Source organism: Centruroides sculpturatus, unplaced genomic scaffold, assembly GCF_000671375.1.
Source record: "Centruroides sculpturatus isolate CEXI.00-Female unplaced genomic scaffold, Cexi_2.0 scaffold112, whole genome shotgun sequence".
In the NCBI taxonomy this organism is placed as follows: domain Eukaryota; kingdom Metazoa; phylum Arthropoda; class Arachnida; order Scorpiones; family Buthidae; genus Centruroides; species Centruroides sculpturatus.
Genome location: NW_019384367.1, coordinates 481192 through 553280, shown reverse-complemented (window position 1 = coordinate 553280; position 72089 = coordinate 481192). Strand labels below are relative to the sequence as shown.

At 28.3% G+C, this 72089-nt stretch overlaps 4 protein-coding genes and 1 long non-coding RNA gene across 5 annotated transcripts; 4 read left to right on the top strand and 1 right to left on the bottom strand.

The window, feature by feature from the left end:
- Nucleotides 1-8509: 8509 nt before the first annotated feature.
- On the bottom strand, nucleotides 8510-9920 carry LOC111612715 (transmembrane protein 53-like). Its single transcript, XM_023353955.1, has 3 exons — nucleotides 9638-9920; nucleotides 9311-9524; nucleotides 8510-9238 (listed from the first exon to the last, which is right to left on the bottom strand). The coding sequence occupies exons 1-3, from the start codon at nucleotides 9835-9837 to the stop codon at nucleotides 8798-8800; spliced, it is 855 nt and encodes a 284-aa protein (XP_023209723.1). The 5' UTR covers nucleotides 9838-9920; the 3' UTR covers nucleotides 8510-8797.
- Nucleotides 9921-17925: 8005 nt separating this feature from the next.
- Nucleotides 17926-21325, top strand: LOC111612895 (beta-1,4-galactosyltransferase galt-1-like). Its single transcript, XM_023354185.1, has 2 exons — nucleotides 17926-17966; nucleotides 20007-21325. The coding sequence occupies exon 2, from the start codon at nucleotides 20015-20017 to the stop codon at nucleotides 21302-21304; it is 1290 nt and encodes a 429-aa protein (XP_023209953.1). The 5' UTR covers nucleotides 17926-17966; nucleotides 20007-20014; the 3' UTR covers nucleotides 21305-21325.
- Nucleotides 21326-24560: 3235 nt separating this feature from the next.
- Nucleotides 24561-26714, top strand: LOC111612913. The gene is made up of 2 exons (XR_002754693.1): nucleotides 24561-24639; nucleotides 26390-26714. It is a non-coding gene; the product is annotated as an uncharacterized LOC111612913 (long non-coding RNA).
- Nucleotides 26715-26835: 121 nt separating this feature from the next.
- On the top strand, nucleotides 26836-49344 carry LOC111612904 (LIX1-like protein). The gene is made up of 4 exons (XM_023354196.1): nucleotides 26836-27499; nucleotides 42656-42819; nucleotides 45979-46119; nucleotides 47797-49344. The coding sequence occupies exons 1-4, from the start codon at nucleotides 27322-27324 to the stop codon at nucleotides 48208-48210; spliced, it is 897 nt and encodes a 298-aa protein (XP_023209964.1). The 5' UTR covers nucleotides 26836-27321; the 3' UTR covers nucleotides 48211-49344.
- A 5310-nt stretch (nucleotides 49345-54654) lies between these two features.
- On the top strand, nucleotides 54655-69563 carry LOC111612749. The gene is made up of 2 exons (XM_023353999.1): nucleotides 54655-55227; nucleotides 69531-69563. The coding sequence occupies exons 1-2, from the start codon at nucleotides 54829-54831 to the stop codon at nucleotides 69561-69563; spliced, it is 432 nt and encodes a 143-aa protein (XP_023209767.1). The 5' UTR covers nucleotides 54655-54828.
- The last annotated feature ends 2526 nt before the right edge of the window (nucleotides 69564-72089 follow it).

Below are 72089 nucleotides of genomic sequence, written 5' to 3'. Positions count from 1 at the left end.
GGAATAACAAGATATTAACGCATTTTTAAAATTACAAAATTATAAAATTTATTTTTCTCAATCGAAAATATCGGTTTTGAAATAAAAGAATTCAAAATTATTTTCTAGATTACTTTTTAATGATAAAAATGGATTTTTTCCAGATGACTGCTAATAATTTTGAAAAGGATGTAATTATCTGAAGCGGATATAACAAGTGTTTTTTTACAAGCGCATTCGTTTTATAACGCTTCATAAATATTTTACAATCGACTGTTTTTTAAATCAGATTTAATTCTTAACCTTATGACTTTATTTAATATAATTGTCTAATGATCTCGAATTGAATTGATTATGATTTATGAACCATGATTTCAGTTACGAATCGCAAACAATGACCGAGTGAATAAAACCAATAAACCGTGGTATTAGGTCGCAGTATTTGAGCCTCACTAACTGGCTGGCAATGTGGAGTTTTTCAAACTTTTTCACATGTGTAACACATGAATAGGGACCAGTTCGAGTTTACTATGGAAAATCTCGAGAGACGCCGTTTTTGGCAAATCGCCCACGTATTGCGTTTGCGTATCCCATCAAACTAAACCAAAAAATTAGTTGAGGGTAGGCAATACAGTATATCGGACCTCGGACATTTGATGTCTTCTTATATGCCCTAAGTAAAGTATAAATTTTGCGAGTCCTAAAATAATTTGTTCAGCGAGGTCCATAACGATTTCTGCTTATCGCTTCTTTTCTGAAAATTAGACTTAATTCACAGACCCCATTCTATACTAATACTAAAAGTATAAATTGTAAATAGGATGAAATTAAAGATCAAATAGAAGTTGTTAATTTTTATCGAACATAAATCAGAATTCAAAATTATGTTTTACTTTACTGAAATTCAGAGATAATTATATTTTTATTATAATAAAAATTAACTTTAACGACTCCAAATGACCCCTCGCATTTTATTCACACATGAGATGAATCGAATGTCCTCTCGGGGGACAACTAGAGACAGGGTGCCTAGTTATGTGATTAGCAATACGCATATGTGTAATCACACCATCATCTCATTAAACGAGTAAACCATTGATTTGTTTCCAAAGTAGAAATTTAATAATGTGTCTGTTCCACAAGAACACCAGATTCATTTTTTACCTGCAATGTGCACTTCGACTTCCTAAAAATTTTAAAAATATTTTCAGTGAAGGTAAACGACTGGAAAATGTTTACAAATCATAAAATAATTTAAAATTCTCAGAAATGAAATAGAAAATTTAATTTTTGAGTGAAATATTTTGATAAAGATTTATTTTAACGATAGTCCATTTATCAAATTTATCAGAAGTATGATCTTTTAATTATTTATATTTCAAAATGAAGCTGTGAACTAAATAAGAAATGACAGAGAAATGTTAATTTTATGCATATTTTATAAAATATTCATGTTATATATAGTGCGTTTCATCTGAAAACAGTAGATTCATTTTTAAGTAGGAAAAATGGGATTATGAAATAAAGAATAAATATATAGAGTGAGTAAGGATTATACTATGCTTCATTTAATTTTATACATAGTATATTAATATATGATAAGGATATCCTTATTTTTATTATTGAAATTTTTTCAACGGAACTGTAATACATTTCTTCAGAAAAAAATAAATATTGATCAATTAATTACACAAAATTTTATTTCTAAAATACTGGTATAAGTTGTGATCTTTACTTTTGATATTAATTTGGCTTTCTTTTTAATTTTATTCTTGTTAATATATTGCGACTATAATCTATTAATAGAAGTTAATTATACTGATTTAACTTGCGGCTAAAATTAGAGTAATTGAATAAATTTCTTGGTTCAAGTGAATAAACTTTTATTTGAAGCTGTATACAAAATTTTCTTGTATTTCAGACCTTTTCGTCCCTCATCAGTAAGTGTTTTATTAGTTATATACAGTATTTGTAAAATACAATAAAGCTCTTTTAATTTATACACTAAAAATTATTAAAAATTATATCTTAAACCGTAATTGTATACAGTATTTAATATACTTTAGACGACTTCTAACTTATGCGTAAGTCTTCAAGTTTTTTCCACTTTTCTGAAGGATAAAACACAAATATACGTTGTTTGGTCTTTTTAATTTTTCACTTTTTTAGCCTGATTAAAATTACTTTATTTTTTAATTAATTAATTATAAATTATATCTATTTTAATTTCTTACTTTTTATTTCTTTTTATCTCCTTTATCTTTTTTCTGTATTATTTTACTCTTGTGACATTGGGTGTACTTTTTTCTTCCTTTTATTTTTTTGCCGTTGTCGTGTTCAAATACAGTAGTAGTATTATTATTTAAACGCTCTCTAGAAATATAATTATTTCATGTCGGATGTATTTCTTTCCCACGATTATTATTGATTTTAGTTTTTACTTGTTTTATTATATTTATATATTTAAAAAGTTGTCTTTTAAACGTATTTTTTTCGTTCTTTAACTGTTTTAAGTGATTTTCTTATTATTTCACATCTCGTAGTACACCCCAATATTTTTGCATTTTTTTACTCAGAGGACTTTTAAACGCTAAAAAAATTCTGGTTATTTCTTGTATATATGGACGTTCGTGTGTGTGGGGGCACGATTTTGTTTACACTCTTTAAGTTTAAATAACTCCTGTGCTTTTAGTCAAAAATACCTGAAATTTTGCAGGGAGGTTTACGTATTAATTAAGGCATTGATGCTATTAAACTTTGGTGCTTAAAGGTCAAGGGGTTGAGAAATAAAGCGGGTCGTATGTCATATCTGGAGTAGAGTCTGTAATCGCTGATAACGATTTTACTCGTTATTAGCAATTACAAATTTTATAAAATCTGTTCGTAAGCTCAAAATTTTGCCATTTTATAATAATTTAAAATATAAAACGTTTTTAAAATAGAATATCATAACAGATGGCGCCACACACGCAGTTTTATATGTTGCTGGGAAAGTTAATTAAGCAACTCGTTGCTGGAGATTTTTCTGTTTTCTTTTTTGCTATTTATTTTATTTAACCATTGTTCTAACTTTTTGCTTGGGTATTCATTCAATAAAAATATTTTCTATCTCGTTTTTGTTGTTTTTGTTTTTGTACTTCCGTATGTTGGCCATGCCTAATCTAAACCCTCATATATATAATTATAAGTTGAGATAATAAATGTGCATACTCACGTTCTCCGCTAATTGTCTAGACATTTTGCCTATTCCATCTAAAAAGCAATAAGGTTTCTTTGTAACAGAATTTACTCCATCTTCAATATCATCCATGTAAGGCCGGATGGCCGAGCGGTCAAGGTGGCAGCCTACCGCTCTGGGGGACCCGGGTTCGAATCCGAACGGGTCGAAAAATCCCCAGAAATTTTTCGGGGGTGGTCCGTTCGGATATGTCGGGCCTCGTCCCTCACCACCCGGCAGCCCCATTGTGGGCCTGGCCGAACCCATAATGGGCTTGCAAAAAGAGGCCCTCTTAGTGCCCACAAGGCGGAAAGAGTTAAAAAAAAATCATCCATGTAACGACGTAACAATGCTCTAAAAGAATCTTGACTTTATGTAAAAAGCGCTGTCCCAAACGAGCCATGTACTTGGATACGCTTTTGGTTATCGAAAAATCCCCATCCATACTCGTATAGTATCAGCATTATTTCCTTCATCGTCTTCCGCATACATCCACACACTACGATCTCTGATTTTAGAATTTGACCATGCCAAAAATTTGAAATGTCTTGCGCATATTTTATTCCTTCAATCATAGGCATTGTAACTGTAAATTCCAATAATGCATCATCACTGTAATTTGCTGATATACTCAATTTTCTACCATCGTTGCCTCGAAAACATACTCGGAGTGCATAATCTATATCAAAATTCTGTTACTGAGTTGAAATTCGGAAGGATAAAACAAAGTTGTTGTTGGAGTCAAAACTACCATCCGAATCAATTTGGCATCAGAAGACATTGTATATTCATTATCTTTTACACAAACTTGATGTTCTGTTTGACAATACCGACTATCTACATCAATTCGATTGCACGTGGATAGTGGCAGAGTACACCACGTTCTTGCAAATCTAATATATACTCCAAAGCTTTCTCTAAGTAAATTGGATTTTCGTTGCGTCGTTGTTCTGTCTGATTAATGAAAGTTTTCTAATTTCCTCTAGTTTGTTCTTGTAAGATAAAATTTCTAATACGTATAGAGTACAGGTTGTAACTGCAATCGAAATTAATTAAATCAAACTTGGGTAATGGCAAATATTTTACAGTAACCAATTGTAAGCAGCCATAGTGAATAGGCATTGCGTTATTACACGAGTGAAATCTGCTATTTCTTTAGCAAATTCTACATTTTGGATTCGTAACATCAAGACTGTTGATTTGCCATGCAAATCAACAGTCTTCGATTATGTCGACAGAGACAAGACTGTTGATTTGCCATGCAAATCAACAGTCTTGTCTCTGTCGACATAATCGAAGGTTGGAATTCTGCCCCTAGAATACTCAATGAAAAGATATTTAACTTCTAAGAAAAGTAAAGCAAAGTCTTTCTTTATATTTAAAATAATTCTCTTTACGGAAGAATATTTTATTTTTAATAAATTACCGTTCTCATCGTAAATACTTCTTTTGTGTTTCATTTGTAACGTTCGTAAGTCATGATAAAAACTTCCCGAAAATATTCCTTTTATGTATCTGTGTAGTTTGTCAGCAGAGAGTTCCGTAGTAAAACATTTTTACTTCGATGTTATCTTGAACAGCAATTTTAGTTGGATGAAAACATTCAGGGATTGTGAAAGTTAACCAGCATTTTGCATTCATCCCACACCAATATCTTACTGAAATATCTATTTCGGCATATAGATCGGCAAGTAACGGTTATTTCTGCATTCTACTTTAATCTCGTATTCGTCAAATATAAGCTTATCGTCAATTCTTTCTGTCTTTTTCCTTCAATCCAAACGTACTACAGAAAAACCCCACTCGTGGAGATAATTCTGTAATTTCTGTCTAAAGTTTCTGGAAGTCGAATAATCGACTATTGTGATGATTCGTAACTGTAGTCGCATTTTGGGTTATCTGAAATATTAATAACATCCATTATTAATATTCCATAATATTATTGTAATATTATAAATATATTATTAATATAGAATATGCATAATATGTCTTAAATATATTAAAATAAATAATCAACATTAAGAAAGATCGTTATATTCATGTTATTAGAGCACTAATATATACAACCGACACGATAACTATCGGTAATTGAGCTGCAATTTTCAAATTGCAGACCTATAAGTTCCCACTGTCTCCGTGGCTGACTGTCCTTCGTTAATTTCCAGAACGGAATCAGACAAAAATGGAGACCAGGTATGTTTCGGAAGCTTAAAGGTAGATCCTGATTAAGTATATAGGAACTATCGATGAAAAGCAAAAGTCACGTCATTTGTTTGAAGTGAAAAGACGATTAAAAATTTCAGCTCGACAACAAATTTCAATAAACAATTGCTAGTTTAAAACTAGCTACGATATAATTGTGAGAACCGAGGGGATAGAGCCATGAGTTCGACCCTTCTTACCGGCTTCGCGTCAGGAGATGGCCTACGTTGTAAACGAGTGGGAGGGTCAGCGAGGTCGTGATAAGGTTTCGGCCGTAGTCAAGGATGGCATGTATTTAAACATGCGAATAATATATTTATTAACCAACTAAGATTATACAAGTACAAAACGACAGATACACTAATCGTTTATAAAGATAAACAATGCTACTAGTGCGACGGTTTCGATTCAGTCTCATCAATACGTCTCGCGGGTTTCGGTCCGACAGGGTTAAATTAAAGTGCTATCTCGAGAATCGTCTAACTCAGTGTTTCTCAACGGGGGCGATATCGCCCCCATGTGGGCGTTTTTCCATGTTGAGAAGGCGATTAGTAACAATTTATATTTTGGGGGCGAAAAACAATTTTCTGGGCGATATAGTAAAACATTATATTAAGAATAATTAGATATTTTATTTGTTATATCGTACAATAATTAAACAAATAACATTATACTAGTCACTAGTCTATTCAATGCAGTACGAATTTGGCGTTAGCCTTGGCCCTCGGCATCGAAATTTTGAAGTAAAGGGGGCGATACTACGTAACGGTTTTATTGAAGGGGGCGATACTACGTTGAAGGGGGCGACCATTCGTTAGAGGTTGAGAAACACTGGTGTAACTTATAAACTATCCCAACCGAGAGAAAGACGCGTTACTCTAATTCAGTGTTTTTCAACCTTCTTGAATACGCGACCCCTTTACAAGTGAAAAAAATTCTGGCGACCCCCAGGGCCATATTAAAACTATGTCAGTGATTTTAAAAACTACTTATTTAATTTTCTTTCTGTTGAGACCTAATTATCGATCGGAAAGCCAATTGTACTTTAAAAGAAACAGGCATAGCCTTCTCACTGAAATTGTAGTTTTTTTTTATTGTAGTGTAGGACCTACAAACTACTTGTCTTTTTTTTATACCCGCGACCCCCGTTTAAGGCTTTGCGACCCCTCTGGGGGTCGCTACCCACAGGTTGAAAAACATTGCTCTAATTAACCTAAAAACCCGAGAGAGAGAGAGAGCTTACAAACGTTCTACGAAAAAATACCGCTTAAATTTGTATTATAGTGTCTGTAATTATAACAGCATGAATGTACTATGATAATGTATTTATAATTACATTTTAATCATAAATTTTTTTGTGTAAATAATCTGGGTTTTTTCCCATCCAGACCCAAGTTTTTTTCATATGTCGTGAGTGGCAACATGGTCGTGAGTGGCAACATCGTCGTGAGCGTCGAAGTGATCCCGCTTAGCAGTGAGTCTCCGAGACATAGTCTTGTCACAAATACGGCTTTGCCGTTTTACTTGTTAATCATCGTTTCTGTTTAATTTAATAATTTCAACGTTCTAGATGTTATTTTTATGAAATATATTTTTTTAGAATTAATATGCTAAAGTTTTTCAATCTTAAGAGATTTTATATTTTTCATCTCCCTAGGAACAGAATTCCCTTTATATTATGCAATTGTATTTTTCGGCCTTCGAACATTTGACTTTCATTTACATTTTTAGAAATGAATTACATGTACAGTATATCCGAAAGTTGGGAACTGTCTATATCAGGATATATTAGACATTTAATATGAAAATATACCTATTTTTTATTTTGGATTTATGTACGTAGGTGATTATATTATATATATAATAATATTTACATGACTGCATTTATAAATATAGATAGGTATGAAAAATTTATTGTATTATTTACAATATATCAAGATGTTCAAGAATAAATTTATTATACGGAAGTTTATCTAATTATATTGTATTTTATAATATAGTAATTATATAATATTGTATTTATAATATAGTTGTAGTTCCAGTGAATGACCTGATGGCGAAGGTGGTTTTCGCTCTAGTTGGTTCAGTCTATCGTTCTAGTGGATTGGAATCGAATCCAATCCACTAGATCCACTAGGGAAGACAAAAAACCTCAGGAATATTTCATGGGCGGTCTGTCCAGGATATGTCGACTCCCATCCCTCACCACTCGTTTCTATTATTAGTCTAAGCCTGGTCTAAGCAAACCACGATGAGCAAAGAATAAAGACCCTCTTAGTGTCTATACAGTGGAAAGTGTCAAAAATGAATATATTATTTTCGTGTAGCCTATTTTATAATAATCTGCGTATCGAATAGTTTCGAATGGAGAAATGTATTGATAGTAAAACAATTAAATTTGTTACTTTAAAAAAGAGGGTATCTGGAATCACTTCTTTACATTTATATACTCAAGTAATAAATTCCTAAAAAGATGGATGTGAAAGACAAATCCTTCTAGTAGAGGTGTAGAGGCGAGAAAATTTCACGTCTTCGGCAAAACTTAAAAAGTTCCTTTATACATACATGAAAAGTAAAACGCTTCTTGATATGTATAGGTATATATATCAAATTTTCCAGGTGTATATATAAAATTTTATAGGTATATATATATATATATATATATTAAACTGTTTTCTAGATTAAATACAATTATTGTTGATTTAATAAATAAAATAAAAAGTATTGATACTGTCGATTAATTAGCACCTATGGACGAGGCCATATTAGTCACATATTTGCTATGTCGCTGCCTTTTCCTGTAGTGCAAATTAGAATCAAATCAAATTTTCTTATGGAATAATACGAAGAATATATAAAGAAGTTGTGTAAATAATACGCATTTTTATGTGGAATAATGTTGGGTATATGCAAAGAAAATAAATATGTATACGACAATATCAAATTGAGTGTATAAAATTGAGTCAATAAAAGATTTTCTAATTAGGTGATAATTCCATTACTTACTGATATAATAAGTCTGGTATTACACGCGGATAGTAATAACCGTTAATGAAACTGAAAACGTAATTTTATGTGTATTTTAATTTATTGAAGCATTGGTGTATAATTAATACGCAAATAATGACTTAGTAAATACAGTATTTTGTTTAAGAGTAACTGTGTACTCTTCTCACATACATTAACAATATATTCATAAAATAAAATAATGATGAAAAATATAATTGTATTTCATATTAACATGATAATATAGAAATATAAGAGTCCAAAATAAAATTTTTATTATCCTTTATATTAGAGACGAAGATCATATAAGATTTTAAATTCAACCATAGTTTTGCTTTCTATTGTTTTTCTTGATTATAAAACATTAATTTTGAACTGCTGATAAATTGAAAATCATTCCAGATTTCTGGCAACAAAATCCAATACTATCCTCTCGTATTGATCTGGATAATATCTGTAGTGGCATACGTGAGGAGTCTGATCCCATCTGTAAAAATCGACAATGACGTCTCTGTCCTTGCGATGCGCTATAAAGTTTTGTATGCTCTTAAAATCGCACACATCGTCATCTCTTGAAAACAGGAAAAGCTGAGGACAGATATTTGGTTCGTGTATTAAACTGTGCCAAACGCTTTGCCTTCGTAAAGTTTCTTCATTGTCTATGAAATAACTTAGAATCCAGTTGTAAAGATATATTACATGTAAACGTAAAAAGATGGCAATCGCAAGAATATATCTCGTATAGGCTTCAGTTGGAATCATTGTCGATAACATACGGCACACATAAGATAATTTAACTTCTGCCGGACCACTATCAAAAATACATCCTCTGATCTAAAACATTTAAACATTTTAAGTATAAATTAAGATAATTAATAATGTAATGTTATTCATTTGAACACTTACGTTGTATATTTCGTTTCTTTTTAATAAAACTTCTCTAATGAGATCGTACATTAAAGCTCCTCCATTACTGAAGCAATGAAAAAATAACGGTTTTTCAATCAGTTCCATTTCTTCCAGCAAATTCACGATTTTCTTGGCGTTAGTTGTTAATATTTTCCGAGAGTTTGTAGAAATTAACATATCCGATGGTCCGATATACATTAAGGTGGTACAGCTATATTAAATAAAAAGAATTATTAAATAATTTCTATTTTCAAGTAAAACTTGATCAAAAACCAAACATCATAATTAATTAATATACTGCAAGCAAGAATTTTAGAATCTTACCCTTGTTTTCCATAGATAGAACTGTATTTGGAGAGATGACGCTCTTTGCATCCTCCCCAGCCAAGCAAAACGACAACTGGTTCTTCTTGAAGGATTATATCATATTTAGCTTTAAATTTTTTGCTAGTTGGACTGGAATCTACATTAGAGAATGCAACACTGCTGGAAAATCGCGCATCATATTTGGAACTATCTGCCATCTTGATAAATTGATTCAACAAGACAAATTATTGTTTCATAAACAATGTTATTCATAACAATTTTATGCGAATAATAAACTTGTATACAGTACTTATGTTACATAAATATTCATTGTTGCGTTTATTAAATAAAAGTTATATTTACAAAATTTAAAGGCGAGTAAAGTAAAAAGAAATAATGAATGTCTTATGAAAAATTAAATTAAAGTTATCCTACATTTTAATTTTATATAAGTATAATTTGAGTTAAGTAATTTAGTATTTTATATTTTTCTGACAAAAGGCTTCTGTAAAAATATAAATACCCTTAATAAATATAGGCCTGACAGAACATGAAAATAAATGTGAATGAAATAATGATGATCTAAATTTAAGTGGATTTACATGCAAATATACGATATATTAAAAGAATCAGACATTTTAAAGTTGATGAAGTTGAAAAATTATCAGTAATTCCTAGCGATATTTAGAAAAGTAAGTAATTACACATATTGAAACATTGAGATAACCTTTAGAAAGTTAAAAGAAATCTAGCAACGAGTCGCGTAACTTTCCCGGCTGTTATAAGATTTTATTTAAAAAACTTTCTAAATTATTATAAAATGGCGAAAGACTTAATTTTGAGGGTAGAAATGAGTTTTATTATTATTTTTTTAAATTGTAAATGCTAATTACAAGTGAAATCTTCATTAAGTCCGACCCCACGCGAGACCACTCACAACCACCCTCTGTCTTTTCATACCCTCCATCCTTCACAACCAAAATGTAATAGCATTAATGCCCCTTATATACATGCTACCGTGTCAAATTTTATTTTCTAATCTTTATCCCATTCTGTGATATTTTAAACGAAATTGATGCCAACGCAAATACACATACACACCTATCCATGGAATTTTTTTGCCTTTTTTTGTGTAGGTGGTCTCAAAACGTGGAAATTGCAAAAATTTGAAGGATAAAATTTGACAATTCTGATACTTTTCCTTGTTAATCCCTGGAAAAGTAAAACGTCTAAGAACTTACCCCTTCGTTGCTAGATCGTTTTTACATCTACTGTATTTCGTTTACAGTATGAAAAATAATATATTTAAAATGTATGTGAATAAAATTACAAAAAGAAGTACAAAAACAAAAACAACAAAAACGAGATAGAAAATATTTTTATTGAATGAATATCCAAGCAAAAAGTTAGAACAATGGTTAAATAAAATAAATAGCAAAAAAGAAAACAGAAAAAACTCCAGCAACGAGTTGCTTAATTAACTTTCCCGGCAACATATAAAACTGCGTGTGTGGCGCCATCTGTTATGATATTCTATTTTAAAAACGTTTTATATTTTAAATTATTATAAAATGGCAAAATTTTGAGCTTACGAACAGATTTTATAAAATTTGTAATTGCTAATAACGAGTAAAATCGTTATCAGCGATTACAGACTCTACTCCAGATATGACATACGACCCGCTTTATTTCTCAACCCCTTGACCTTTAAGCACCAAAGTTTAATAGCATCAATGCCTTAATTAATACGTAAACCTCCCTGCAAAATTTCAGGTATTTTTGACTAAAAGCACAGGAGTTATTTAAACTTAAAGAGTGTAAACAAAATCGTGCCCCCACACACACGAACGTCCATATATACAAGAAATAACCAGAATTTTTTTAGCGTTTAAAAGTCCTCTGAGTAAAAATTTGCAAAAATATTGGGGTGTACTACGAGATGTGAAATAATAAGAAAATCACTTAAAACAGTTAAAGAACGAAAAAAATACGTTTAAAAGACAACTTTTTAAATATATAAATATAATAAAACAAGTAAAAACTAAAATCAATGATAATCGTGGGAAAGAAATACATCCGACATGAAATAATTATATTTCTAGAGAGCGTTTAAATAATAATACTACTACTGTATTTGAACACGACAACGGCAAAAAAATAAAAGGAAGAAAAAAGTACACCCAATGTCACAAGAGTAAAATAATACAGAAAAAAGATAAAGGAGATAAAAAGAAATAAAAAGTAAGAAATTAAAATAGATATAATTTATAATTAATTAATTAAAAAATAAAGTAATTTTAATCAGGCTAAAAAAGTGAAAAATTAAAAAGACCAAACAACGTATATTTGTGTTTTATCCTTCAGAAAAGTGGAAAAAACTTGAAGACTTACGCATAAGTTAGAAGTCGTCTAAAGTATATTAAATACTGTATACAATTACGGTTTAAGATATAATTTTTAATAATTTTTAGTGTATAAATTAAAAGAGCTTTATTGTATTTTACAAATACTGTATATAACTAATAAAACACTTACTGATGAGGGACGAAAAGGTCTGAAATACAAGAAAATTTTGTATACAGCTTCAAATAAAAGTTTATTCACTTGAACCAAGAAATTTATTCAATTACTCTAATTTTAGCCGCAAGTTAAATCAGTATAATTAACTTCTATTAATAGATTATAGTCACAATATATTAACAATAATAAAATTAAAAAGAAAGCCAAATTAATATCAAAAGTAAAGATCACAACTTATACCAGTATTTTAGAAATAAAATTTTGTGTAATTAATTGATCAATATTTATTTTTTTCTGAAGAAATGTATTACAGTTCCGTTGAAAAAATTTCAATTATAAAAATAAGGATATCCTTATCATATATTAATATACTATGTATAAAATTAAATGAAGCATAGTATAATCCTTACTCACTCTATATATTTATTCTTTATTTCATAATCCCATTTTTCCTACTTAAAAATGAATCTACTGTTTTCAGATGAAAACACTATATATATATAACATGAATATTTTATAAAATATGCATAAAATTAACATTTCTCTGTCATTTCTTATTTAGTTCACAGCTTCATTTTGAAATATAAATAATTAAAAGATCATACTTCTGATAAATTTGATAAATGGACTATCGTTAAAATAAATCTTTATCAAAATATTTCACTCAAAAATTAAATTTTCTATTTCATTTCTGAGAATTTTAAATTATTTTATGATTTGTAAACATTTTCCAGTCGTTTACCTTCACTGAAAATATTTTTAAAATTTTTAGGAAGTCGAAGTGCACATTGCAGGTAAAAAATGAATCTGGTGTTCTTGTGGAACAGACACATTATTAAATTTCTACTTTGGAAACAAATCAATGGTTTACTCGTTTAATGAGATGATGGTGTGATTACACATATGCGTATTGCTAATCACATAACTAGGCACCCTGTCTCTAGTTGTCCCCCGAGAGGACATTCGATTCATCTCATGTGTGAATAAAATGCGAGGGGTCATTTGGAGTCGTTAAAGTTAATTTTTATTATAATAAAAATATAATTATCTCTGAATTTCAGTAAAGTAAAACATAATTTTGAATTCTGATTTATGTTCGATAAAAATTAACAACTTCTATTTGATCTTTAATTTCATCCTATTTACAATTTATACTTTTAGTATTAGTATAGAATGGGGTCTGTGAATTAAGTCTAATTTTCAGAAAAGAAGCGATAAGCAGAAATCGTTATGGACCTCGCTGAACAAATTATTTTAGGACTCGCAAAATTTATACTTTACTTAGGGCATATAAGAAGACATCAAATGTCCGAGGTCCGATATACTGTATTGCCTACCCTCAGCTAACTTGTCTTGGTTTATTTTGATGGGATACGCAAACGCAATACCTGGGCGATTTGCCAAAAACGGCGTTTCTCGAGATTTTCTATAGTAAACTCGAACTGGTCCCTATTCATGTGTTACACATGTGAAAAAGTTTGAAAAACTCCACATTGCCAGCCAGTTAGTGAGGCTCAAATATTGCGACCTAATACCACGGTTCATTGGTTTTATCCACTCGGTCATTGGTTTGCGATTCGTAACTGAAATCATGGTTCATAAATCATAATCAATTCAATTCGAGATCATTAGACAATTATATTAAATAAAGTCATAAGGTTAAGAATTAAATCTGATTTAAAAAACAGTCGATTGTAAAATATTTATGAAGCGTTATAAAACGAATGCGCTTGTAAAAAAACACTTGTTATATCCGCTTCAGATAATTATATCCTTTTCAAAATTATTAGCAGTCATCTGGAAAAAATCCATTTTTATCATTAAAAAGTAATCTAGAAAATAATTTTGAATTCTTTTTTTTCAAAACCGATATTTTCGATTGAGAAAAATAAATTTTATAATTTTGTAATTTTAAAAATGCGTTAATATCTTGTTATTCCAAGTTGATAGTTAACGGTTTCTCAGCGTATATTTTATACGTAAAATTTTTATTAGCGTTATCGTTTTCTTAAATTATAAATCAAGAAATAAATTATTTTAACAGAAGCAATATATGCATGAATATAATTATTGACGTACTAGCTGGGGTACCCGGCTTCGCTCAGGGAGTTGATATGAGATTGTGTGGTAGTTGGAATAAAAGGATAAACTTTAAAATATAAGAGGTAATCTTATAATAAAAGGCTTGCTTTTGCAGTCTTTTATTATAAAATTGTGTCGCAATTCTTGATTCTTCAATTCGTTCATTTCGTTGTTCTTCGGTTTCTAAGCTTCTCAAGGTGCTCATTCTCGTTCGTTGGGAACGTAAACGTGCCTCGCGCTTTTCGACTTTTTCGTTTCTCCGCTGTTCTTTTTGTTTTCGCCGTTTTGCTTCAGAACTGGCAAGAGCTCCTCCTCTTTTAAGTTTGGGCATTGTATAAAATATAAATCAAATCAACTTTTTATTAACAAAGACTGTACACTAAGTACACTTTACACAGTTTTTACACTTTATTTTCTATTTACTCAATATATTAAGTCACTGTATCACTTTGACTACTCACACTTCACTGTTTATTTTTATTTACTCACTGCACTACTTTGGAATTTTCACTTCTTTTTCGGTTCTTCTCTTCGTCTCTGATAAGAAACTGACATTCGAACCCACGACGGATCTTGCTTTATATACCCCACCAATGAGTAGTCCCACCCATAGAAAAAAGGGTTCGAATGGTCCACAATGTTCCAGAACATTCCACATCATTCGAGTGTTCTGGAATGCTCCACAATGATCTGGGATGTTCTGGGTTGTTCCCGAACGTTCTAGAACATCCCGGAACATTCTGGAATGTTGTGGAATGCTCTCGAATGTTTTGGACTGTTCTAGAAATTTCTAGAGGGAGAAACTTCCAGCCCTTATATCTTCAACAGCACGCCCTTCAGGTAAAAACGGGAACCTTCTTCATGGATGGGGGATAGAGGACTACCACACCATATNGAGTAGTCAAAGTGATACAGTGACTGAATATATTGAGTAAATAGAAAATAAAGTGTGAAAACTGTGTAAAGTGTACTTAGTGTACAGTCTTTGTTAATAAAAAGTTGATTTGATTTATATTTTATACAATGCCCAAACTTAAAAGAGGAGGAGCTCTTGCCAGTTCTGAAGCAAATTAAAATTAATATACAGACAACTATATTTTATCTGTATTAATATATAATTAATACAGTTAAAAGACAAAACAAATTTAACAACCTGCTAACTTCACGGTTATAAAGGTTCGAGTTGTGCCATAGAATTTCAGAAATTATATTATTTTTCAAATTTTAATACAACGATTGATTTATAAATGAATTTTCCATTTTTATAAAATTATTTTGGGAAGAATAATTTGGCCGATTTTAAAAAGTGTCGAAAAATTATTTATTTTAATCGCGAATATTTATTTATGTTTCAACATAATCATCAAAGTTACATCTTTCTAAATGTTCAGTTCCATGCATGAGGAATTTTTCTGATTGTTCCCTGATCCATTCATATATGGCAGATAGAGAGCTTTGGCATTTGTTAACCTCGTCAAAATTAAACATTCGTCAATGCGAATTTTTAATTTTGGGAACAACTAAAAGTGAAATGCTGAAATATCTGGGCTGTAAACAGAATACGAAACAACCCGAAACTTCAGGTTCTTAAATGTCTACGTTGTTTCTTCATTGCACTACGGAATTGCATACTTCAATGAGGAAACACTATAATGCGAGAGAAAGTTGTTTTCGGCAGAACGCTTTTCTTGAGTATCTCTTAAGATGGTAATTTCGATAAGCGAACAATCTTCCAAAAACAAAATTCAGCGACTGATCACAGTTCTATCTGGAGTGGAGACGACGAGTTCATGTAAAGTCCATTGTTACGCAATGGCACAAAACAATAAACCAAAATTTCGCCTATATACACTAGATAAGCTGGCGTTTCTCAACTATGAGTAGCGTTAAGTCTTCAATGAATTGCGTGTGATAGTATCGAGTGATCATTACGTCTCCACCAGATTAAATATTCAAAGATTTTTAAACCGTGTTTAGAATAACAAACGGTCTTTATCGGATAAACTCCATTTTTATCGCGTATGCTTGAAGACTAGTCAAATGCAATCAACACAAATTCGCGTACTGTAAATACTACTACTACTGCTTTGTTCCAATTCGAGAATTTATTAACATGATTATGTGTTGTCATTTCTACACAATAATAACAAAGTTATTACAAAAAAAAATTTCTCTCATTAATTTATTTAATATAAGCACAGTTTACACTTTTACTTAATTATCGAAAGCACATTTTGTAATGAATATACTAAAGAAAATATTTGAAAGTTAAAGTCTTAATAATTATCTAAGAGTCTTTCATTTAGTTTTTAGCCAGTTATTTTTAATATGTAGGGGAAGGTGGGGTAAGATGAGAACGTTAAGGTTTGAAAAGTCATACGATGGCAACCACTTTAATGAGAACAATAATTTTTTTATTTTCAGCAACTACAACATTTGGTAATATATAATATAGAATTTAATTTTTGAAAAACGTTTTTAAAAACAAGAAATTTTAATATTTTAAAATTATATGTAAATGCACCATCTTGCCCCATCCATGGGATAAGATAGAGATATTATTTTTATATACAAGAAGGACAAATTAAAATGGTTAAACTGTCGTTTTCTTTAATATTGGCACAAGAACAGTGTGCCCATTTATCTATCACAACTGCTATATTTAGCCCAACTCTCTGTAGATACAGAGTATAACCGTCCACAATAGAGGCATTCTGTGTCATTTGTCTTTTGTTTCTTGTTAGGCCTACCCTTGCTGAAGGGACCTGTTTGTCGTCTCTGCAGCAATAAAGTCTACCTCCGAAAATACTTCTTGATTCATAGGCCATATTCATGGTTAACCTGGGGCTAGACGGTACCCCATCTTGCCCCCAAAGTACACTTTTCATACTGACTGCAAACACAGGTAAACTTCATTTCAAAACTGAACAATTACAGTTTTAAAGGTTACTCCGAATACTATAATATCTTTATCTAAAAGGTAATGCAAAAGTTCACAATGACACTTATTTTGTAGAAACTTTTTAGCAGGCGTAAAATTAGATGAAGTATTGCTGAAACATGAAAAACGGGGTCTTACTTCCAAACAAACAGAGCGATTTGAACGTTCTCTCGCTCCATGGTCCCTTTCGAGGTAGACATTAGTTCCCCAAATAACAGCTAGATAAAAGCACATTAACAACAAATAAACAGACGTCCTCGTCTTACCCCATGACCCCATCTTACACCACCTTCCCCTAATTAACGAATCTTACATATTTAAATATCGTGAAATCGGCTATTCGACGAAAATATATAATTTTTCATAATTATTTCAATGAATATCTTTAACAAATTTAAAATATTTGGACTGATTTAAGTGATAAAAATTAAAAATATTAAATAATATCTAATAATTTAGATAAATTTAGAAAAACTAATTTCAAATACATGTAAAACAGAATTATTTATTATATAGCAATATTTTTGATTTTATCTGTACAGTATTTTTATAATTTTTGAATCAAATTAATTTAGCTGTCAACTGTCATAGTATAATGACAGTTGACAGCAAATTGACAGTTGACATAGATCCGTTACGCATGTTAATACGTAACGGATCTACTGTCATACATTTACAATTTTTTTTTTCTATTTCTAAGTCATTTTATCGTTTTACATACATATAGAGTTTATACTATAAAAATCCAGAAGTACAAAATGTATATCAGAATCAAGCATTTTAGAGCATCTGTCTATTATAATTGTAAGTTTGTCTTTTGTGATTTTTAAATATATATTACTTTAAATTATTTTTTACTACATATATTACGTTTAATAGATTATTATCTATGAATCGGAAAATACGATACTTTTTAAAAAATTATGATTACACATAGACTATATTATAAATAAATTTTAATTTCATTATACAGCTTTAGAATCATTTTTTTTTTTTTTTTGTTTTTGTATAAACATTCTTTGTGTAACAATATATAATTCGAATATAATGTTTATAATGCATATATTAAATTTTCTTAACTAATTATATTATGTTAATTGTCTATCGTAATTCTGATAATACGTTATATACATTAACAAATTTATTTCGTGGCTTACTAGTATAAAACTGAACACTGGTCCAGTCCTACTGAAACACTGAGGTAGCAATTTTGACCTTTGACAACTAGCTAACTACATTGAATTTTTTGGGTTATCTTTACGTGTGTAACACTTAAATAAGAAGCAATTTACTATATAAAGTTTTCCCTTGAGGCACTCCTCTTAGCAGATCGCCCAAGTCTTATAACAGCTCTTATACAATTTCTTGCAGATAAGTCGAGCTCCGTCCCTCGCCGTTCAGCCCTTCCCATTGTAGGCCTGCATCATTCTCAATAGGTATGGAATAAAGGCCCTAGTAGTGCCCACAGGGCGAAAAAGGCAAAATGAGTAAAATTCGTTCAATTGGCAAAATGAGTAAATTTCATTTAATTATTTTGTAATTATTTTGAATGGCAATTAAATGAAATCGAATTAGAAACGAATAATTATATATTATAATTAAACGAAATTATAATAATTAATACAAAACATTATTTTTATTTGAAAATGAAAAAAGCAGGCATTTTACACTTAAATAGATTTATATTAATGTAACAGGTTGTTCGTTCTTATTAGATTTTCATTGTCATAAACGAGACTTTATCATTTCGAAATGACAATGCAAATTCCTTCGTTATTTAAATTAAAAATGAAAACAAAGTCAATGTTTCTAATACAAATTCATTTGATAGTATAATTTAAATTTTAATAATAAAATAATGACAAATTTTCCTTCTTAGAAGTATTAGCTTGTCTGTTTTAATATTAAATTTCACTTCTATTAAAATAAAATCGTTTACTCTCAAAAGAAAAAATTAACAAAAAATTTTGATCCAAATTTAGCAAACTTTAATATAAAATTTAAAAGTCGGGTTTATTTTTATTTATAGTTATTTATACAATTTGACAAAAATTAAACAATCACTATTGCACTCAATTTGATCGCCGATTCTCCAAAAACTTGTTGTGACATATAAAAATAAAAATAAATGAATAAATAAATTTAATTGTTTCTTCAAGAATGAAAAAGGAGATCTTAAAATAAACTAGTAGTTAAAATGTTTTTAATTTTTATACAGCAAATTAATGTGAATTGCATACACAATTTTACTAAATATTTATTATCTCCTTGATTATTTTATTTTATATCTTCATTGAAAAATTCTTATTGTGAAGAGTCTCGCTACTCGAATCTAGAATAATGAATGAGATTATTCCAAATAAAAATTTGATTTGCGAAGCTGTAACGTGCTAAATGACTGCTATTATAAATTTAAGTATTAAAAGAAATGTGAAAGCTTTTACATTAATTTCCTTAAAAATTTCATTAGATTTATTGATCAAATAATTTAATTAATTATTTATAATATAGTCTTATATCAGATATTTACTTTCTTTCTAACTTAATAATATGAATTTACTGTATATAAAAACAGTAAATTTAATACAATTTCCTGTTAACGTAAATGGAAACTATTAGTCAGAATTGCTAAAATATTTTTTTATTTTAATTCTAATTATTCATTAACACTTAATATCATAATTTCCTATAATCGCTTAATTTGCACAATTTCTTTAAATAAAGATGAAATTTTAGACATACACTACACTTTTATATGAGAATAGTAATATTATTAATTACTTAATAAATAATTTTACTTTTAATTCTGAAAATTTATATAATTGATCATTTGATTTATTTCAGCGATTTATATGAAAACAATAAAATTGGTATTCTTCAAAACAATATGGATATTATTGTTGTTTGTACTTCTAATTGGATTGATAATAGTGGTATTGATATTGTATTATTTCAAGATCACTAGTATTAGCGATTTTCATCGGAATATCGAAATCGCTTATATACGGAATTTCAGTGAATATTTTATTAATTCTAAAGAACAGCGAAAATTAAATGATTGGTTTCATATTATAGATCATTATTATGTATATTCAGCTTATTGGGAATATCGAAAACAACCTCCTTGTGTTCGAATTATTGCAATAGGCCCAACAAAGGAAATAAACCCATCCACCTTCTTTTGTCTTCTAAAATATGGCAATGGTTCTATTAATGCTTCTTATGTCACTTATAAAATGCTCCCTGAGAATCACGGACGACCACACGTATCATTCTTCTTCTATTGCGAAACATCCGAGATTCCCGTAGAAGCGGCATTAGTACATTATAAACAAAATACCACTCATTGGATTAAAGTGGGCCTCACCGAACCTGAAGATAATGACAAAAATTGGAGAAACAATATTGTTGTATGCGTGAAACCCACCTTTGGAGAATTTCCTAATAATAATCTTCGAATAGCCGAGTTCGTTGCGTATTATCAACTTATGGGTGCGCAACATATTGCATTTTACGATTATAAAGCAAATAAATCTGTTAAAGTATTGATAAATGCTTTGATTGATGCGGGTGCCCCTATAAGTTTGTTTCCGTGGACTTTTCCTCGAGATATAAATGATGCATGGGATAAAGCTCATATGGCAAACGTTGCCGACTGTATGTATCGCTATGCAAGAACGCATCAATATGTTGTTACTGTAGATATAGATGAATTTATTGTTCCTAAGCAGAATATTTCGCTATTGAAAATAATAAATGAACACAAATTTCCTTGGGGTACTCTCATGTTTCGCAATGCATTTTTTTCATTAAATATTCCAGATGATCCAGAAACCGCGAATGAAACGATTCCATTATTGACATTAAAGAAAACAGCATACGTTCAATTATGGCCAGCGTATCAGAGATCGAAGTGTATAATTGTGCCTACTAAAGTTGAAATTCCAGGAATTCATTACACTTGGTCTGCTATGAAAGGTTGGGGAACGATTATTGTGAATCCGAACTTTGCTAAAATGCATCATTATCGTAAATTGGAAACTAAGTTTAAAACTTTTACTCGTGATCAAACAGCTTGGAGATATTCAAATTCAATTCTAAAATCAGATGCAATAAAGACTTGGAAACGTTTATTTGTTTAAAAATTTCGTAAGTTTTTAATTCAATAAATTTTGTTTAAGAACGTGAAAAAGATTAAACCTTTGTTTTCAATTTCATTGCGTCTTTTTCCGAGAAACGACGGTATGAAACAATCAGGAAATTTACTGAGTTAACATGGAAGAGAAAGGTCGTAGACAAACATATTTGGAAGGGTCTTGGAATAAATCGAAAACTGTCAGTGATGATGATGGTAAATGAATTTTCAATTATAATTATATGAAATGTAGTATTCAAGCGTATATTTGTTATATTTGTCTATTTTGGTGTGGTCTTTATCTTGTTCAATATTTATTTCTATATGTCATAATTTATGATATTGAGTTTATCAGGGAAATAATTTTATTTACAACAGTTCACTTAAAGACGGCATTTTAGAAACCGATTAAATCGTAAAAGCTAGAGTCTACAGTAATTTTAAAATATCAATAATATTTATCAAAAAATGTTCATATGTATAAAACTTATATTACTTATTTTTATTTAATATTTTTGTCCCTTTTTTATATAAAAAGTGATTCGGTTTATCCGGAGATTCTGATGTCACAATAAAATATGTGTTGGAAAAGCTTAATTATTATAAAAAAAAAATTATATAATATTATGCATTATGTGAATGTAATTGATAGATGAAAATTTTAAATAAGAATTTCTAAAAATAAAAAAATTCCTAATAATATACAATTGAATACTTTCATGATTTTTTGTTCAAATTTTAAAATTTTTAACAAATTTAATTTTGCCGTATATATTCTTTTAAATAAGTATTTGTAAATATTATACTATATTATTTGACATTTCACAATAAAAGACACTTAATGATTTATTATCTTATTTTTAAATATGACATAGAATTTGCAACTGAATAAAAATGAGTTCATATACAGGACTCTAATGAGCGAAATGGTTCTAGCTGATAGAAAACTTTAAATACGGAAAAGTATCCCATACACTTTTTGATTCGGTCTTGGTTTCGAGTTATGTACAAGAACTCAATTTTGTAAGATATTATTTTTTTAATCTCACCGGTTCTAATTTCTTTTTATTTTTTATTATTTTTTATTTTTTTCCGTTGAATGAAGGCGTATTTTTTGTTTTAAATCGATTTTTTTAAAACTTTGAAAACATGGATTTTTATTAGTGAGGTCTTGTACGGGTCTTAGGAAGGTCTAAAACTAAAACGCGACCATTAATTATTAACTAACCGCTTAACTAACGAAGTTGAACTGCATTTTAAAATTTTCGTGACCGTAAAACTTAGGTCAGGGGTTATAATTTCAATTGGTAGGACATAAAGCTTTATTATCGCAATAGATTACACGTACTTGTGTACTACCAATTTTGAAAATTTGACCCGAACCCACGATATTTAAAATATAACGACATTTATCCAGCAATCATTTAAATCGAATAAATTAAGGTCTACTCTATATAAAACATAATTATTTCAATATTTCTATATTTTCGTGTATTTTAATAGCATACTTAATATAAAATATATTACACATAACCTAAACCTAGAGGACTTTTTTTTCTTTATCTATAATGTGCTATCAATTATGAGAACTTCCGTAATGCAAAATAACAAAATTTTAAGGTAAGCTGCAAAGTAGCTCAATTCCTGAATGACAGATTAAATGAAAAAATTCTCTTCAAATACAACACTTCGATATCATTTCGTGTACAGTACGATTCAAACTCTATAGTCATTGAATTGCTCTGAATTTTCTAAATTCTTCTGATTTCTTATATTTATACTTACATAAAGAGATATTGCAAGTTTAAACTTCAAATTACGTCCTTAGAAGAACACAAATTACATTTTTGGAAGAAAAGAAGCAAAATAAAATAATTTATGTGATATTCTACACAAAATCCACTTAAAGTGTAGTAAAAGTTTTTGTTTTGTGATTAAAATAAGTGAAGAAAAGCAAATTTATGTAGTAATTAAATTCATAAATTATTTAAAATAATCTAAAACACAGTTATTTCGAACTGATCGTTTGTCTTTGTTTTCCATTAGCTCTTCATGTGTTCATATAAATTCATGTTTCCATTAATTTTTTATGAATGTCGTTTTAACTTCTTCAAGAATGTATTACTTCTCCAGTTTTCATTAATTATTCAATTATAAAAATCAAAGAAGAAACTTTTTACAGTTATTCTTAAAGTAGAATAAATAAACAGAGATTTTATACCACTTACCAAAGAAAACTTTAATTTATGTCAATCGTATCAATTTTAGATTAAAAAATAAATAAAAAGTTAAATTTTGAGGTTTTTTTAGGTATTCTGAATGGGGCCAAATGGCCCTATTGTCCTTCCTCCTTTTGTATTTGTCAGTATGCTGTATATTATAGTCACGTAATCACGAGAAATGCATATATAAATTAAAATTATTATAGAAAGAATAGTGGTAAGAATACATAAATAAAAGATCTTGTACGAATTGAAAACATCTTTAAATTTAATTAAATTCAGTCGTGCAGCACAAAGAGATAAACTGGGAAATTCTGTCATGATCTCAATATCTATACACATTCAACGATAAGTCAGTTACCAGTATAAATGAGAAAAACTGTATAAATAATTCATAGAGATTTATATTACGTTTATAAACATTTATATTTATTCTGTTTAAATTTTTATTTTAGAAAACTTTAAGAAAACAATGAAAGATATAAAGAGGTCATTTGAGAGATTGAGTAAATGTAAATTGATCCGTTTTTATTAGTTTAGAATGCAGAATAATAGATATTTCAAAATATTATATGATTAGTACGGATGAATTAATACATTTTATTTAAAGTATAAATGTTAAAATTTTCATTTTCTATCTGGTTACTTATAATGCTTTTCTTTTGTTATTTTCTTATAACAATTTTTATTTTACATTTAAAATATTAAATTAAAATTTATACAATAAAAGTAATTAGTAATATTTATTAGTTTGCAGTTGTAAATTAAAATTATTAAAATATAACATTAAAAAATGTATAGTTCTAATTATCACCATAAGATGGCAGTAATATATAATTCGTAATAGAATCTTGAGATATATTGAGTAGCGCATTCAAGAATGATGTCGCCATATTTGATCCTTTTACTATATATTATTTACAGTACTTTCTTTAGTATAGATATTTTCTTATTTTTTTTTTATTCTATTTTATACAACAATTGGGACGTTTTATTAATATAAAGTTACTCAACAATATAATATATAGAGCGAATAAAATAGTTTAGAACTGGACTAAATATGGCAGATATTAGAACATGTCAACTGTTAGAACGCGAATACTGAAGGCTAATTCGTTATGTATATAAGAAATCGATTATTATATTTATTTAATATTATAAAGTAATAGAAGCAAATGTTTGTTTGATATTTTGCTTAAGTTTAGTTTTATGATGACTAACTGAGAAAAGAAAAAATTGGTTTTATGACAGAAGGACAAGTTTGTTGCCCGGTAATAATCAATCGATAGGTTAAGTGTAAATGGTGAAGTTTGTTCTTTCTATACTGCCCGTTCCTTGCTCGAGTGTAATGGCCTCTCTGCAGGTTTTTGAACTTGATTAAAAAGAATCTATTGTGAAATTAAAATAAAATTGCCAGCGTCTATCTAATAGAAAATTATTCACTAAACCCAACTTAATTTCTCGTAACGCCCAGTTAAACTTTTAACTTGTTTAAACGCTATTAATTCTTATATAAATAAGGATACAGTTTTAATTAAAGTTAAATTTAAATTATGTAGGATTATTTTTAAAAAACCACAACCTACCATCCATAGACGATGCTTCTTCCTTTCGAGAGCGCCCCGAGGCATCCATCCCATTGCTTGTCCCCCTCCTCCTCTTGCCATAATGTCATCAATTATGTTCGTGTTGTATTCTCTTAATACTTGGACGAGTTGTAGTCTGAATGTTGGTACAGTAATTAATTACATCTTCTACGCTTGTAGACCTGATTAATCTTGACATAGCACCACTATTACACACGGAAATAACTCGCGTCTTCCCATTACCAATACATAGCTATACTGTGTTTTAAATTCTAATTTTGATCTAATTGTCATCAACAAATAAAAGTGGACGATTTCTTATCCATTAAATATTTCTAACAAGTTAATTTGGCAGCAAAATTTTGGCGAGTGTGCTTTTCTGATGAGACCTTTATAAACTGACAATAGAACAGATTCTAATAACTAAAAAACAAATCTATGGGAGGTCCTCTTGGCTGAATAATGTAAAACTGGCCAAATATATGTGATTAAAGATGAGAATTTATGGAGTCTTCTCTGTGGGGATGGTGCAATCCGTATCCCAGTAATCAACCGGGCTAAATTCCCAAAATAAATTTTTATAAACTAAAGCTGTAGAAATGATTAGGAGCATGAAAAATGAAGACGTCGCATATTTGGCGTGATACTTGTTAAGCATGTGATTTAATGTAAGGAATTTAATTGAAAATGAGAAGATACAAACAGAACGTATCTCGAGGTGTGCCCCTAGCCATTTTTCAATGACAGACTTACAGTGAGATAGTCTCACCCATTCAATTCAACGGACCTAAAACAAGCTAGATGTATCAAATTGTGGGCATAGAAGGGATGAAGAACTCTTCTCTACAGGAGATAAATTGAACAGTTTATCAAATGGTGTCTAGTTAGACGTCCATTTATTTGTACATGACTCTAAGACGAATGTCATTTAATGCTTCATATCGGCTTAAGAAATAAAGTTTCGAATTTTATTTTTAATAATTATTATATATAAGTTACTCAAAAACTATATTATTAATAATATAAATATTTTACAATTTTAAAACTTTTTATATATTTTTTAATTTAATATATTTTTAAAAAATCGATGATATATTAGCTATATTTTATTATTTGTCCATTTAAACAAAGTTCGGGAGTAAACTAATGTTTTATGTAAAATTTATAAAAATTCAATCTTAAAACTTAATACATAAAATATTTAATAAATTAGAAAATGGCATATTAAACTAAACGATTTATTAAATAAGTGATAATCAATTTTATTTAACGCAATATTTTTAGTTGTTTACACTTAAACGTATCAAAGACGACCTGTATGGTTAAAGAGTGCATTAACCTCTACTATGTCTGTATCCCACAAGCTATAAAGTGGATATTCAAGATACAGAGAACTACTAGATCAGCCAGTTAAGATTAAAAACTTTTACGAAGGAGGCTACCTGTTGATCCAACAACTACTAGTCTGCTTGCGCTTTCCACCACCTACAACTTTATTCGCCTACACGATACTCTAGTCATTGAACCAAGCACCTTTCCTCTTTTTCATTAAACCGTCCTCGTTTCAGATGTCTGACGTCTTTTATATAATAAAATCAAAATTTTTGGTGTATTTTACCTCAATTTTAAGTAATATTTAAGTAGTTATAATCGTAGATCGTTTAATAAAATTAATTTTTAAAAATTATTCTATTTAATAAAGATAAATTTTTTAAAACGTGTCGAACAAGATGAAAGATTTAGAGAGAAACGGGAAGCAGCGATTCATTTAGCCGATTTAGAAACGAAACTATCCAGCGATGACGTCAGACGAAATATTAAAAGGCGCTTCAATCAGAGCATTGTTGTACGTAGCACAGGCTAAGCGAGCAGACGATGTCAAACTGCCCCAACCGGAAACAGTCTCGACACCAGGCAGATTTTTTCTTCCTCTCTCGGTACTTCACTCGCGCCACTAACACCACCTAGCGGACGGGCACGGAGGTGTGTGGGGGCGAAACTGTATCAGACAATAACAAACAGCCCATGTGTTTGCAATGCCGGTGAGCTGTGACAGGTAAGTACGTGTTGCTGCTCGACTGGAATTAAGCAGAAAGCCACTACCACCTCTCCACTCCGCGTCGGATTTACAACCCCAAAATTGGTGTTTGTGTGTGTGACAGTGACAAGTAGAGAATCGTCCAACCCTTCTCGGGGTACAAGTCGTTGTTTCATACATGTTCGTCATGGAACGTACACATATGCGTACCAAGCCTAAGGCATTGCCTGCACCACCGGCTAGACGCATTACCATGTCTGATTCTGCATCCGATGCCCGAGCAAAGACTATTTTGAAAGAAGCTGTCGATGCTGTCGTCAACAGTTTTGCCAAGCATACGCACGGATACGGTCGAGGTATGTTATTTACTCTTACTTAAGCATTTTACTTACCCTTTAATAAATGTGACATATCCAAATTATGGTTGAGCTATTTATTAGTTTACCAGGTCTTATTCCGTTTATGGAGACTAGACTTCATTTATTAACGGGGGCGCCGATGGGGTATCGTTTTTGAGCCAGAATGAGGATAGAAGAACCCACACACACTTTTATTTGGACCCACGTTTCCAAATTTAGTCTGTGTTTGCCTGCTCGATCGAAAAATATCCCTTGATCAACTGTTTATAAGGCCTAGCACGTGAATGAATGCCAAAGATTTTCTGCCATTTACGATCTAGAAGCGGCACGAAACCTTTACTAATTTCTCGAATATTAACGTTCGTTATTATATTTAATCAGATTAGAATTTTAAAATATTAATTTTAGAATAATTTAAAAGTTTTTAAACACGCTGTCGATCGAATAAAGATACACACAAGTCAATTGATAATGCAGTTCTTTCGTAGCAAGTAATTATCAATAACTTTCTATGAAAGAACTGCATTAATTCTATATCTTAACATTGTTCGAAACATTACTTTCGCGTTACATTGTCAAGGAAATTTATAAAAATTAGCATGTTACCTAGATTTTAGCAATTAATTATAAAAGTTTACGTTGTAGGCAAGAATTGTCACATACAAGGACAAATCGCAGAAAGTAGCAAGTCCTGTAAAAAAACATTAAAAAATTGTATTTCTTACAAGTTTCGTCATTACTTGGCCCCACCCTTATCATTAGCTGGCCCCCTCAGATTCCTAGATCTGGCCTTGTTCCTATATAAGTAAGGGATACGACAGCACTAAAACAGAGGGCCGTAGAAGGTTCATATTTGAATTAAAAAGCGGTCAGACATAAGATGATAGTAAATGTTAAGCTGATATCGTCCAAATTTTAAACAGAATTTTAAGAATTATGCAGATAGAAGCGCTTACTTACTTATTATCAATTACCAGTCATGTTTCTTAAAATGTCATGTATATATGGCTGTTACTCGCTGTTTTATGTCTTCATCGAAGTGTTACAATTGAACAAATCATATTGTGTTAAGATATACATAGATAGAATTTTTAAGCCTATAAAATAAACTATTATTCTGTCAAAATTTATAAAATTTAGAGCTATAATTCTGTCAAAACTATTTCTCTTTCAATACACAAACACAATCCAGAGAGTATTCTAAGTAAGGGAATTCTTCGGCAAATAAAAGAGTATCGCGTTACAGTTCCTCCTCGAACATGTCTGGACATTTTTCTTTCATCCAGTTGCTATTTTCTCGTTTTCCAATATTTGAAATATAATACTTATTTGAAAGTTTGTAAATGGGGGAAAAGAAAAGGAATCGTTCGTCACAATTGGGACAACGAACTCGTGCAAAAGTTTGCTCGCATTGTTTGGTGGTTGACAGTTTTTGTTATGATGAAAACATGAATGAGTATTGTGAAATTTTAAACAATTCAGTCTTTTTTTTACAATTTCAAAAAAATGAATTTACTTCTTGTTATGAAAATGTTGTTATACATTTTAAACAATTGGTTTTCTTAGAATGGGCTTAGATTTTGATACTTTTAGAATAATGTAACGGAAAGGATTTTAATGCTTTAGAAATGGAAAAAATTATAAAGATTTTGCCAGGTTTTAAATAGTAATAGAAACATTTTGATTTGTTTTTAAATGGTACCAGAAATATTTTAATGCTTTATAAATGGGCAAAGAAATATTAGATGAGAAAGACTTGGGCATTTTTTAAAATGGTAATAGAAGGATTTAGATTTTTTAAATTGATATCAGAAAGATTTTAATGTATTTAAAAATGAGCTCAGAAAGATTGTGTTTAGAAGTAAACTCGGAAGATTTTTACTTAAATCTTCTATTAGAGTTTTATTATCTTTAGATATAGGCCAAAAAGTACGCTTTGTAAATGTTGAGAATTGAGATAATTTTTGAGAAATTATCGAATTTAATTACTTCTCTTCTTAAATTGATTACATTTTTTACTTCTATAATCAGAAATATTCTAGAAGATAAATTTATCTATCGGATTGTATTAAATTTTTTATTGTTTTTAAAAATAATTTTTAAGTATTTAAGAAAGTTTAGATATTAGTAAAGTGAATTACATTGCAATGTTTCCAAATCTAGATGGTGCATTTGAGTGTGATATCATTGCATCAAATGCTGGTTTTTGTCTGTGCGAGGTACTATGTGGTAGAGAGGGGTGGAGAATGATGGATCACTTTCAAGACGAAACGTGGATAAGAATGCTTCAAGGTTCTCAGTGTCCTGTTGCTGTCTATACTTATTTTAGTCTATTTTTCTAATATATTTATTATTGTACAAAAGTATAATATATATATATATATATACAGTTTTGAGATATAACGCAGTTTTGAGATTTTGTGAAGCACAGGTTATAAGAACTTACAGAGTTAGTTATGCAAGAGGAGAGGTAGCAAACGTGTGAGTATACTACCATTAATAATTGCAATTAACTGCAGCTGCATACAATAGTTTTTTTTTCTATGTTGAGATCGAATGTTATCAAATATAATTGGTCTCGGAGGGGGAATATAGGGGTACTATTTATGCGACAGTCCCAACCGTGCATTCACCTCATGTCTCTTCTTTCCCGCGCATTTAAATGTTTTTTTACCTCTAATTTGTTTTTTGTAAGATAAGTACTTGTTGTTTTGTCAAGCTACGACTACCAGTAATTAAGGATAAGGAATATTTAAAAGAAATATTTAAATATTATACAGGAGATAAACTCCTTCCTCAACGTTACTTAGGCTGATCATATAAATATCGTATTACTAAAATTAGAAAAAAAAATATGTTATAAAGATCAGAACAAATGATGACAAAAATTTTTGAATTGATGAAATTGAAGAGGCTTGTAATTTAATTGCTGCTCCTTAATTTATATTTCACATGTGGCTAAATCTGAAGAGGGTTCTCCTGAACGATACTTCTCCCGCTGAACAACAAACTTTTATTCTCATCACTAAATATTCCTTTAAAAGAACAATGGAAAGTCTCAGCTACCATCTCATCCTATTGTCTTACCTTAATTACTACCTTCGTAAGAAAGAAGAAAAAAGAGAGAGAATTTTTATAACAAGATTTAATTCATTTAGATTAATTAAAATACTTCTTAAATTATCCCATGAGGAAAAATAGCCTCATAAATATTAGGTCGCTCGATATAGGCAATCTTGCATTATGTTAATCGGATTGGTGGAATCTCGCCCGTTGACATTCTCTAAAATGCCACACGTGAACGTTATGTCCAGTAAATTATGCGCTAACATGGCATAATGAATTTTACCTAAAGCTAAAGAGTTTAATATCTAGCAAAATATCGAAACCACTAATGCCACATGTTCAAGACAATAGCTTTTATTTAACAGACTCCCAGACTTGTCAACCATCATTTCAGTTTGAGTTTGACTCACCGATTCCAACCGGTTGCACGGTGAGTCAGAAAATTGAAATTTTTGGAATAGAGTCATGTTAAATATGTAAAATCATTAATTTTATAAATCAGGAAGTAGTCTTAAAAACAATAAAATTAACTATTGTAAATGATTGATATTCACTTTTCAGTGATTCAACTTTCCTTTGCAGATAGGAATTTTCAAATTTAAAATAATAATATATTCGATTTTACTTTTCTATATTTCGAGAAAATTAAAAATATTTTATTTCTCAAAAATCAACTGAAACTCGAGTAAAATAAACAAAATAGAGCCTCGGATCAACAGATGAAGACGTGGATTAAAAATCATTTTACATCGAAATCTAGTTAATGAAATAAATTTTAAAATAGTTTTATTTATTTATTTTTTAAATTTTTATAAAATATATTCGGTACAAGCCGGTATGATAAAGATCATTTTATATAAATTCCCAGTTTAAATCTGCGTATCAAAATGAAGAATTAAATGATCAGATATTCTTCGTAATGTATCTGGTTTTAAGTGATCGATCTTTAAAAATTTTTCTCGTTTTTTCTAAAAAAAAATTCTCGGTTAAGATAAACATGGTATGATTTAGTCAAAAATCAGACAAGAAAAACCTGTTTATTATGAGTCTTCGTGTTATAAATAGAAAGATTCCACATGATTGGAAAATAAATTCCCTAATTATAGGCTAAAATATTTTTAAACTCCACTTGTTAATACAAAATTAAATTCAAAATATTTTCTAACTAAAAACCATTATTTTCTTTGTAATTCTAGTAAAATAATTTTTTTTTTTTAAATTATTGAAATGTATTAAATATACACAGAGTCTTTCATGCAAGTGTTGTAACGGATTATAAATGATTGCAATTGTAAAACATAACTGATTGTAGTTATAAATATTTAAGGTTAAGAGGTTAAAAAAATCATGTTGATGTAGTGTAAAATTATGTATGTTCGTTTGTTAGTTTGTTCTTAAATAATATACGGTTGAAGTCCTGAAGGGTCTCATTGAGTGACGTCATTTGGGGCTTGTCTGATGTCTATCATCACTTTACTTAAACAAAGCGACGGAAGCGAAATTTAGTAGGAAAGTTAAGGTCAAAGGTTGCCCGAAATCCTCCGATATGTTTACTTTAACTGCCAATCCTACAGAATTTATATTGTAAAAGTGGAGGGGCGTTCATATTTCTTACTTCTTTCTTAGTATTTTTTCGAACGTTTACTAACATTTAAAAGCAAAAAGAAATGAATTAAAACGCCGTATAAATTTTTTACTTTGTAACTAAATGCTTCTTTTTATCTTAAATGTATTTTTATTTGTTTGTTTCTTAAAGTTTTCTGTCTTTTTAATTAATTAATTAAGGAAGAAAAAAAGGTAACTTAATTTATTAGGTTTCGGTTTAAATGTTGATTTAACAAACTTGTTGAAGATATAAAAATATTTGACGAGATTTCGAGGTATTCAGGTTATTTAGATAAGAAACAATCCGACCAATTTCTTATCTAAATAGGCGCTATCACGTGACCGAGGTACATTTTTCTAAAAGTCACCCGAGAGTGCCTTTTAACAAATTGTTTGACATTAACGATGGCGTTCGATTATATTTTTTTTAAATTAAAAAATCAGTTTATTCGTAAATTCAAAATAAAGAATAAAAGATAAAGAAAAAGAAGGAGAATTACTTTAAAAAAAAAGGAGAACAAGAAACGAATTACATTTAAAGATATGATTTATAATTTAATCGAAAAAACTACGAAAGTTATTAATACGATATTAATTGGTGTTTCTGAAATTATTATAAAAATGTCACTGACAATATATCTTAAGGCTAAATACTTCAAATGATAAAATTTATTGGGATAAATTATTCATGCGCAATGTAGGAGGTAGAACCTTGGGGAGTCTTATTTTATACTATGGATGAAGATATAAATGAACTGTCTATCTTTCTTCATTAATTAATATGGAATATAAATAAATTTAAGACCCGAATAACTCTTAAATTAAAGAACTTAGAACGTATAAATATATATTTAACAATATTTTAATGGGTTTCTGAGATACGCCTACATGTAGACAGGGTGCAAAGATAGGTGGTGGCGGAAGAGCTTAACAAAGGTCAACGACAGCTTCTATACCTTTATACTTCGATACAAAGGTTATTCTTTGCTAAACCATTGTTGCATTTGTTCTTATTGATATAAAACTAGTTCAATTAATTTTTTAAACTTGATTTTCAAGCATAAAACTGTTTTGTCTTCTGTTCGAAAGTTATTAAGGAAAAAAAAAATTAATTGAATTGCTCTCATTATTAATATTATAATTTATTGAGTGTAAGTACTCTATAAATTATTTAAATATGTTTTAAAGCAAATGGTTAAATGTATTTTTCTTTTCATTTTTATTAGAAAAATGTAGTTAAAAATTCAATATTCATACTTAATTCCTTTCTTGAAACGTAGGAAATTGTATACTCTCTCTTATTCTTACTAAGGCCAATGTTTACTTTTTAAAATTATATTCAAGTTTAAATTTCGTTATTAAATTCTATAATATCTAAAAATAAAAAAACATTTTTAGAGTGATAAATTTATTTAGAAATATAATTTGATAAGTTTGATTTTTGCTAGAAAATTGTGCTAGAAATTAAAATTTTATACTGTTATTTTATTAAATAAAAAGCCTAAAACTCTTGTCACAATGTAAAAGTAAGTTGAAGTAATTGTTTTTCTTCAGTTTTCTTAGAATCGTGCTTTTTTCTAGAAGTGAACTAAATTTAAATGAAAAGTATGCGAAATTGAAAAAGTGAATTAGGTCACCCAAAAGCTTCACCAGACTTGAAAATTGTTCTGCTGACCGAGTTACATATTTTCCTCACCGCCCTCGAGATAGTTCACGACTAGCACGTGGCAAGAGTTTAACTACATCACGACTGTCACGCTCTCAACACTTCCGCCCTAATCACATGACTATACCAACGGACCCGTGTGACGTCACATCTGATGTAGCCTTATATTTTATTTAGAGTCACAGTTTAGCAATTATATATCGATGGCGAAAGGCAAATTCTCTTACATTCGTGTTTTCAATTTCACGCTCTAAACTATACTCTTTGCGTAAGAACTATTCAATTTCACAAACATGTCATTTTAGCCCATTTTGTAAGTAATATTAAGAAATGAGCCTTAATATTTTTTATAACGATTATCTAAATGATGCTTCCAGTAAATTTTCTGACCTCGGTATGTCCATGTAGAGCAGGTGTGGCTGGATACAGAAGCCGTGAACTGCCTAATATATCAAAGGTCATTGGACGAGCCACAAGTAGCTCCTTTTGCCCCCCTTTTCCCCTACATTACCTGACGGAGCAGTCCGTGTTATCAGGCAAATATCAGCTACGTACTGTAGAATCGTCTTGATGTGTCGCATTGTTATGGAACTGAAATGATCTGTTATGCATCAAGATGCCCGTCCTACTTCCTAATTTGCTTACAAATATGAGAGAAGGTATTTCAGGAAAAAATAATAATAAAATATTTATAGAATTTTCTCACATTTTAAAGTACAAAATTTTAATTTTTAAAGTAATCTTTATGTATGTAATCGTTTCGTTTCTTGGAAGCTTATTAATTAGTTCTTTAAATGAATATTTAACAGGAAAGTAGGTGTTCAATAGTGAAATATATGAGAAAAAACTTGAGCATGAATCAATTAACATTTTTATATATTGAAAACAAAACAAAGTTCAAAGATGAATCCAATTCTTTCACACTATCACGATTATATATTATCCTTTTTTTGGCGCTTGTTACTCTTCGTAGATAATAAGAAAGGTCAGATGGAGAATATTTATGAATGGTAAACAAATATCCTTAACGCTTACAATATTACATTAAATGTTGTTTAACCAGTTACTTTGTACTGCACTCTTACCTCATATGACATGCATCATCCATAATTGTCAAATTTTCTTATTATTTACTGATTGTGTCCGATCAGATTGTGTTCGAAGATTGTGAAAAGGTTAATAGTTTCTCATCTAATGACGTTTTGCTTAGAATTTAGTAATTATATTTCTTAGATTTAAGATCGATGGTAATATGCCAATGATGATTATTTATGTAATTTTGAAGAGGGATAGCAACGAAATTAATTTGCATCGTTCAGTGAATTAAACTCTTTGCTTAATATTAGTTAATTAATATGAATCTCTTGTTTGAGAAATTCTGCTTCATAGTTTTTTAACCTATCTTAACTGCTCATACATAATGTATGATAAGTGTTGTATGTAACAACCCATCCTTTCCCTCTTCTTTCAACCCCCGGCGATGTATGCGTCCATCTTGCTTCCTTCTTTTATTTTACCACGTTGTTTGTTACTTATAATTTTCATTTCATCAATAGGCTAAAATTAGCGTGACAACCATCTCCAATTTTTCTTTCTGACAAATTTATAATGCTAAAAAAAATAAATATATATATATATTGAAATACCTTCAGTTGATACTAACGTCTTGAACTCATTTACAAATGTCAGTTTGTTTTGTCTTTCATGCTTAATGCTAAAAATCAAACTGTTTTATACGATTTTTCTTCGTGAAAAATAAATTCACACGAAATTTCCTGTGAATTATTTTCGAAGAATCTTTTAATTTTTTTATATTGTGAAGTTCTTAGAACGGTTTTTAAAGTCTATAATTAGTCTGCGTTATAATCATAATAATAAATAAAAATTATTCTGTATGAATTATAGACTTGTTAATTCTGCGTACTCAATTTTAATATTTTTATCATTAAAAAAAGAATGGAAGAGAAAAAAACCGAAAGAAAAATTAACATCCTTTTGACCGTTCGACTGTTGGTATGTGTTCGACGAATTGTGAAAAATGTTTGAGATAAAGTTTTGATTTTTTCAAGATAATTTTAATGAATCAATTATATCTAAAACTTTTCTAAAAATATTAAATTCTATCTCAAAACATCTTGGAAGTTATTTAAAAAACCGTAAGAAACAGCAATGCCCGTAAACTCGTTCCGAAAATTTTAAATTTATGTCTTAAACTAGACTGAATGATCATTAAAATTACTCTGAAATTTCAGTTATTCCTTCAATCTATCCTGAAAATCCATAAACTTATGCTAGTGTACATGTTAAACTAAACTGAGAGGTGGAAAAAATTATCCTTAAAATTTCAGGTATCCAGTTATCTAGTCCCAAAATTCCCAATTATCCTAATTTTCTATCTCCTAAAAGCATTCAAGTCCATAATTGCTAATATTTATCTCAAACTATTCTAAAAAAATCCTTAAAATTATATTCCAAACTTCAAATTTTTATCTCATTTCAATTTTTGCGAAATGGAATTAAGAAAATCAGCAAATGTATTAAAAATAAAATAAAATTTACGAACTGTAACTAAAAAGAAATTAGATTTTCATTGATTTTTAACAGAATGATTGCAATAACGTTTATTAATGGTTTAAAATTAAGAGATAATTAAAAAATTATACTCGATGAGAATAATGCAATTGCATTTAATAAATTTTTAATAAATGGAGAAAGAAGAAATGGAAGCGGAAGAACGGTATATCAAGGTCATTTGCTGCATAGACAAATAGCGAAGCGACAAATCATTAATAACATTAAGTCGACTAATTCATTAAGGCGATCACTTGGATTCCGGAAGTTGACACCTCCTCCAACACGCGATACTTGATCGAAAGTAGACCTACAAAAGTAATTAAAAAATAAAAAAGCTAACTAGTTACTTACGCTTGACAGAATATCTAATCAAAATCATGAAAATCCTACCCATAATTTTCAAAATTAGAAATTTTTAACCTTTCCACCACCAAAGAAATTCATTGCTGTTAATCTACAATCGATTACATTCCCTATTCTTCATAAAGAAAAGATTTTAATGTATAAAATTCAAAAATAAATTAAATTTTTGAAAATTTAATTAATTTTTTTATTAGAAATTTTAGTGATTGAAAGGTTTTCTTAATAGGTCTTTTTTTAAATTTTAATTTAATTACAAAATTATTGATGTAAATGCCACATTTTTAATCCAATTAAAAATTAGAATAAATAGATAAATCTAACTTTCCCATGGAAGATTTTTCAAGGAAGAGAAACAATGTGATGTTCCCTATTAAAAGTATACTGGAGGCAATAGACAAGCCGTCTTTATGCCTGACAAGGCATCTGATAAAGTGAATCTTCTGACCTTGTGATTCTGGGGGGTGACTTACAGTAAATTAAAAAAAAAACCTTTAAATCTTAAACTTTTTAAAAATGAAGAGATAATAAGAAGAAAAGAAGGAAAAAAAAACTTAATTTTTTAATAATTTTTTCCAATTAACTATACAAATTTATCGGCATTACAGGTGTTAAAAGTGGGGATAGTGGGGAACCACACACACAAGATTACTACCTCAAAAACTCATAATGTTATCTCGGCTTCTACAGCAGCTACATTAATATAAAAATTATATACAAATATAGTATAAAGAAAGCTTAGCAACATTTAGAGTCCCGGATCTTCAAAAATTACAAAGATTGTAAAATTACCATGTAGCACGTCATGTATAGTCATCCATCATGCCATCACGTGACACAGACGGGTCTTGCCCACGTATCAACTTGTGTCGCCATCGAGGGGGAACTTTACTTTAACAGAATCTAGACAGATAAAAGGGTTGACGTCTGAATATTATCAATAAACCGAAAAAATTTACGATAAATCATGTACTTTTTCACGCATCTTTTATACGAGATTTTTTTAATATTCTTTTTTTTTAATGTTTTAAACATAATTTTGTGTAACTGGTTATAAATATTATAGAAAGAGAAAGTATGTTCTTTTCAGGGGTAACTTTTTTTACCTTTCTCTCTGTCTCTCTCTCTCTCTCTCGTTCTCTCTCTGTCTTAGACACTCGGAGTAACGAATAGGTCATCATGAGAAAATCTCATCAATCATACATTTGACAGACAGTCGGTATATTCTAGATTACAGATCTGTTGGTCTATACTCTGTTAAAACATTTCTCTATCTTCAGGTACGAGAGGGGGGTTGAAGAGGATACCTGTACGCATGCGTTGTTTTGTTAAACTTTCATATAAGACACGCCCTAAATATGTGGTATTTTCCCCCCTTCGTTGTTATATAGGATATTTCTAGTATTAAACTTGATTTTGTTTGCCAATTGACATGGTATAACAGAATCAAGATGGGTTAGAAAACACGTCATGAGTTTCTGGGAATAGTAAAGAGGCTACGATCAGAACAGTTGACCTTTTTGACCTATTTCACCACAAAAAAATAAAAAAAAGAAGCTAACTTACTGTCTGGAGTGAACACCCTAATTATAGCTGCCTCAGGGTCACTGGCATTGGTCCAAGCGACGACGATTGTTCTATAACAGTCGCATGTCGGTAGGAGACAAATGGATATTTGCCTTGATCTCTTTGTCCTATGACTTTTTCCAATGGGTTCTTAGCCTCTTCCCGTTTTCTTGTTACGATTTTTAAACTCGTGTGTCGCACCCAACACGTAATTTACCTTCAATAAATGAAATTATTATTATTATTATAATTTCCTATAAATTATTATAATATCCTAACAATTAATTAATATTCTTATTTTATACGTGTTTAAATAAATATCCAAACAATTTATTTAAGATAGCGTTTCGGATAAACATGCAAGAAATAGTTTGTGTCGTTTAATTTGTGGTAGCTTAATATAATAAAATTTTAAGCGATATCATTATTCCTACGTAGAGAGTAATAAAAAACGTAAAAATTCTTTTATGTCTAGATTTAAGTAGTGGTCTTGTTTATGCAATGCATTCATGTTATTTGCCATTAAATTGAAGACGGGATCATAGGATGTCTTTATAAACAGCATTCACGATGTTGAATGATGATGTAACTGCAAATAAACTTTTGCCTTCTATTTATTGCCATTTAAATTATTTTTTTTCAACTATTTTTATGAAAAATATAAGTAAAAGTCTTTGTTTGCTGTTTATACGCTTCGTTATGGATCTTCAGTCTTCGATAATGATTTATATTTTTGTAAACTCGATAAATAAGCTAAATTAATAACTTCTCTTCGTTACATCAAATTATACAGAACCAATAATTGTTTAATATAACATGCAAGTTGTTCATTGAGACGTCAACTGCAGTCATTTCTAGACTGTGTTACGTGCTATTTAGGAAGATAGACAGTGAGACAAGTTGTCATTATCTGTCTTTCTCACTTAGTCATGATGAGAACAATAGATTCACTTCAAACTTTTATATAGAACTTGAGATAAGAAATATGTTTTCTATAAGATATAACTAATAACAATCATCTAATTAATTAGAATCATCTGTAACTTGTCAAATAATGCTGATCATTAAAGATCTCAATAAAGTTTTTTCGCTTAATTCTCTAACAATAGTATTTATCAAATGAAATAAATTGCTTCTTATGTGTTAGAAAAATTTAAAAATTCAATTATTAGATGAATTTTGTGTTAAAATAATCGCGAGTTTTTCGTTTAAAATGCTTAATTCGTTTCAGCTCAGCCAATTTTAAGTTTCAGAAAAGTTTTTACATGAATTTTTTATTTAGTTTAAATAATAAATTTTTTAAAAAACAAATTTTATTCACGTTTTATTTATATTTAAAAGTAGTTTTTTAGAGTTTAGAACTCTAAAAAAGTCCTTAAATTACAAGGAAAGTTCCATAAAATGAATGTTTGAGAAGTTTTGAAAGCTTTAAAGGTGTGCAAAAAATACTTTTTACAATTCAAAGCAAAAATATTAACATATTTTATAATTTTTAACATAAAATGTCATATAAAAAAGTTGAATTTTAACCCGATAATCGCAAGAAAAATAGTCATACACCCGTTTTACCATCAATTAAATGAGAAATAAACAGCGTTAAAATGATAAAAATACTCGTGTAGCTCCATAAATTCTACTACGTGTACGAAATTTTTTGAGTAAAAATGTATACATTCTATCTGGCATCCTGTATAGGACGAGTTCTTACATTTATTTATGTATTCTTTAAACATTTATTCAAAAATGTCTAACTTCACAGTATAGAAAACATCTTCGAGCCAACAAACTGCCCAGTCATGTAGTTGTGAAGTGTTTATCATTATAGAGAGTGCCAGAGGTACTTTATATTTACTAATGATATCTAGACTGTGATAAAGTCATTAAGAATGAATACATTAGCTTGAGCCTACGAATAACACTGATACTGGTCAAGATGTAGGCATATTTTTTTATTCTTTTCTCCTGTCCGAAACAGATTTTCTTCTATTAAATGATGGATAGAGGATAATTTGTAAGTTTTCATTAACAAATTTATTACTTACAATTATCATTAATCAGTTTAACATAAGAAAACCAAGCTTAGATTAAGATTAAAAATATGTAAATTTGAACACTTTCTAGCTAAATTTAAATTTATGGGTATAAATATAAGTTAAAAATTTTCGAATTATATTTATTATACTGTATAAATACTGTCAAATTAGAAAAAACAAAAAGAAAATTGAAAAAAAAATAAGTTTATTCTTTTGATGTAGGTAAGTCGTATATCGAAAAATTGATTGATGATTTTTATCCTTGGTATGGTTATAATATACGGCAATCTTTGTTTTAACCAATCATTTGGCATAGATGACATCAACTACTGTAACAGCTCATCAATCAAAAAAACTTTCTCTACCACCATCACACCATTTCCTTCGTACTATAACACTATGACTAATGATGCTTTTGTCTACGAAAGGTCACCAACTACATTACCTTCCGTATTGTTGCTATTTTTTTCGTGTTAGTTTGAAGTGGACAGTGGTTATGCACCGTAACATGCACCCCTGGTAAGAACTTCCATTTAACAATTCTGGAAGGTGTCATTTAATAACATATACGCCCAAAGAAAATTGAAAATCAACAGATTAATATCCTAGCGGGAATTCAAAAAGAGACTTTTCTTTTTTTTTTTTTTTTTTTAANTAGAAAACTCGTTTCTGTATTTTACAATGTTTTTCCATTAAACTGTGACAAATTCATGTAATTTAAAGAGTTTTATGGAGTTCTAAAACCTTAAAATTGTTTTTAAATATTAATAAATTGTTATAGAAAGAGAAGTTTTAAAATATTTTTCTTTTAAAATTATTTATTAAGATTTAAAATGCAATTTTTTTATGTTAAAATCCCATAAAAGTCTTTAAATTACTAGCAAAGTGCTCCATAAAACGATTGTTTGCGGAGCTCCAAAAGACCTTTAAAGCTTTATTAAAGTAATTTAATAATAAAAAGCAAAAATATTAAACAATTTTATTTATAATTATTAAAATAAAATTATTATTTTATCATTAAATCTGATGGAGAGTCAAGCAGACTCTCTCCATCAGCAATTCCGTTTATTCTTATATGATACAGACCCATTTTTCCAATTTGCAAGCCATAAAAACATTTAAACTTATTTTAATATATTAATTTTACTATAAATTTATAAAAATCAAATTGAAATCTTTGATTTCTAAATGTGTATTAGTTATATATTAGATTTACTTTGCGATTGATGTTAGATTCTCTTCCTTTGGAAATGATAAATCTCCTATATATTTTGATTGTAAATTCGTCAGTTGTAAATTGAAACGAAATATAACAATTGAGATATAGTTATGCAGAAGGTGACAACTTGACAACCAGGTAAAATAACTACGTGAAAGAATAAGTAGTTCTTAAATAATAGTTTCACCCGAAGGGAATTTCGAATGAGATGCTTATACGTTCACTTATCAAAAATGTCGTAACGAATTTGACAGTTTTTTATTGATTTTTACAATTTTAAAATAGTTAATGTTATCAGTTTTTAATTTAATTAAATTTTCATAATAAACTGTTTAAAATTTTTGACAATTTTCTATTAGACTACTCATCCTGCATCATGCCAATATTGTACTATCATATGCTACCAATGGACTCAGTTTTTTGATTAGCCATCAGATTTTAAGTTTTTTCTTTTTTTTTATAAATGTAAGGAAAATATTTTAATATTTGATTACTTTTATAACCTTTTTACACATTTTAGAACCTTTAAAGATCTTATAAAGTCCCACAAACAGCCAATGGAGCATGCTTGCTTGCTATTTCCTTGCTTATTATATTTAATAATTTTGAATTTCAATTTATTTTTGATTAATATTCACTCTTTAATTACATTATCTTTATTAAATTAGCAAGTAACACATTTTAAAATGCCTGTATAATTAATAAAATAATTTACATTGATAGCATTACAGAAAAATCATTATTTCCCAAATGATTTCATTCAAGTTACACTCATAAAATTTAATTTATTAACGAATATTTTTCCAGATTTTATTATAATTTATAGATTTATAAACTTTAGTTATTCTTTAATTGAGTAATTAATTAATTTTTAAATTGAATTTTATTGAAAAATATACATAAAATAAGACTGTAAAAGCAAGGATAACATGAAAATTTCATTACTGTTTTTTCACAAAAGTTAGGAAAAAATAGAGATTGTAATTTTATCTCTGACTTAATTTTAGATAATTATACAACCGTAAACTTTAACCCATTAAATTTGATTATTTTTTTCCTCGCAGTGAATGTGGTGGAAGCCCTTCAAGAGTTCTGGCAAATGAAGCAAGCAAGAGGAGCGGATCTCAAAAATGGTGCCCTTGTTATTTACGAATCAGTTCCTTCGTCCAGTCCTCCTTACATCTGTTATGTAACGTTACCCGGTGGTAGCTGTTTTGGAAGTTTTCAGGTAATTAAGTCCAATAATTATTTTTCAATTGCATTCTACATCAATTGTAAAATTGATAAAATCGGGGTTCTTTCAAATTTCGTTTCGGAACTAATCTAAATAGTTACGTATTCCGATACCTGTCACGTTTCAAATTGTTGAAACGTCACACCTTGATACGTGCCCACTTTCCGAATTCCATTACAATGACTTGACCGGTCAGTAACGAGACTTGATACAGATCTAACCTGTAACAGGATAGGTGTGGGAAAAATTAACCTAACACCCTATGTGACGTCAGTGGCCTCCCTAATATCCTCGTGACAAGGGATATATATCACTTACAGTCTGGTTGCACCACCTGTTTCACCTGACATGGTCGTGCCTGAACTCTGTGGACCATTTTTTGTCATACGCTTTGGATATGATTACTCGGAAACGTGAGCATATTCATTGATATATGTATACTAACAAAATCTTACTTAAAGTTCGGTACAAAGATTGTAATTATCATAGACACTAGGTTGGTAGGAAACTTAGGAAATGGCCAAAAATTAAGAAAGAAGACACAGTCCTTTTTAATAAGCTCTACCTGAATGGTTCTTGAGGGCATCTGTTCCATTTACTAGTACCTTCTGGGATTATAACCAATGGTATGGTTCACCTCAAAGAGCCTCTAATCGCTCGATTCTTAATTTTAATCAGCTATATAGAATTATAAAGGAAGCCTTCATCATAGTCTTAAAAGAAATGTTAAGAAAATCGTTCAAGTACATTCTATTGTCTAAAGCTATCTGACGTTCCCACTCGACTCGATTCATAACACTAATATTTATAAAGTTACGATCAATATTTAATTTACTGACCTAATTCTCACAGGAACCATGAGAAATTCTTTACCTCTGCAATCTAATTTTTATCGTCTATTGTATTTTGGTAGGCAATTCTTTATTTTCTAGCCTTGACACTAACTGCTTTGAACACCTGTTCGCTTCTTCATACTTTTTTTTTGTATATATGTATGTTTTATATTGGTTAAGTGTGGTTTGCCTTGAATCTTTCTTTCAACATTAATTGCGACAAACGTTTGGATTCATGCAGTTTCTTTTGACATATGAAAGCAAATTTTTGATGTGCACTCTTTATAATAAACTTCCTGTCTATCTGTACTTTTCCGTTTCATAATAGATGAACTAAGTCTATGAATACTTAGACTATTTATTTTCCACATATAATGACACTTCTTACTTCATATTTAATTGTATTATTATATACTTACAACATCTCCCTTCAGGCTGAGTTCATTCACAGATCTTCAAACTTATCCTTTTTTTTAGTTAGATTTTTACTTGTGGAACCTATAATAAAATTATAAATAAGTTCTGCTCTATCCTTTAAAATTTTCTAGTCTCGATTTAATTATATTATTAATTGTTTAGTACATAATATTTAAATTATTGAAGGTAGGGAAAGATCACAAGAGAAAATCCCGAACGAGAACAATGATGATGCATGTTAACGGAGATAATCACAAAATGTTAAGTGAATTGTATTGATTATACAATGTTTATTTTTTTAATATTTACTAAATATATATAAAAAAATAATTGTAGTTAACATAAATATTTCCCTCTGGCTACTATTTGAAATTCATTTCATAAAAAGCCCACATTAAAAATTTCGATGTTGATCAATGTTAAGATATATTTTAATGTAAAAACAAGTTATTTTTATCACCGAAACACCTGTGGAAAATATATTTTTAAAATTTTTTTATTCTTTTTCTGTATATAAAGACATTCCAACCCCTTGAAACCCCCATTTGTCTGGACTACTATCGTCTGGACGCCTTAGAGGAACCATTGTTCCATCCACTTTGATCATAACAGGTGGGCTGTTTGAATAACAATAGAACGAAACAACAACATCGCGACCACACAAATCACAGTCGGTCGTGTTTTTGGACCGTAATGATAGCGTTGCTATAGAAGGTTGGGGTCAAAAAAGTTATCACAGACTAGTTTTCTCTTAGATCAGTAAATCACTTACATAAGTAGCCTCCTGTGTACAACAGATAATTAGTTTCAGGTTGTCATTTCGAGTGCTGTAATGAAAAATGGCCATTTTCTAGATCAAATACGTCATTATGACATACATCGGCTTTAAATCATGACTTTACAATTACTGAATATCGTTGCTATCTTTAATTTGTTTGATGCTGGTGATATTTTCAAATTAGTCTACAAGAAATATTGCTTCTTCGTGTAAGATTAATTCAAAACTAAGCAAAATAATATTCGCATTTATAACTCTAAGCAATTCTTAAATAATTAATGTTTACAATTATAAAATTCCAACAAATTTATCAAGATAGAAATTAAAATTCTACCTTAATATCTGAATAACATAATTACAACTATTTTAATTCCCAGTACAGGAGAAATTTAAAACAAAGCAGTGCATCTTGATCACGATATCTCGGTCGAAGATATAAAAAAAAATTCAAAATATTTTTAAAAAATTCATTGCTTATCGATGCATAAAAAATAATCCTGTGATAATAACTAACAATTATAATAAGAATATATTGTATCAGTAAAGCTGTTATCCTCTCTACAAGTTTGAATTTATTGTGGTTGTATCAATAAAATTTATTTATTTCCAGTCAAAACCACCTACCAAGTATAGAATTTGTGATGGAGGAAAATTGGAAACTGGAATTCGTACATCTCTCTGTTGGAGATGACATTTGACCCCGCGTTTCTTAAGTCAGGGGAGAGTGTATTGTTAATGTAAGTGTGTACTCATACAATCAGTGAATCGCTTTTCGCCACACTTGTCAATATGTCTGTCATAAAAGAAGTGCACTCTGGTCGAAAAGCACGTTTTATATCTATATTTGAGACCACACAAGTATTTACATTTTTAGAATCAGCAGCAAAAATAGCCTCGGAATTGTAGAAATTTGAAGAGAGAGAGAGAAAAAAAAAATAATGTATTGAAACACTTCTTTAGCAACAAATATCAATCACATGCCACACGTCAAGCTGTTTGGACGCAAGCTGCGAAGAAAATTTTTACAAATGTTTTGCCGTTACTCAATTTTCAAACATTTATCATTAACTTTTGAAGGATTTAGTATCATAAATTAATTTTTTTTTCTGTGTGTTTCTTTATTAGAACTGTCCAACTAAAGCTGAAGCTAGGAGGAGTGCTGCAAAAATAGCGTTGATGAACTCTGTTTTCAATGAACATCCTTCAAGAAGAATTTCTGAAGATTTTATAGAAAAAGCTGTTGCAGAAGCAAAAGCATCTTTCAAAGTAATATATTTAACTATTTATTTAAAATATGTTTAATTAAATTTATAAACTGTTACAATTTTATGCTAGAAAAGTAGGAATTTCTAGATATTTTTCTTTCAAAATATGCATACAAATAATTTTTTTAATTTAGTTTATAACTTAGTAATGGTTCAGATTATAATAGTTTTCTCTCTCTCATTAAAGTAGAATATTATATATTATATATTACTATTAATAGTNTAATAATAATACTATTAATACTAATAATATTATATTATATAAAATGTAGTACTTCTTTTATATAGTAGCAGAATACTTAGTATCACAGAAAGTACTGAAAATCCTATAGTAGAATTATAGAAAACCATAAGTTTTACTAGTCATCTATATCTTTATTGTAATGAGAAGTAAAAAAGTTTTAGGTGAAAAATCATCATTACAACAGTATCCTGTTGTAATAATGATTTTTTTCTCATTAAATTACAGTTTTATTTATTTAATAGAGCACTACTTTTCAGTACTAGTAGTAGTATTTTTATACTAGAAGAGCATTAATTTTATATTTTAGTATTAAGCACAGAAAAGTTATACATGCACTTAAAAACAAGTACAAAAACATATTTTACACTTATGTAATACACCACTAAGTACAGTACATCTATAGATATATTCAGTATATTTCTGTGTAACTATATTTGTAAACAAATGGCTTTATTAAATACTTTCTGTACCTATTAATAACAAAGTTTTTAAAATGTTGAATTTGGTATATCTGCTGTTATGTGGGTCTATAATATTTTCCCAAGAATACTGAGAAGTTATACCAATTTCTCAAGTTATAATAGCAGTTTGGTTATAAAATATGGCCTTGAAAATGTAATATAAATATTATCCTTTTATGTAATTCGTTATAGTATTGGCGGTTTTTCAAAGCCATTCATCTAAGGACATTTTTCTATATTAGGAGCGATGCAAACAAAATGTATAACTAATTATACGACCTTCATCTACCAAGATTTATTATTTGAAGGTTTAAACTGTATAATAACTGAATGTTTTTTTTTATTTTTTATTACCTTTTCTTTTAATAAATTATTTTCAAATGAATTAAAGATTTTATCTATTTTTCTTTCAATTTTTATTACAATAACACAAAATTTTCAAAAAAATTTTTACCGTTTACGTTCGACTATAATATGAATTTCTCTCATATTACTAAATTCATAAGCTCGGATTGTTATAAGTAAATATAAAAGTATATTTTCTAATATATGTACGCATTCTAAATTTCTGCTATTAATTACTTTATAAACTATTCTTGAAATATACTCAAAGTTGTTTCTAATTGTACAAATGCTTCGACAGGATGATACAAAAATCCCCATTAATAAAAAAAAAAAGAGTTTAGTTTATTATATAGTTACTTACAAGCTGCAGAATGTGATCTATGTGCTGTAAAAACTTAAATGAATTCACATTTAAATGCACGTTCACACGTTTGATGTTATACGAGAAGCACTGTACTGTACAGTACATCCCTTCAGATAGTTTGTGTTTAGTATTGACTCATCCTTTATAATTTAAACATTGTATATTGATAAATATATTATTAAAGAATTTAATTTATTATTATATAGCTTAATATATTGATTTATATTATTCTTTCGTGTTTACTTATATGGAATTCATGTTTAGGGAAATCCCGAGGATGCTGACCAAACTAATAGCGGAATAGAAGCCTTTCGATTCATGTTAGAAGCCAATAAAGGAAGAACAATGTTGGAATTTCAAGAATTAATGACTGTTTTCCAGCTTTTACACTGGAACGGTAGTTTGAAAGCAATGAGAGAGCGACAATGTTCCAGACAAGAAGTGGTAGCACATTATTCTCATCGCACACTGGACGACGACATGAGATCTCAAATGGCTCTCGATTGGATAGCACGAGAACAAGAAACACCAGGAATTATAGCTAGAGAATTAGCAAATGCAGAAAGGGAATTAGAAACTGCCCGTTTAGCAGGCAGAGAATTAAGGTTTCCCAAAGAAAAAAGAGATATCTTAATACTGGGATGTAGCCAAGTTAATAGTGTCAATGGACTAACTTAAATTATTAGTCCCTCTTTAAGTTTTTCTGTATATATTGTAAATAATTTGATGTACTGTTACGTCTAGAATGCTTATTATTATTTTTTTTATTTTGCTTCATTTCTATGGTTTTATCGCATCAAATTCGTTGTAAATGTAAGAAGTAACCTTCTACAAATCTGTGATTTATAAGCGCGAAATATTAAAAAAAAACATGCGTGATATCTTCTAATAGATTATGGTATTGTTTTATAAAGGCTTATAATTGCGTAACATTTAGAAAAAAAATTTAAAAAATAAAGAATTTAATCGTATCAAAAATTTAGTCTCTTGTCGCCATTTTAAATTAAATAGTGTGCAATCAAATGGCGGTTTACGTGGCTGACTATCATCACTGCCTTATGCTCGATTCCTAGGGTTTGTTACTTTTGTACAGCTTTTGTGTATTGAGTTATATAATTATCCATTTTTAACAGTTGAAGGATAGGAGAATGTGAAATAGAGCAGATCTCATTTTATTTTATTTTGCTCCTTATTCGCCTCCTTCAATAGCAACAGGCTGTTAAAAATACTAGAGCCTCCATGGAAAATGTTTCCATAATTTGGCTCTGGTGTAGATTATTATATATATATATATGTTTAATTTAATTATGAAAGTTTAAGGTAGTGGTAAACTGTATATAGAGGTATTTTTTATATAATTGTTCTTGTGATTTTAAATACGTACTGTACATTTGTGATTTTGTGGTTTGAATTTATAATTATGTATGAATGTACGATGTTAATTATATCAAAAAATATTATTTTTTCACCCTAAAAAAATAAATATTTGTACGAAATATTGTGATAAAAGAATGAAACAACTTCCATGATGAACAAAACATTATATATATATAAATATTATTTTTTTTTAATTCGGCAATATATATATATATAATTTTTATAAGCTTTACAGAATAATTTGTGATGTTAAATCAAAGTCTTTTTTTACATTTTTTTTGTCGGTTATATTATTATTTTTTGTGATTGTATTCACGTTTCTGTGATTGCAGTTGGAGTCATTGTGTTCAGTTGATGTTTTATTTCAAAGAAAAAAAAACAACGCTTAGGAAAGAATTTGCTATTTTATTTTGTAATTTCTTCTTTAATAAAAATGATAAAAAATTAAATTTTATGGTTATTTTTATTTGAATGAAATTTGAATTATATTCCGAATCGTTATTGGTTAGTTCATAAATTTGAATTGTTTTCTCAAACGTCATTCGTTACGTTATACATTTAAATTATTTTACGATACGTCATTGGTTAATTTGAATTTATATTTTTAATATTTTTAACGTTATTGATTATTTTATAACTTTTATATAAATTTTCCANACAACTGCATTGCCTCTGAGAGGATACGTAGACAGCATTTTGGAAATGCAAGTTTTAAAGAGATTTTGGGCCAGAGGCCAAATCTTGATAAGATACTGAACTTTTTGAAAGTCGTAAATATTTATAAAGAAATTTAATTAATTATTTATATATTTATTTATTTATTTATTATAAACTATTTATTCACATAAAATAAAGGGTTAAAATGTTAATATATTAAACTTACATACGAGCATTGCAATAAGGATTAACAGCTTTAATACTGTTACATTTAAACAATGAGCTCTTACAACAGTCGTACTACATTTTTTTTCCTTTGTCTAACAGCTTTCGTGTAATTACTTGGACGTTATTTTCGATTTATCGCGTACAAAACAAGACTAAAGTTAAGATTTTTAGTATACCGTGTTCTTTGCCCTTATGTTAAGTTGTGCGTGCAGTTCTTTGCCCCTATCCTCGTTTAAGGTGTGGTTTCCGCAATTTAAAGATTACAAAAAAGTAGTCATCTTATGCTGTTCGAAGGACATCAACTATACTCCAACCGATCCTAAATAGACGATTAAAAAATATATATATATTGTAAACATATATACAGTATATTATATATTCAAGTACATGACTTTGTGATGATAATGTCATTTAGGGATTTATAATTCAGCATTTTATTTTATGTTGTATGTTATTACAATCATGTATAGAGATTGAGAGAGAGAAAGAGAGAGAAGTTTAATGTATACAAGAAACCAGTTAGCTAACAACTGCTATTTAATGTAATTATTAAATATTCAATGTACTAATTTCGATGTCTGCATTACAGAAATTAGATAAATAAAATAATAAAATTCTGTACAGAAAAACTTGTATAGACTCATTGAGAATACATATTGAGAGAATTTGTTTTAAAAAAGAGTTGAAAATCATTTCAATTCAAACAAAAAAAAGCAAAAACAAACCTATGATAAAAGCCATGTTTCGTGGTAAAAGTGAAGAAATTTAAGTTAAAAAAATATTCAAAAATAATTCTAATAAGAAGAGAATTTATTAATAAATAATGTTTCTTGTAAATTTGTTTGAATAATTATATAAAATTTCATTTATTTACACTTTTGAGCAATTCTCGAATCGAAAGAGCTCATTTATGTGATTCTGTGCATGCCAAATCATACAAATTCACATAAATAATCACATTTTCATGCAAAATTTATGTTGAAATAATCATACCATGTGCATTCTTTTATAAAAACAATAACATGAAGAATATAATATGTATTATCAGCATTTTGAATGATAATTAATCAAAATTTGAGAATTAATTTTTGATTATCGATAATCATATTTTAATCAGACAGTGATAAAATTATAAAGTTAGCAATTAAATTTCGAATAAGTAATGAAAGAAGAGGTCAATGTTTTGATATATGTGTGGTTTGAATGCATTTTGCATCTGTTCCATGTTCAAGATGAATGCCCAATCCGTATCTTGTATCAATGACAGTAAATATGAATAATGAGCCTATTAATCCTCATTTACTGTGGGCTCATCCATCGAACGAGTCATCAAAATATTCTTAAAACAAGTTTCTATACGCTTAATATTTGTACGAGTTATTTTTTAATACTTAATGATGGATTTGTCTTTGGGTATTGAACTTAACAGGTGAAAATCATTCCAACTGTTTAAATATAAAAATTTTGTTTGCGCATCTTATAAATCAGTTTTATTATTCGATATTTATCTTGTATGGAGCCTAACCCAGCTTAAACGCTGTTAAAAACCCAAAGAAACATTCAAAAATCCACCTATCAAATGTTACTTTACATAAATTCAAAACATAATCTACATATTTTATAAAAGATCCAGACAACCGCCTCCTTCCTGAAAAGAACTTTGCTATCTTTTAAGAAGTCAAATGAATTTCAAATCAGAAAAATAACAATAATTTTTTTTGAGATTTCATTTATATTTATTAAATAATATATCAAAATGATAACATAGAACGAGAAGGAACATGTAAAGAATACAAGAAACATAGGAGTATCCCATTAAGAAGGAATAATCTTGGATTTATACAAGAAACAAAAAAGAAGAAAGGACTAGATGGCATAGGAGCAAAGGAATAGAGACGGCTGCCATAAATTATAAGAGATTGGACAATAGAGTATGTACAGGGCTAATCGAGCAGGTTGAAGGAATGAAGATATTTGTTTCTACTCCGAAGAGGGTGATTTATGTCACAAGATCGGCTGTAACTAAGTTCAACAATCTTTCATCTCTCCCCCGCCGACTCCTCCCATTTTCGAAGAAAATATTCGTTATATACTGACAATCTCAAACATAAACTATGTGCAGACGTGCAGAATGGCTTAGGATGAGAACAAATTAATTTTTTATACAGATATACACAATTAAATTTCAGTTGTTTTTTTTTTAAATATAAAATCTGTCATCATCTTATGGAAAGTTTACTAATTTACGCACAGAGTAATTAATTATATTTAAAGTAAATTAAGAGTAAAATTATACTGAATTTCAGCAATTTTTAACGAACCAAAAATATTCGAGATATTTAACAATTAACGAGTGAAAGCAATAAAGTTGAATGACTAAAAGAGATACGCAAAATGAATTTTAAAAGTAGACTTAAGAGTAAAAAACCTCAAACTGATATTGAAGGAAAGGAAGAAGATGCAATTAGGTAGCTAGGGCCATGATTAATGATTGTCCACGTGGACTTCTTAATGGCTTCCGCCTAGGGATTCCTTGATTTACAAATGATGCGAACACTATCGGAATAACTGTTAACATACAGGGAAGTGTGACAAATAATTAGTAAACTTTACCGCCGCTCGGTATGACATTCGAGTGATTAATTCATCACAGCGTTTTTTTTTATTTTTTATTTAATTTTTTAAGAAATTTACGTTTGTAATCCATCCAATTATCTACCGGACGATTCTTGACAACTGGTGTCAAAAGATCGTTGTCCTTGGTAGAAAGACAAACTTGACTAATGGCGTCCGATGTCTACATCTATCGGACAGGTGTCTGACTTGTAGTCTTATAAAATGACCAAATATAGAAATCCGTATCTTTATAACCTAAAGTGGAAAAAAGTATATAAAGATGGCATTTTAAAAAACTGTAATCTATTAGCCGAGCGGGTATAAATTTTGTTCGGTTTCGGCGGTTGATATCGGGGTTTGTTGTCGAATCACGTAGTATCCATGCCGCACTTACAGAAATCGTGTGGAATGTTGTTCCTGCAGCAATTAGCTACAGCGATGACTATTTCAGCAAACTTTATTGCCTTACCGCCATAAATAACACGGCCACTGCATGAACCGGATAGGTAAAGTTTTTTCTCATTCTTCTTCCCCTTAATTCGCTTTCCCCCTCTTCTTATAATTCCCCTCCTTATATTCTCTAACTACTCTGCTATTTGACAAACACGCAATGCGCCACTCGCTGGAAAAATATATTTAAATTTTAACGTCCTTAAAAACAAACAGAAAAAGAAAAATGTGATTGGTCGAATTTAAAATTTTGAAATTGATCTTCAAAGCGATTAGTTAATTTGAAAATTCAAATATTAATTTAACGATCCGATTGGTTCGTTTAAATTAAAATTTTTGGCCGTTGAATTTATAATTATTACTGATTAAAATTATGAAATAATAACTTTAAAATACGACTTTTTTTAAGTGTATTTTTTGGAAATTTTATTATTGAATTAAATTTATGTAAAAATGATAATTTGTGATTTTTTTACTAAATATGAAATTTTATATAAAATTGTCTTTATTAGAATTCGTTTTGATTGAGATTGAAAAATTTTCTGGCAGAACTAATTTAAAACTTCAACAGCTGTCACTGAAGGTTTGACATTATCAATTGAAAATAATTTTGTTATTTTTTTCTTTCTTCCTCTCTTCATTACTTATTTAAATATTTTATCATTGTTTATTGAATAACACGGTAGTAATTATGATAATTTTGCGTTGTAATTTGATAGTTTAGTTTTCGAAGCATGTGCTTGGAAGACATGTAAACACGAGTATAAACTTAGAGAAAGTAATGTAATAAATTCTTCTATTAATGATGATTTTGATTTATATCTTTTAGATTTCGTTCAATTTATGTTCTCTGGTTTGATATTTTCTGTTTTATTCATTTTATGGAATCAAAGGAATGCGATTAGAAAGATGGCTTAAGGCCAAAACATTCATCGAACCAGAAAGGATGGCTTTCGTCNTATAATTTTTTATTATTTTTATATTTTTAAATATATTTATTTTGTTTGTACAAAATAAAAAAATAATTTTTAACGACACAATAGTCTTTGTTAGGCTTAACGTCGACGATAATTCAACGCGAAGCGACACGCAACGGATAAAAATTTCGTAATCGGATACGTTAAACTATTTTTTCGTACGTAAATCAGTTATCCGAAATATCAGTTATCCGGACAACCCCAGTCTCCAATTGATTCGGAAACTCGACGCTCTACTGTACTCTAACGACACTGTGAAAGCAACAGCATAAATAAATGTAGAAAAAAGTAATTTAGTAAATTAGAAAGTTGATAAAACTTTCTATTAAAGAGCATTTTTCTTTATTTATTTCATAAGTCAGCGCGTTATTTCCCTTGGGGAATTTTTGTTTATAGGAAGTGAAATTCTCCTTTCATTCGGAGTTATAGTAAATATTTACTCCTCTTAAATTCATTTTTAAAAGTAAGTCTAAAGAGAATATATATGTAGAAAAAACAATTTTAATTGTTGATATTTAATTATAATTCGATAATGTTTATTTTACTTTATTTACGTTATCCGAACCGGAGGGATGTTTCCTGGTATGGTCAACTTGTAAACGATTTAAGAGAAATAGGGAAATTCGATAGGGAAAATTCTGGTAGCGTTTAGTACTTTAATCATAATGATTGGCCAGACACGAGTAATCGATTAGTTATACTTTTGGAGATTTTCGACACTACTCAGCCGTTCCCCTCTTCTCGACAATCAATCCTGCCCATTCGAACGCATGCGTGCTTGTAGACTACCACTGATCGGTCTGGACGCCAACTTGTCCATTGTATCGTCTGCTTCGGAGATGGACATTCTTCGATCATGATCGAAACGCAATAAGCGAAGAACATGCGTGCAACGTCATGGACGGTGGGTACTGTAATGCCGCCGTAATCCATAACGGATGGCAAGTTGCTCAATGTGCACCGAAGACCAATATGTGGTGTTGACACGATTATGGGATTCGTCGACTCAGGCGGGGGGTTTTCCCCCTCCCTCTGTCTCTTACTGGTCGTATCTGGGGTGCTATGGGGTGCTTGGGGTTTCCCTCTACATCTTCTAGCCATAGTACCACCGGAACTGACTCATCAAGTATCGCGGGCATTGAGAAAGTCACTTATTGATATTGATAGAATGCCTGGCAGAGATGTAGCACTTTTAGCCAGTGTTTCGACACTTGGTAACAATACTCGTGATGTCATCACTACTTTATGCGACTCTCTTAAGCCGCATAATCCTAGTCTGCTGCTCACATTTCTCGACCCTTCTCTCACTTTTTATGTATCGCTTATCACTGGCTATGCACGGTTACCACATTTGGGTTTTAGATCTGGTTATTTGGACAGTGCTTCCAAGGTAAGATCTCTTTTACTTTACATTGCAAATAACCTAGAACACGTGTCTCTCTTTTTATTTCTAATTAAACTATGTAAACAAAGTTAAAGAATTTAAAGAAAAAGCAGCAACAGCTTCGATAATCTCCAAATGTAGAATTATCCTACAAGTCAATTTATTGATCCGATGAATTAATATTATGGAATCGACTAAACATTTTGATCAACTTTCTGTTTAGTGCAAAAGATTGGAAGCGACTTTTTCAATTATTTCAGTTTGATTTATCTTCGTATACACGCTTAAATACATACATATAAAAGTATACACAGAAGTGGAGTATTAAAATTCTAATATTTCTAAACTAAACAATGAAAATGGAGTGAAAGTGTGTAAAATCTCTTAGAAAGATACTTTTGATACGAAAGTGCTACACGTGTTATTTTTACAAGATCCTCGACAAAACTTCACTCAGCATATTCCATTGTTGAAGCACCTAAAAGTATTTTTACCGAAAATATTCTTTTCGTGTAGAATCCTTCAAAAATTGCTGACAAAACTTAAAATTTTTAGAATTTTTATCTCGAGATAAAAGTCACATTGTTCAAAAATATATTTATTTATTAACATGAAAAATTCTGATAAAATGCAGAAATAGAACGGATCGATAGAAAGTTTCCTTAATGTGGATGAATGGACTTCTGGGAGTGAAGTAAATGTGCACCTTTTGTCTTTCCTTTTAACTGTCCATTTGCATAATGTTTATTTAGAAATATAACTTACACACACTATTTTACACTAATATTTATAAGCTAAAAATATCTATACACTTTGAAAGTGGATACATTTCTTTGTATACAAATATACTTTTGAATATTTGCATTATTTTAGTTTCTAATAAATTGTTTTATAACTTATATTTAATATTTAATTTTCTAATATTTCTTTATTCATTTTTTTAGTTAAAATATGACTAACTTTAAAATATTTAAGTTGAATTCTTACTATTACTAAGTGAAACATTTATAAATTTAAACAATATTTGGAAGAGAAATATAAAGAATAATTATAATTTTAATATATTTTATGATTTATCTTATTAAAATTTATAAATTAAAATTATAATTCTTAAATAATAAACATTAAAACTTCTAAATATTTAGTGAAAAATTGTGAAATATTCACACTGAAAAGTTTTTAAAATATACAAATGTTGAATAAAATGAAATTTTTTTTATTTTTTTACATTTTCTTAATTTAGAAAAGTGTTTTCGTTAAAGAAACAAAATTAAAAACTGTCATATTTAATTAAAATATATTGTTAGAACATTACCCAACATCTGTGTTAAAAAACTGTTGGATTATTCTCAACTTTTGCAATTAAAAAGTATTTTGTAATCAATTTTAAACTTCTTTTGATTAAATTACTATATTTTATAATAAACTTAATTATCATATGATGATACTTAAATTGTATATTAATGCTAACAAGTGACATAAGAAGTGATGCTAATTAAATATTGATATATATTATAAAATAATCTTTAATCACTTTAAAAAATATAATTTAAAACATAAATCTTATATAGAATGCTAAAAATTTAAGAAAATATATAAATACATTATGAAATTTATATAAAGATATTTGTTTTGCAAACTGTATGCCCTGTGTTTAATTGAACATAAAATGTGCATGATGCAAATTATGTGTTTATATTAAAAAATATATATTAAGTTAATAAAAAATCTGTTTTTATATATTCTTGCCATAAGCATAATGTCATACTGCATAAATTCAAATTAGCATATATTTTATAATTATTCTTAAAGAAATAGTTTTTGTATTGATAGCAAATTATATAGGCTATTATTATTGTTACAAAGTAAAATTTTAAGTAATATAAAGTGAGGAAAAGTTTCTTACATTTCTTTTCTAATTTCTTTAGGAAAAAAATAACAAAAAATCACAGTATGATATTTTGAAACATGGCTATACATTTATTGTATCTCTAGGGTGTAATAAATAAGATTTGTGCCACAATTGTGGTGATATATATTCTGGTATTTATATCTAAAATGTTGTTACTTCGCTGTCGATTATAATTTAAGCTTTATCGGTGATAAAATTCGATTTGTTGAAGTCTCCTTAATTTTATACTTTGATATGTATGGTGAAAAATTCGTAAATTCACAATTATCTTTGTTATTACGAAACTGTGCACACAATTTGCTTATAGTATATTCATTATTATCTGTTTGTTTTGCATATATTTATTCCGAAATCATCCGATTAGCACGCCTAATATCCATTAGATTGCGTGACTTAACGTTTAATATATTAAATAGCTGAATAGTGTAAACAATCATAAATACTCTTTAGATAAACTATTAAAAGATTATTGGATTATATTATATAATTATTAATATCTTACACGTAACTTTTCACTACATTCAAACAACGAAGTGACAGTTGAACTCATTTCGCTTCACAGAAGATCATGAAATAAAGATTCGATGTTATGCTTCGTGAATTAGAAATGCCATAAGGATGGGATGCACGGATTTCTCTAAACAAACGTTTAATTTGATGAAAAGTAGAGTCAGAATCAAAACTTCTGCTGACATGTAATTTTATCCTCGTGTTCCGGATCCATACAAGCAATGACAGACAGAATGTGATGGATTTACGTAGAACCCATGTTATCTTCCACGCGATTACACAGTTAAGAAGTACAAAGAAATCCACCTTATTGATCTACATATTTGAAAAAAGAAAAGAGGGAGAAAGGACAAAATCTCCACTAAAATAAAAATGTTTTCCATGTCTTCAAATCAATGTTTTACTAAGTTATATATATATCGAATTAAAACATTTCTCATTCAAGACACGTTTGCACTTATTAATTGCAAGTCGTAACTTTTATTTTTTTTTTATTTTTGCAGAGAATTCTTTGAGTAACTTTCCTATATTTCGCTAAACTTAATAGTAATTTTATATCCGGTAAGTAATAAGATTAAGAGAAAGTAAAAGTGTCAGCAAATGAATTTAGAAATTTAATAAAAATACATTTAGATAATTTAGCGGCTTTCTAGAATGTTAGATTTAAACATGAATAATTGAACGCACATTGCAGAACTTAAATATAACATGGAGTATATAGCAATATGCATTTTTCATAAAACATTATAATGTATTCTATTATAATAAGTAATGTGGAATATGTTATTTGTATAGGGCGTGAGTACAGTACATGTAGCAATGCATTGTAATTTTTCTATGTAGTCTACATAAAATATTAAATTGATAAAGTAACATTTTTCTATGTTATTACATTGGTATTACGTAAAAATATATATGTTCAGCCAACTTCTCTGTTTATTCCCACGTTGAAGTTGCCTTGGTGACTAGTTATTTTTGTACAACAAAAGGATAATCTTAACTCAAATAATTGTCCTCATTCTACTTACTACTAAGGTTAAAAGTATTGAAGAAGTCATTTAACTGTTTCATTGGATTAGTTCTTAACTTTTCATCAAATTGTCCTCAATAGAAGAGTGGAAAGAAAAAAAGTAACCCTTAAACAAATTGTTTCTAAAAATATAATGTATTTAAGTATAAACTAAAGGGAATAAAATAGATATATATATGAAAAACTAACAATTTTCTTCCTTTCTTCTTACGTTATCGAGATGTAATCACGTGGCAGGATGATAAATGAGGAATTTAATATGTGTCTACTTGTCACGTGATTGTGCAGTTAAAAATCACTCGTAGTTATTGATAGGAATTCATTGTTTTTTTATTCATTATCATTAAACCGTAGCTAATATTATTTTGTTTCGAATAAAATAAATAATTACGATTAAATTTACACAATTTTCATATTAAATTGATTGTTTATATTTAAATTTTAACGTCCTTAAAAACAAACAGAAAAAGAAAAATGTGATTGGTCGAATTTAAAATTTTGAAATTGATCTTCAAAGCGATTAGTTAATTTGAAAATTCAAATATTAATTTAACGATCCGATTGGTTCGTTTAAATTAAAATTTTTGGCCGTTGAATTTATAATTATTACTGATTAAAATTATGAAATAATAACTTTAAAATACGACTTTTTTTAAGTGTATTTTTTGGAAATTTTATTATTGAATTAAATTTATGTAAAAATGATAATTTGTGATTTTTTTACTAAATATGAAATTTTATATAAAATTGTCTTTATTAGAATTCGTTTTGATTGAGATTGAAAAATTTTCTGGCAGAACTAATTTAAAACTTCAACAGCTGTCACTGAAGGTTTGACATTATCAATTGAAAATAATTTTGTTATTTTTTTCTTTCTTCCTCTCTTCATTACTTATTTAAATATTTTATCATTGTTTATTGAATAACACGGTAGTAATTATGATAATTTTGCGTTGTAATTTGATAGTTTAGTTTTCGAAGCATGTGCTTGGAAGACATGTAAACACGAGTATAAACTTAGAGAAAGTAATGTAATAAATTCTTCTATTAATGATGATTTTGATTTATATCTTTTAGATTTCGTTCAATTTATGTTCTCTGGTTTGATATTTTCTGTTTTATTCATTTTATGGAATCAAAGGAATGCGATTAGAAAGATGGCTTAAGGCCAAAACATTCATCGAACCAGAAAGGATGGCTTTCGTCCATAGCTACAATCGAAAATCTAAAGATTATTTCCAACATGAAACCGGAAATATTGTAATAAATAATCTAGAAATTATTTGGAGAGATTGGAGGAAAAATCAATAACAACCTATTCAATCGATTTTTAAAATATTTTGTAGGATTTGTTCTTCATTTGTAAAAAGATTTTGAAAAGAAATGATGCTATGATCAACTTACATCAATTGGATAAGACAAATTGCCAAATGGCTTATTATGTGAACTCTTTACTAGAATGATTTATCAGGATAAAGATTTGTTAGAGTGGTAAGAAGATAACTGCTTTAGAGATAAAAGAATGGATTTCTGGTGAATTATGTAATATTTTTACGTGTATAAGTATTAGAAATGTTTTAATTTAGAGAAATATCATTTTAATAAATTCATTAAAATCGTATAAAATTTATATTGGCAGTATCTGTCTAGATATTAAGATTTGATACTTATTTTAAACTAAGTTTGCAACTTACTCGAATTTGGAAATGTTAAGAAAGCTGTTTGTTGATGTAAATAAAAGAAAAAATTTCAAGAAAAAAATGAAAGAAAATAACTGTTTTATATAGAAATTTAAGTAAACTAAAAAAAATAATTTTTTTTTGATTTTTGTGATATTTGCATATTTTAAGCAAAAAATTGAGTAGAGAATATTGTAATTATTAAAACATAAATAAATCGAAGAAATTATTTAAACAACAAGAAATAATCCAATAAAGAAAAAGAATAAAAAAAATTTAAAATCAGAAGAAAGACATCAGTAAACCAAAATCGATATTTCTTCAGAGTTAAGAAAACAAACGTGCATTTTTATCATTTGAAACATGAACGGTGTTGGATAGTGCATCATTCATGAGTCAGGTTGTTGAAGCTAGTTATCCCCATGCTTTGTCAGACAAATAACTGCGCCTTATCAAATTCCAACACCGAATGTAATTTGCTAATAATCTCGCATTTAATATTTCCCTCATTATTTATTTCCTAATAATAATTTATATCAGTTTATTGCTATATCAAAGAGCCTTTCGAGAAATTAAATCACTTAAAGCAAAGATTAAAATCATTATATAGTTAAGATTCTTTATTGCATTACCTGGAAATTGGTTATGGATTATAAACCGAGAGATAATTTATTACGATACTTTAGAAGTATCAGGATAATTGATCGATTCTTTGAAAAATAATCACTTAATATAATGCAAGCATACATTTCATGAAATGAAAAATCGTTATGAAAGTCAAATGAAGGTCAGCATCAATTTTAGTCGGAAGAAATATAGAAAAATACTAAGAATGAAGTTTAGAATTGGGTTTATTTATAGTGACTACGAAAGAACTCTTTCTTGCTACGTTAATGTAAGATTATGGAATTAAATGATAAGACTGTCAACAGAAAATAGGGAAAACCTTAAAGATATTTTCGTCGAATTGTACGAAAAAATATACGGAACATTTGGTTACATGTAAGGATAAAAAAAAAGAATATCAGTAAAAGCACCAACGTCAGAAGGAAGTAATAGGAACATAAAGAAGGAAGAGTACTACAAGTGGAAGAGATAAATAAAAGATATCATTGCCAGCAGAACAAAACAGAGTATATCTTGAAAGTAATGGATATCTAAAAAATATAGGGATATAAGTGAAATGGATATCGTTATAAGTTAAGATAATAAAATGGGATTGTACGCTCAAAAATACAAAGTAGTAAAAAGCAGTAAGGATGTAAAAGTGAAGGAAATAAATAATGAATTATTCAACTAGAATTTAGGGATTTAAGGTGAAAAATGCACATTAGTAAATTGAATGTTATGTGAGTAAATAACGTAAAAATAATTTTAACCAGTGATATTGGAAATGGAACAAATTAATCAGAAATTTCACAGCTAGAAAGGATGTAACTAAGTATATCAATAAAATTGTCGGGGATTTGCCTAGGGTTATTATTAGAATAGTTATGACTTTGCAAGAAAAATATCAGATAGAAAAACGATAAGTTGTAAGGCTGATAAATAGATATTTTCTGCTATAAAAACTGATTTATTAAAGTACTCAATTGAAAACTTTTTAAAGTGTATATATAGATATCGATGATTGGGCATTCGTTTAAACATCTAAATTTATGAAATCTTTAACATTAATGGTTATTAAATAAATGAATTTTTAAATTGAAATAATTTCCCCGACTTAATTTAATAAATTCAAAATTTATTAGTGAATTATTAAAATGTTTAATTACAATAACAATAGCGAAATGCATTATGAATTTCCAGATTAATGTTGTCGTTTTAATATAGAGTGCTATAGAATGAATGTATAGAGTCATAAATGTCTGTTCTTGATTTCCTTCGTTTAAAATACGATAGCATTCATTTTTCTTGCTAAGCCACTTCATAAACTTTATCGTTTCTGCAAGAATAATAATTCTAAAAATCTCTCTCTCGGTCTAATCTTTATTGAATCAAAATTGAGAAGTTCGTGAAACGATGATAACATTTTATGCATTCAGAGATGAAGAAAACATCAAATTCACAGGGCATAACTGAAATTTTTAATAAAATTAAAATTCTCTATATGTAAAAGAGCTTTAAATTTCGCATATTTATTAGCATATCTATGCATTCAGTAATTTCAATATTTTCTAGGAATTTTTGCCGTTTGTATAGTATAATTTATACTTTTTTTATATTGAAATTCTTTGAAGTTTTTTAAAATATTTTTAAACAAAGTACTGCAAGAGAACGTGTTAAACAAACTGTAGTTCGAAAGTTGAAAAGTTTATAGTTTGTCTAGTCCACTTTAAGAAGTGAAAGAGTGAGGAATATATGCGGAAACCTAAAGTAAACTATCTCAACACGCTTTGCTAAAAATGTTTGTCAATCAATCTCTGATATCTGATATGTTTAGCATAAAAATATAAGAGAAGAAAAGAGCAGAGAGTGATATTGATTGGTCATATCGAATAGAAACTGGGTCAGCTTCGTGTCTATCCGGTCCGTCTGCTGTGTCCTATCTAATGGCGTCTCAATGTTAAAGCTCTTGTCACAAACAACTAATTTTCACATTCCATCATAGTAGATAACTTACTTCTTCAATATTTGCTACTTTAAATAATATATTATCGTATGTCACTTATGATAATGATGAACCAATACGAGAAGAAGGGGGGAAACGTTGAGTAAAATGATTCAGAATGGAGGATACTCAATAATATACTTCATATCAAATCGATAGAAATAATCTCACAGAAAGATATTCTGCACGATTTAACTTAATATATTTTCGAAATTCATGTTAAATTTTTAGAAAATTCTTCAGTTTTATAAACAATTTATTATTTTATTATATTTTTTTAAATAACAAAACTGTCAGAATTAACTACTTAAAAATTGGTAAATAATTTAAGTGATTTCTGCACAAATATTTAGTGATGAACTATTGCATTTGTGTAGAAAAATTATATTAATGATCTGTCTATTTCGTAACGTCTGTAATTTTTATTCCAGTCGTTTAAACATTAAATTATTACTCTTAGTAATTTTCTTTTTCTTCCTCTTCTTAAATATTTATTCTTGCATAAAAGAAATTCGGAAATGATATTTGAATTTTTATAATTCAAAAAAAAGTATATAAATTCTCTTAGATTGATTCTAGTCATATTTATCAAATCTCCTATTTAAGCATGCATTCAACCAATAATTTATTAGTAACGCCCCTTTATCATTGATTGCTAGAATGATGGATATTCATTTCCAACATTAATCTTTATATCTTAAGACATAAGGAAATATATGACATTGAAAAACTTCAATGTACACTGTTTCAATGATAAGCACATATGGATGCTATTCATGAACACGTTAATTTTCCCCCTTATTGATATATTACTTTCTCATTTGTATGATGTATAAAAAAACTTAGAGGTGCTATCTAATAATTATTTTCCATCTCAAGAATTATGTTTGAGGGACGTAGATAACAAAACTAGCAAATTGTTCTGCATTTAAAATTTTGTTTTCATTCGAAACGTCTTTTTGATCTAACAGATTTGACTTTACTTTTATCAGAAATTCAAATTTTACCAAAGAAGAAACTCGTGGATTTCATTCTTCATCAGAATTTCATACATATCTTCAGGATTGATATGTTTTAAAGAATAATTCTTGTCTGATAATGTATATATAAAGATTTCTCCATCAAGTCCGAAGAATACTTTATATACTCCAAAGCTGAATACAAAAGTTTATAAAAGCAACACATTTATAGTATCTTTCTGCTCTAGAAGATGGGAGTTTGTGTGGTTTAATCCAAAATTTTCCTTTCTTCCTTGATCAATATCGATTATAGATATAGCATCGATTGGAATTCGAAATCTGATTCTCAGAATCTGTGAATAATTTGATAAATTTAAAATTAATGCTTAACTTTTATAAGAATATTATTTTAAAAAGCAACTTTGTTATAAAAGTTTATTTTATTAATTTCATAATCACCTTTTTGTAAGTGTCTAATAATGTTAGTAACATGTTCATTTTCTTATACCCAGCAGGTAACTTATTGAATTTTATTGGATCAGAATTTTTCTATATCCTGAACATTACTTTTAAAGAATGGAAATTATGTATGAAAAAAAATGTTTTACTACTTTTAATTTTTAAAGAGAGTTACATAACTTTAGATAGCAAGCACATTAAGTTATCTTTAGCTGAAAGTTTCTTGGATCTTTTAAGTTAAATTTTTTTAAATTTTCTTTTTAATCTAATCATTTCTAAGTTATTATAATTAGAATTATATTTTAAAGATAAATAAGCATGAATTTTAATTTAAAACTTATAAAACATGTACTGTACAGTACATATTAACGATATTTTCATTTTATACAAAAAATATATCCATTTTTTGTAATTAATATGATCTTTATTCTGAGTAAATTTGATTTAAAATCTTTTATTGCAGTCATTTTAAAAATATAACGTCTTGTCTTTTTAAATTTTAGTAAAAAATTCATACAAGACGTGCTTCTGTCAGCATTACTTGATAAGTTTTCTCATGTAATATTTGTAAAAATTAAAATTTCAAATATAAAATTAATTCAACACGTAACAAGTGGTCCATGCCATTTTTGTTATGGACCACTTGGTACTATATGGGATGTTATATGCTTTATATTTGCAATTTTCATCTCATAAATTATTATTCCATTTTTATCTTTTGGTATAGGATCACTCGTTAAATACTTTCTTGAGTTTAACAGCCTTTCGTCACTAAATTAAGAAGGATATTATCCTGTTTATTTATATAAATACAATCATTTGTTCTTAATTTAGCAACAGGAAAGCAATAAAATCGAGAAACGTCCTTGCCGTATATGATCGAATATACTTGATTAAATAAGCATTTTCCTAATTGGTTTAAAAATAATCTTTAAATTTATCGATTTTACAATGTAATTAAAGTATAAAATATATTTTCATTTATATTTCAAACTTATATAACTTATTTATTCTACATATCGAGATTTATCTCTTATATACATATATATTATATTATAAAATATACAATAAAAGCTTATATTTTAAAACACAAATTATAAAGTGTTTTTTTTTCTATTAATAACTTTTAAAATGATATTATCGTGTACTTTTAGTAAAACATTAATCTAATCGATCTTGTTTTTTTATAATCCAAATCTAGTAAATCAAATGCATGTCGAGACAAACTCATCCAATAACATTACTATTTTAACAGGTTAGAGCTCTTAGTAAATTCTTTAAATAAACTTCCATGCAGGTTCAGGTTCAGGTTCTTTATTGCCTCAAAGAATATCAAAAAAATTGTCTCGAACCCGTTATATTTTTAGAAACATCAAAAAATGCAAAAGTAAAAAATATCAATACAACGATTGAAATACCTCGAATGTATTTATTGCATGTTTTTTTTTTAATATTTATTTAAAAAACTTTCCGTTATTTCTTAAAGATTATGGTATATTAATGTTCATAAAAATGAAATTAATCTTCCAAAACAATGGAAATGGATGCAAACAGGCAAACGTTCTTGTTGAAGCGAGACTGCATATTAATGGTTACGCATGACTTGCTATAGAGAAAAGCTTACAGTTTCAGTTCAGTTGCTAACGAAACAGTTCAATAATCAAAATAAACCGAATATTTTAAATTAAATAAGGATATAAATTCGTATTTTATACGTATATATTTATAATGTCTAACAACAATTTGTCTAGTATTTGTTAACTATCATCATCAACGATTCATTTAATCGAAACAATTGAAATTTGTAATGCCTGTTACACATTAATTACTTCATATATCATTATCATTAAATTCTCATAAAGTCAATATTAATGATATTTCGCTTATAATGGCTAAAATTTCATTAATCTTAAAACTACAAACTACTGAGTGTATTTTGTCCTCTTGCCAAAAACATGGAAAGCAAAAAATAGAAATTCAATCCTTATTTCTTTTAAATCTAAGTAATTAAGCGAATTGTTTTGACAAGAACAATGTCTTCGTTAACTTTTACATTTTGTTAAAGGATAAAAAGAAAATAAATGAGGAAAAATAAACGTATTTATATATCTGAAGTTAATTCGCTTGTTTATCTGTTTGCTTTCTTTATTTTCTGTGTGGCTAACAGAGAAAAATCCAAGTAAAGTAAATAATTTCGATATATTTTTTTTTCTATTTTTTTCAGCAATGGCTCATCTACAGTTGTTTCAATCGTATTTTCAATGCACAGATTTATATCTTCTGTGATTTAAAAATGGAATGAATTTTCACTCCTTTTGCCTTAATTTTTTTTCGAAGAAGAGAATTTTTTAAGTCACAGAAATTTAAACTAAATTAAGTCTTAAATTTCTTTGCCTCCGGAGCTTAAAACTAATGAATTTTTTGCTTAGAAAAATAGATTTAAGGCTTAAAATAATTCCAATGTTTAGAAAAGGAATTAAGGCTTTAAACTAATGAAGGAAGAAACGTTTTAAGGCTTAAACAAAATTTTTTACCTCGAACAGAACTTAAAGGTTTGAACCAAATGAATTTTATTCATATAAAGCGAATTAAGGCTTAAAACGAATCAATTTTCTTCCTAGAAATACTAAAACATCCATTTTCTATACATATTTTTACTATTTACATAGGTACTATTTATGTATAACTTATATCAAACATAAATTTAAATCGTAATCCTGATAAATTTTAAAACCTTCAGCAATTCTAATTATATTGTGTATTAAATTCTTAAAGTACATTCACTTATTTATTCAGTCGTTTTGGTATATTTACTTGATTTATTAATTTTAAATAGGAAAGATTAAAACTAGATTATACGTTTTCGTTGTTATCTATGCATTCTATTCGTTTCGTTTCATAGTTTAATTATTAGATTTATTCAAAATTTTATCTAAAATGTTATATAAATATTTAATCTATATAAAACCTAATTTTTCTCAAGTTTGAACCAAAAAGAAAAGGAATATTTTATTACGTTTCAAGCAAGAAAATATGATAAAATCTATTAGAAACGAACAGTTATCGGTTACAATGTTTCTTTAATGCTACTGTAGTAACATTGATATAATGATGATGAACAAATTAAAATAAGAAAATATTTATTTTTAATATTTTTTTACTATTTAGATAAATATCGTTTATATGTAAATTATATTAAAATATAGTTTCTACCATAATCTTATGAATAGTTTCATTCATGTAATCCTCTTTAGAGAAGAGAAGGAAGAGGATTACATTAAATTACTATTACTTAATTTAAATTATATCCTAAATGATATTTAAAATTATTCCTAAACTTTTCTTTTTTGCTCTTTCTGCTCTTCTTTTCTGCTTTTCTTCAAAATATGAAATTAAAATTACTCTTTCTGCTCTTTTTTAGAGAAGAGCAGGAAGATCAGAAAAATTAGTTTAAATATAATTATCAATTTAAAAAAATAATATTTAATTTCATATATTCTTTATAATAATAATAAAACAAACACTTTTATTTCTAAATATTTTCTGTTTTTAAAATTTTATACTGAAAATGTTTACATTATTTTTAATGTTCGTGTACTTTAACAATAACCATTTTTTCATTTAAAAAAAAAGATTTAATAATTTAATTAGATCATTTTATTTATTTTATGTTGTTTTTTTTTAATTTTAATTCTTAACCTGCTGTTTATTACTTAAATTGATTTTCAGTGTATTTTAAAGATTTAAACACAAGAGAAGGATTTACAAGAGATTAAACAGTCAATTAACACGCTTCTTTAAAGGAAAAAGAAAAAAGATAAAGAAAATACTTCTTACACGATTAAAATGTTCGAAGAACTAACAAAATGTTACAACGGTAATAATTAACAGTGTTAATTTCTGTGCAGTTATAACGTTCGATCTGGCCATTTCTACTCTTGTAAGTACTGTAACGACTGTTTGTATCTAAGAACAGTTACTTCTTTATGTGGGTGAAAATATAAAATATGTATTATTTGCTTATTCGTAAGCACTTACGATAAAATCTACTAAAAGTCAACACACTTAATATGTTTATCTGTAACGATACTATAGTTATATTAACATGAAGATAATTAATAAATATATGTACTGTACAGTACATATTAACGATATTTTCATTTTATACAAAAAATATATCCATTTTTTGTAATTAATAGCATATTTATTAGCATATCTATGCATTCAGTAATTTCAATATTTTCTAGGAATTTTTGCCGTTTGTATAGTATAATTTATACTTTTTTTATATTGAAATTCTTTGAAGTTTTTTAAAATATTTTTAAACAAAGTACTGCAAGAGAACGTGNTTTTACGTTGTTTTTTTTCTTTCAAATCCTTCTTTTTAAAGTTAATATCGTGTATTATGCGTTGTTTATCTTCGTTAATTTGACTTTAATAACGATTTTATGTTGTAAAACTATGTAATTCTGAATTAATTTTGTTTTAAGATCAATATATCAAGTGTCGAGAATCGAATTTTTATTCTCAAAAGTATGAATTTTTTTTAAACAAAGGTATGCATTCGTGATTTAAGATGACAAAGAAATAGATTCTGAGTAAAATACAACCCTAAAAGTGAAAATATTTTATAGATTCCTGTGTAACAATTTTTATTAATGCTCAAAACAAAAATAATTTTTAATATTTTATGAGCGTAATAAGTTTTAAAAACTTAAATTTTTTATTATTATTAACTGCCCAAATTTAGTCTCTTCTTAATTATTATTGCTTGATTTACCACGAAACTTCCCAGCCAATTTTCTTTGGACTGATTGATTTAGTGGCTATTTCGAGGTCAAAACCCTGGTAGCACTCGATTTTCTTGGCGTTACGTGTGCAGATTGACAATGACCAAGATAGAGAATGTTTTGGGGTTACTTAATAGTTATCATCTTTGCTGAATTAACGATAATGCTAGGCACAATAACAAGAGAGACACGAGAGGATTTGCAGATTTATCTAATCTTAATTACTTAGGCTTTTAGTAATTATACAATTTCGATGGAGAAAATTATAATAATAAAATTGGAATTTTAACAAACCTATTGGCACTAAGTTAAGTAAGATAATTAAGTTTCATTTAGTGTAAATCTTTTTTTTTTTAAAGTACGTTCGAACTTTATTTGTCTTCTCCCATTAATCGCAATCGGATCAACTAGTTGGTTGCACGATTTTCAACAGCTTTGTCAATACGATAAAGCATTACTGCAGGTGAAAACAAGGTTAAATTATATTCTGGATTGATGCCAAAATGATAAAGAATAACACAATGAACAGAACTACACCCCAACTTAACTAAAAGGTGATATTTTTCATCCATTTTAATGTCTATCAATATTCCTTTAAAAAAATAAAAAAAATGTTTCCGGATGATTTCCTTTTAGGAAACAATCTGGCATTAAAAAACACACCAATAATCTTTTCCCTTTTTTTAATATTATTATTTAAATTTGAGTGTAATGATGATAAATTTCATCATTAGTATGCTTTTATCTAAGAATTCATTACAGAATTTTGAAATTTTTTTAAGAAAAAATAGTTTACCCTTTCCATTCATTTATATAGTAGAATTTAATGTGTTTTTTTTTCTACAGTTTTTAAAATTTTATAGTTTATTTTTTGTTTTCTGTAGAGATAATCTTTAAAATATGATTCAGTATGAGACTTCTAAGTGCGAAGAAAACTAATTTTTTTCTTGTTTTTCTTCCCTTTTTTTTCTTCTTTTCTTTTTTATCGATTCGTACCACCTTTCCTTTCTCTTAAAAGTTTTCTTAAATTTATAAATCATCATCTTAAGTTCATTTCGATGTATAAAGTAGTTTATTCAATTTTTATCATTTTTATATTCAGTTGTTACAATATGTTAGCATTTCTTCAATGTTGAAATTTTCTTTGCTTCGAATTGCTTATAATAAATCTCAATTTCTTTTTGAAAAGAGCACTTTCCTCTGCAAAATATAAGATATTCATCTTAGTGTCATCGAAACTAGCAGCATAAAATTGAAGACATTTCGATTTTTTGAATGTATTGTCTTTCATATACGAACCGATGAGACGTATTCGCTGCAAGATTAAAATGTAAATTTTCTGCTTAATATTTCGTATAATAAAATTTCCTGATAATTTAACAAAAAAACAATATATTTTTTCTAACAATTTAATAAAAATACTGCATTTTTCTAATTAAAAGTGATGAATTTTTTACGGTAGTTTGACAAAAAAAATACATTTTTTCGGTGAATTTAACAACAAGTAACGTGTTTCTGCTACTGGTTTACCAAAAAATAACGATTTTATCTAATAATTTAACAAAATTAATACGTTTCCTTTTGATCATTTAAGAAAAACATATTTTTCTTGAAATTTAATAAAAGAAATGCATTTTTTCCTCATGATAATTTAAGAAAAATAATTCATTTTTTTAAAATTAAACTATCAGGAAATTTTATCGTGTTACTCTGAAAATCAACACGAAAAAAAAATTAAAAAATAATTATTATTAATGGAAAAATGCTGAATAAAACATAATACGAAAAAATCTTCATTAACTTATTGCTTTTACAATGCCCTAGTATATTACATTACCCATTACGATTTGCATATAGATTATAATCTATACATTATTTTATTATTCAGAAAATTTTATGATAGATAAAAAAAATAAAGCAAGAACATTTCAATTTATATAGCATAAAATATAACAAGTGCTTTCACCGTTCGAATTAAATGCCACTAAATCTTACTCATAAAAATTTCTCAAATCGGATTTAGCTATAAATTACCGTTTTGCAGAAGACGTATTACTTTTTCCTGTTTTTGTAACGATTCATTCCTGCATTTCTCAAGTTAAGAGAGTCGAGAGAAGAATACAAATCGTCAGATAGTTTCCTACTCCTTTTTTTTTTTCTTTCCTCCTTTTCTATCAAGAAAAACTTGGGAGTAAATGTAGATACTATACAAACTGCTAGACAAGAGCTTGATATAACCAGAAGGTTTGCCATGTTCAAGAAAAGAAAATCGTTTTGGATTGCATACGAAAATCCGATTTTATATCTGATCTGTGTATTGATTTATTGATATATTTCTGTAGTGAACTTAACCGTTTAATCTCTTTTTCTATGAAATTTTTCTAAAGTGTAACCGCGATATCATTGGCATCTAAACGTCTGTATTTAATATATATATATATATATAATGTCTTTCTTTCTAGTTTTATACGTTTAAAGTTGTGAAGAATAAACTTTTAAGACAGTAAAAGATACTACTGGGTGTCATCTAAATGCTTTTATCTAGAAAACAAAATTACTTTTAGCGAATCTGTTAAATTTTTCAGGATTTCTGAGTGGTTTCAGGATAATAATCTCTTCGATTTGATAATGTTGTTGAAGGTGAAATGTATAGCATATTATCTAAAAAAAAAAATATTGAATGAATATTTAGTTTGGTTTATAACTTAAGAGCATCTTCCTCGATAAAGTTTGATAAGTAAACTTAAGCAAAATTATATAAAGTTTAAACAATTAATCTCACTATTAATTCAAATGCGTATTGAAAAGAAATAATATAAATAAATTTGACTAAATTTATGATGTAATAAACTAAATTTGCGCTTCTCAATCAATAGATCGCAATCGCAAAAGAATTTCCAGAATGTTTTAAAGGAATT

Coding starts and splice junctions, on each gene's coding strand:
- LOC111612715 (XM_023353955.1), bottom strand. CDS start 9,837: ATGGCAGATAGTTCCAAATATGATGCGCGATTTTCCAGCAGTGTTGCA. Junction 9,525..9,637: donor TCTATCTATGGAAAACAAGG/GTAAGATTCTAA, acceptor TATTTAATATAG/CTGTACCACCTTAATGTATA. Junction 9,239..9,310: donor AAAGAAACGAAATATACAAC/GTAAGTGTTCAA, acceptor TAAATGTTTTAG/ATCAGAGGATGTATTTTTGA.
- LOC111612895 (XM_023354185.1), top strand. CDS start 20,015: ATGAAAACAATAAAATTGGTATTCTTCAAAACAATATGGATATTATTG.
- LOC111612904 (XM_023354196.1), top strand. CDS start 27,322: ATGTTCGTCATGGAACGTACACATATGCGTACCAAGCCTAAGGCATTG. Junction 27,500..42,655: donor TACGCACGGATACGGTCGAG/GTATGTTATTTA, acceptor TTTTCCTCGCAG/TGAATGTGGTGGAAGCCCTT. Junction 46,120..47,796: donor AAGCAAAAGCATCTTTCAAA/GTAATATATTTA, acceptor ATTCATGTTTAG/GGAAATCCCGAGGATGCTGA.
- LOC111612749 (XM_023353999.1), top strand. CDS start 54,829: ATGGGATTCGTCGACTCAGGCGGGGGGTTTTCCCCCTCCCTCTGTCTC. Junction 55,228..69,530: donor ATTTGGACAGTGCTTCCAAG/GTAAGATCTCTT, acceptor TTTTTTTTAAAG/TACGTTCGAACTTTATTTGT.